General features: G+C 38.0%; 3 protein-coding genes across 5 annotated transcripts in view; 1 reads left to right on the top strand and 2 right to left on the bottom strand.

Annotated features, from left to right (window-relative positions):
- The first annotated feature begins 37,895 nt into the window (after positions 1-37,895).
- Positions 37,896-42,395, top strand: LOC145150069 (putative glycosyltransferase At5g03795). 3 transcript variants are annotated; one of them, XM_079075256.1, is made up of 5 exons: positions 37,896-38,029; positions 38,979-39,670; positions 39,765-39,895; positions 40,429-40,783; positions 41,663-42,395. In XM_079075256.1, exons 2-5 carry the CDS (start codon positions 38,981-38,983, stop codon positions 42,332-42,334), a joined length of 1,848 nt encoding a protein of 615 aa, XP_078931382.1. In that variant the 5' UTR covers positions 37,896-38,029; positions 38,979-38,980; the 3' UTR covers positions 42,335-42,395. The 3 variants fall into 3 exon arrangements, with proteins under 3 accessions (XP_078931382.1, XP_078931380.1, XP_078931381.1); XM_079075254.1 differs by having other exon boundaries at positions 38,946-39,670; XM_079075255.1 differs by lacking the exon at positions 37,896-38,029 and adding an exon at positions 38,209-38,437 and having other exon boundaries at positions 38,946-39,670.
- Positions 42,396-71,358: 28,963 nt separating this feature from the next.
- Positions 71,359-71,775, bottom strand: LOC145116640 (uncharacterized). The gene has a single exon (XM_079052964.1). The coding sequence runs from the start codon at positions 71,773-71,775 to the stop codon at positions 71,359-71,361; it is 417 nt and encodes a 138-aa protein (XP_078909090.1).
- A 26-nt stretch (positions 71,776-71,801) lies between these two features.
- Positions 71,802-72,089, bottom strand: part of LOC145116631 (uncharacterized) — a 691-nt gene continuing 403 nt past the window's right edge. Inside the window, exons 1-2 of the mRNA XM_079052953.1 lie at positions 71,892-72,089; positions 71,802-71,839 (exon numbers count right to left, since the gene is read on the bottom strand). The exon at positions 71,892-72,089 is cut by the window's right edge and continues 403 nt beyond it. Of these exons, the coding sequence (XP_078909079.1) occupies positions 71,802-71,839; positions 71,892-72,089 (236 nt within the window). The remainder of the gene's footprint in view (positions 71,840-71,891) is intronic.

Below are 72,089 nucleotides of genomic sequence, written 5' to 3'. Positions count from 1 at the left end.
ATATCCTTCACGTCCCTGATATAAAACAAAATCTTATCTCTGTTCAAAAATTTTGCACTGACAGTCATGTTTACTTTGAATTTCACTCTTCTTTTTTTTATATAAAGGACACGGAAACTCACACTACCCTCCTCACGGGTCCAAGTAATGGAGGGCTCTACTCAATCAAGCTACCCCAAATTCAACCACTTCGAAAACTTGTTTTTTTTTCTGATGTTTGTGCTTCTTCCCAGACTTGGCATCAATGACTTGGGCATCCTCATCCTCAACTTTTACAGTGTATGATATCTACATACAATTTACCTTTATTAAATAAATATTCTAGTTCTATTTGTGACTCATGTTTTGTTGAAAAATCATCTAAATTACATTTGTTATCTACTACCTCTTATAAGAGTTCACATATTTTGGATCTTGTTTTTTGTGATGTTTGGGGTCCTCCCCTGTTACCTCTATTGATGATCATCTTTATTTTCTTCTATGTGTTGATCACTATTCTAGTTTTATGTGGTTATTTACTTTAAAATTGAAATCTAATGTCTTTCCCACTTTTAAGTGTTTCTTTTCCATGAAAAAACGACAATTTCAAACAAAACTCAAAACTATTCAAATCGATTGGGGCGGGGAGTTTTGAAATCTCTACCCATTTTTCTCCTCTCTTGGTATCATTCATAGACTTTCATATCCATATACAAGTGAACAAAATGTATTTGTTAAACGACGCCATTGCCATGTGATGGAAACCGCTCTAACCCTTCTTATCCAATCTCATGTTTCCCAAAGATTTTGGCACTTTGCATTTGAAACTGTAGTATATCTCATTAATCGGATGCCCTCTCGTAATACTCATAACACCTCTCGGTTTGAACATATCTTCCGACACAAACCTGATTTTTCTTTCCTTCGTGTTTTTGGCTATCGGTGTTACCCCCATCTCCGTCCTTACAACAAAAACAAAATGGATTCTCTCTCTACTCCATGTGTCTTTTTAAGGTACAACACTTCCCATCATGGATATCGATGCTTTGAACCCCAGACTGAATGTATCTATATCGTTCGTCATGTGCGTTTTTATGAAACCACTTTTCCCTTCTATACATAACCAAACGCTCAATCCCAACCTATTCCCGAACCCTATATTTCCTCATATCCCAATCCTGTCCCACTACCTGGCCCTCCTGTTACTCCTACTCTACAACCAAAATCTCCCCACAACCGCAACTTTCTACACAATCTCCACCACCTGTCCAGCCACAGACACTTCCAAAACCTCCCCTCATCCATACATACCAACACCGAAACAAAACAACCTCTGTTTCTGAAGCCGAGCCACCACCTCCACCGGTCTCAACCAGACTACCCAACTTACGACCTCATCCAAAAAAAACCAAACCGTTCGAATCTTTTCATACAACTACCAACTATCATGATACTGAACCTCCAAAATTTACCATTGCTAATTCTCATCCCCATTGGAGGTCAACCATGTGTGAGGAATATTTCGCCTTGAAGAAAAATGGAACCTGGTCACTTGTGCCATGAACCATGCATATGAATGTTGTGGACTGCAAATGGGTGTACAAACTAAAAACAGATCAGACTGACACAGTAAAATGATACAAGGCGCGTCTCATTACCAAGGGATTTAGACAACAATCGAGTATTGATTATCGAGAAACTTTTAGCCCGGTTGTTAAAGCAACGACAATTCGTGTTGTTCTTTCCTTAGCTGTTGCACAAAAATGGCCGTTACGATAGCTTGATATTCAAAACACATTTTTACATGGGGATCTAAAAGAAACTGTATACCTGCAGCAACTACAAGGCTTTGTTGATCCAACCAAACCGGATCATGTTTGTCTTTTATAGAAGTCTCTATACGGCCTCAAACAGGCCTCCAGGGTCTGATTTAATCGTCTCTCCACCGTTCTCTTGATACTTGGTTTTCGAGGATCCCAAACTGACCCATCACTTTTCATTTATTCATCAAGGTCTAATATATTGTACATGCTTGTCTATGTTGATGACATTGTTTTGATAGGTAATATTTCTCAGGCAATTAATCAGGTGGTACACAACCTTAGTAAATCTTTTGCAGTTCAATACTTGGGTGCTTTATCGTATTTCTTGGGTATCGAAATTCACCATCGACCTGATTCCATAATCCTGTCTAAACGGAAGTATATTCTCGAGTTACTTCAATGTGCGATTCTCTCTGAGTCCAAACTAGTCCCATCTCCAATGAAAACAAAGGATAATCTTGCTATTGGTGACAACAAGGCTTTTGAAAAACTTGTTCAATATAGACAAATTGTTGGTGCACTTCCGTATGTTACACTTTCAAGACCCAACATCACTTTCGCAGTAAACAAGGTCTGCCAGTTTCTGCACTCACCAACCAAGAACCAGTAGTTAGCAGTCAAGCGTACATTACACTACCTTCAGGGTACATACTCTTATGGCTTGCGGTTACAACGTAATATTGATCTCAAGTTGCATGCTTATACAGACACTGCTGCTCCTTCCATTACAGCTTACTTTGATGCGAATTAGGTTAGTTGTCCTGATGTAAGCAATTGCAACTGTGACAACTGTAAATTTTGAGTCAACAAAAGTCAAATAGTTAAAACAAAACACTTTACACTTTGCTTTTAGGGTTCTTGGTTTTAGGACCGAAAACCTTGAGTCTTAAATCATGCCAAGAACTGAAATCACCCTTTAGTGGGTGGCACAAAACCGAAATCATGATATAACTGAAATCATTTAGGACCAAGATCACACCTAGACCGAAATCTCTTTGGACCTAAGACACACTAGACCGAAGACTTGGAGTTCTCGGTTTCACTTGGACTGAAATCACATGTGATTTTGGTGGTGTTAGGCCGAAATCTTTGGTTTTAAACGATGGTGCTTTTCCCAATGTGATATAATCCACATACCAATGCAAACATCACATCACTCTTACACCTTATCTATTTATATTGCCGAAAACACCATCACATTTCTCATTTACACTTCAAAATTTCCTTCAATTTGCTCTCAAGAACATCTTCAAATCTTCATATATTTGCCCATAAACACTTTCAAATATCCCCAGAAAACAAATTTTTCAATTGATTTTTAGGAATCTTTGTAAGTAGTCCTTACATAATCTAGTGTTATACAACACTTTCATTGTTAGTTCATCTAATTTACACATATTATTATGTGTTTAAGACTATCAGGATACGTACACCTTCAAGTGTTCTAACTTGAAGATCATCACCATCACTTCGTTATTTAGCCAAGAACACACTCGAGGTGAGTTCATACCCCTATAGTTTTCAAGATTTTTCTATGTTTTAGGGGGGGGGGGAGGGGAATACAAGTAAAACACAAGAAAACTTGTGTTAATATACAACCCATTACATATGTTATTCTTATATATATATATATATATATATATATATATATATATATATATATATATATATTAAGAATAACATATGTAATGGTTTGTATATTAACACAATATATATATATATATATATATATATATATATATATATATATATATATATATATATATATATATATATATATATATATATATATGTAGCATCCGGGATTTTCCAGGTATTATTGCGATTCATTATAATTGAGGTGTGTTGTGGTGTGGGTTGGACTTGATTTTTGGGCCGTGCTTGTGGGCTGAGGGAGTTACGTACGCGGGGCGTACAATGCCGAGTACGCCCAGCGTACTCGTGGAAAGGAAGCGCGGAGGTCAAGCACGTACGCCCAGCGTACCAAGAGTACGCCCAACGTACGTGTGCATATCCTTAAACCCTAAAAATCATAGTTGCTCCCTATATAATGAACATAACTCCTGTTGGTTCATCCTCCCTTCACTCTTACCCAGCCACCACGAAAACCCTAGCTCCCTTTGTGTGACTTTGTGTTCTAAAAGCCTTTTGAGAGTGTTTGTGTGTTACTCTAGTGAGAAAAGAAGAAAGGAGCTTGAAGAAGGAGCAAGGATCCACCAAGAGCTTGTAGATCCAGGGGATTGACACCATTCCAGACTCTTTTGAGGTATCAAGTTCCATACTTGACCATTGTATGCTTAGATTTGTTTATTTGGGGTTTTTATGCCTTTTTGGGCCCCATAGTTGGGAGTGTTTGAGTATTGTTGGTTCCAGAGCTTAAGAGCTGTCCTTTTGGACTCTTGGAAGCACCTAGAGTCATAAAAATCGGATCTTGGTGGTTAAGCCAAAACCATGCAAGGGCTAGATGGTCATAAAGTTGGATTAATGGATCAAAATCATGTTTTTACCCCAACCTTGCATGCAATCACATAATGTTCGTGACTTTATGGTCTAGGAGGTCTAAAAGGACCTGGATCTAAATTTTGGACGTAAAAGCTTAATGGGTTAAGTCAAGGATGAAGTCTAAAGGACGTTGGCCAGTACGCTAGGCGTACTCCCTGGTACGCCGCGCGTACTGGGTCAACTTCCCGTATGTGGTCAAGACCAGCGTATGCTGGGCGTACGTGCCAGGTACGCCGCACGTACGCATGCAGAGTGGATTTCTTGGGTTTTTGGGACATAGAAGGTTGGGCCTGGACTTTTGGGCCTCATAGCCCACTGTAAAGCATAATTTTGGACCTGGGAATCTGGAGTTAGGAGTGTTGGGCCCTTGGGCCATGTTGGGCCATTTGGGATTATTTTTGTTTTGGGCTAAAGTCTTAGTAGAAATTACAAAAAGGCCCATTTGGAGGGTTCGGACCAATTTGGATAATTGTGCCATTTATGGACCTATAGGGAGTCTTGATGGGCCATGGGTGCGTTGGATTAAATGCACTAGAGTGGGGTCTTTTGAATGTTCTCAAATTGGACCAAGGGGTAAAATGTTCATTTTACCCCAAGTAATGTTATAGACTCTGATTGAGTGTTATGTGTCTCTGATAGCCGGGAGCCATCGGAGCAGCTGTTAGAGATTTCCTCTGTGAGATTTGACACACAGTTTACGAGGTGAGTTACCTTCCAGTAGCGTTGGGTCTACGGCCACAATGCCGGCCCACTAGTAGAAATTGTATGCTAGATGATTGTCTTTGTGATATTCATCTAGGTTTGCTGCTACCTGTTATGTTCTATGTGCTATGATGTTATGTGATAGTGGTAGTGGTAGGGGTGAAATAGTCCCCAGTTACTGGTCGAGAGGACCGAAGGGGTAGGCCAGCACCCAGATATGCTAGGCAAGGTCACCGGTCGAGAGGACCGAAGGGGTAGGTCGGGCACTCAGATATGCCTGGCAGTATGTATGTCTTATGATTGTATGGTATGTGGTATGATGGGGGAACTCACTAAGCTTCGTGCTTACAGTTTTCAGTTTGTTTCAGGTACCTCTTCAGCGAAGGGGAAAGAGTTGGCGCGGTAGCTGCACATCACACTTACACAGGATTCCGCATTTTTAGATCTATGGGATTGTACTCTGATGTCATTACTACTTTATGATATGAGACATGTTATGATGGTTTATGTATTTATGTTGATATCGACAATGTTTTCAGTAAACGATTTTATAATTTACTTAATTAAAAACGAAATTTTTAGTCTTGAAAATCGGGGTGTTACAATTTGGTATCAGAGCCTTATTTTGAGGGATTCAGATACACTCACGGGTGTGTCTGAACTCAAACTGAGGACTTGGTATGAATTTTTTTTAAGGAAAAACATTTTATGAAAAGAAGTTGAAAAGAGGAAAGAACTTTGAAAAAGAACAAGATGTGTGATGTGCGCGACCGGCCGAGCTCAAGTAAGTTTTCCCCAAGATACCCATGCATGTTAGGTTATGATATGATATGATTATGAAAACTGCATGCTAGATTAGGGCTAAGGGTCTAGGAAGGATGCCTTATATGCCTGCTGTATATGTATGAGGATTGCATGCTAGAATAGGGCTAGAGGATCTAGGAAGATGCCTGATATGCCTGCTATATGTGTTTATTGAGCTTCAAGATAATACTTGATTAGCCAGTTATATGATAGCTTGGATAGAGTATGTCGGATTGTGTTACTCAATGCCCGAATGCTGTTGCTTTGTGCTTCGGGAGTTCTAGTTATCTTTAACTAACCAGTAAACGAATATGTTAAGTTACATATTGCGAGGATGAAGTAATTTCGAAGGATTAGGTCTGGCCCTACTGCGTAGATCTTGTTTGAGTCCAACCGTAGTGGGTTAGGACCTTTCATTCAAGGAATTATTTGGTCTTAGTAATATGTAATGGTATTCGCCAACTAGTTAGGTAAAGGTAGCAGGGGTTCCTTATGCAGCTGATGGCGGAGAGTAGGTCGGAGAGCTACCCTAGGGTGAACCTAGAATGAGTCTAGCAAAGAGTGCAGCAGTAGTCGAAGGGACTTGGTGAAGTCGAAGCAATCCTTGAGGAAAGTACGGATAGATGTGGAAGGTAGTATGGGCCCGTACTACTGAAAGCAGAGGATCCGTACTCGAGTCAAGGAGGGCTAAGATGGAATCAGGGAACTGTAGGGTGTATGAGTCTTCCCTAGGGTTATGTATGATTCTGACGATATGTTGTTATGTTTCAGAATGGTGATGATCACACGTCATGGAGGAGGAGGTTCAGGGTCAGGATCAGATTCGGGATCAGGTGCCGAGCTAGTTGATGAGGGACTAAGTGAGTTCATTGCTTCTGAGATCACTAGAGGCATCCTTGAGTCGACCCCGATAATTTTCGGGTCGATCAAGGAGGGGATCATAGAGCTAATGGAGGATCGCCTCAGGGCGTTCAGGAGCGACATGGTACTCAGCAAGACATGATCACGCACACCGTCCTTCAAGGACTTCAGGGGTAGTGGCGCGCCAGATTTCCATGGGGTGAAGGACCCCATTGCTGCTAGACGATGGATTGTAGACATGGAGTCTGCACAGCTGACGAGCTTCTACCCTGAGGGGTCGAAGGTTCCTTATTTCGCGGGATGCTTGAGGGACCGAGCTAGAGACTGGTGGGAGTCTATTGGTGATTCCTTGGAAGCCTCAGCCATTAAGGCTATGACTTGGTCTGACTTTGTGACCAGGTTTAGGGCGGAGTTTGCACCGGTTGTGGAGCTTCAGCAGCTGGCCAGGGAGTTCGGAGTTCCTTGACATGAGGCAGATGACTGAGTCAGTGGTGGAGATCACCGCCAAATTCCGGGAGAGGGCATTGCTGGTGCCCCAGTATGCGGAGGACGAGGAGATGCGGAGGAACCGCTACCATGACATGTTGAGAGACGACATCCGAGAGCATATCAGCTTCTCGGCATGCCCGACCCTGGATTCCATGATTGCCAGGGCAAGGGAGAGGGAAATTGACTTAGAGCACATTAGGAAGAGGAAGGCGGAGGAGGGGCATGTGACTGGGGCTTCGGGGAAGAAGCCCAAGGGATCCGACTCAAGGTCGAAGGGTCAGCAGGACCGGGGTCGTTGCGGAAAGTGCGGCAAGACTCATGAGGGGGTTTGTAGGATGGGATCATCGGGCTGATACAAGTACGGAAAGTTAGGGCACTTCAGTAGGGATTGTACCGCCCCTGCGCCCACTTTCCAGACATCAGAGTTGCTGTGTTTCCACTGCAACCAGCGAGGCCATAAAAAGGCCAATTGTCCTCAGTTGACGGCAGCAGCAGCGCCAGTGAAGGCGCCAGCTCCAGCGACCCTGCAGATCACTGATGGTCGGAAGGGCAAGTCCGAGGCTCCAGTGGTGAGGAGCCGAGCCTTCCATCTGACTACTGAGGAGGCACGTGCCACACCCGATGTGGTGACGGGTATGATTTCTTCTCCCTAGCTCTTATTTTGTGTTGCTATGATATTTATGTATGTGTTTTATGTTTGGTCTAGGATCGTTTCATGTGAACGGTATCCCAGTTCAGGTGTTGTTCGATTCAAGTGCTACTCGATCATTTGTCTCCCTTGCACTTTGCAAGAGGTTCCCTGAGTCTTCGGGCATGTTGGATTGCCCTCTAGAGGTCGAGATTGCCGATGACCGATCAGTGCGAGCGACGGCGGTTTTCAGAGATTGTGTTCTGAGACTATTCGAGGAGCGCTACCTGGTAGAATTGGTTTCCATTCCGTTGCGTGGGAACAAGGTGATTATAGGCATGGATTGGTTGAACCCCAACGGGGCAGTGATCGACTGCGCGCAGTAGTTGGTTCGGATTAGGACCTCGAGTGGAGGAGAGCTGGTGATCCAGGGCGAGAGACCACAGCACATACCAACTTTATGTTCAGCAGCAAGGGCTAGGCGCTATCTACAGCAGGGTTGCACTGGGTATGTCGCCTATGTCATGGATGCCCGGGAGGTGGGTAAGGCAATGGCGAGCGATGTTCCGGTGGTGCGAGATTATGCGGATGTATTCCTAGAGGAGCTGCCTGGGATACCTCCTTAGCGACAGGTGAGGTTCAAGATCGACCTACTCCCTGGTGCGGCTCCGATAGCCAAGGCACCATATCGATTGGCTCCTCCCGAGATGCAGGAATTGTCTACGCAGCTGCAAGAGCTGTTAGACAAGGGATTTGTCAGGCCAAGTAGTTCTCCTTGGGGAGCCCCGATCCTGTTTTTCAAGAAGAAGGACGGGTCACATCGCATTGCATAGACTACTGGGAGCTGAACAAGGTAACAGTGAAGAACCGTTACCCACTCCTGAGGATAGATGACTTGTTCGACAAGCTTCAGGGAGCATCTTGGTTTTCCAAGATAGACTTGCGGTCAGGTTACCATCAGATGAGGGTTAGGGATGAGGATATACAGAAGACTGCTTTCAGGACTCGCTATGGCCACTACGAGTTCGTGGTGATGCCCTTCGGGCTCACCAACGCCCCTGCCGTGTTCATGGACCTCATGAACCGCGTGTGGATCGGTCTGTGATAGTTTTCATTGACGACATCTTGGTTTACTCCAAGACGCAGGAGCAGCATGAGGAGCATCTGCAAGAGGTTTTGGATACCTTGAGGAGGGAGAGCTTGTATGCCAAGTTCTCCAAGTGTGAGTTCTGGCTGCGCGAGGTGCAGTTTCTTGGGCACCTTGTCAACTAGAACAGGATATTGGTTGACCCGGCCAAAGTGGAGGCCGTGATGAGATGGGAGGTTCCGAAGTCTCCATCTGAGATTCGGAGTTTTCTCAGATTGGCAGGCTATTATCGGAGATTCATTCAGGACTTCTCCAAGATAGCCGTACCTCTGACCCGGCTGACGAATAAAGTCGTTGTTTTTTGTTGGGGGCCTGAGCAACAGGCAGCGTTTGAGACGTTGAGACAGAGACTATGCGAGGCGCCGATCCTCGCCCTGCCCGAGGGCGTGGAGGATTTCGTGGTGTATTGTGATGCATCCATTTCGGGTTTGGGCGCAGTGTTGATGCAGAGAGGGCATGTCATCGCCTACGCCTCGAGCCAGCTGAAGCCTCACGAGGCGAACTACCCGACGCATGATTTAGAGTTGGGGGCAGTCGTCTTCGCCCTCGAGATTTGGCAACACTACCTTTATGGGGTCCGTTGTACCATCTACACGGATCACAAGAGTTTGAGGTACCTCATGGACCAGCCGAATCTGAACATGAGGCAGCGTCGGTGGTTAGATGTGGTGAAGGATTACGATTGTGAGATCCTTTACCACCCAGGAAAAGCCAATGTCGTGGCCGATGCGCTTATCCGCAAGGCAACGCCGATCAGAGACATCTGCATGAGGATGACAGTGGTGACTCCGCTGTTGGAGCGGATTCGAAAGGCCCAACAGGAGGCTATGAAGGAGTAACATCGGAAGAGCGAGCGCATTGTGGGACAAGTTCCCTCCTTCGATTACGACAGCAGAGGGTTATTGAAACTTCATCGTAGGGTATGGGTCCCCTATCATGGGGGTGTGCGCCAGGTTCTGATGGAGGAGGCGCACAAATCCCAAATCTCAATTCATCCCTGGGCGACGAAGATGTATAGAGATCTTCGACCCGATTACTGGTGGCCCTGCATGAAGCGGGACGTTGCCTGGTACGTAGAGCGGTGCTTGACCTGTAGGAAGGTCAAGGCCGAGCACCAGAGACCACACGGCAAGATGCAGCCGTTAGACATTCCCATGTGGAAATGGGAAGATATTACTATGGATTTCATCACCAAGCTTCCCAGGACTGCTCAGGGAGTGGATTCGATTTGGGTCATCGTGGATCGGTTGACCAAGAGTGCCCACTTCATACCGATCCAGGAGAGCATATCGGCCGAGAAGTTGGCCGATATCTACGTCCGAGAGGTAGTAGCTCGGCACGGAGTGCCAGTTTCAGTGATTTCGCACCGAGACGTACGGTTTACTTCCAGGTTCTGGAAGAATTTTCACGACGAATTGGGTACCCGCCTGCACTTCAGCACGGCGTTCCACCCGCAGACATATGGTCAGAGTGAGCGGACCATCCAGACTCTGGAGGATATGCTGCGGGCATGCGTTCTAGACTTTGGTGGTAGCTGGGATACTTACCTTCCATTAGCTGAGTTCTCCTACAACAACAGCTATCACGCGAGTATCGATCGCCCTCCTTTCGAGATGTTGTATGGGAGGAAGTGCAGGACCCCAATATGCTGGGGTGAGGTTGGTCAGAGGGTCATAGGGAGTACCGAAGTGGTACTCAAGACTATAGAGAGGATTCAGCAGGTTCGGAGCAGGCTTGAGACTGCTCAGAGTCGGCAGAAAAGTTATGCCGACAAGCGTCGATCGGACCTGGAGTTCCAGGTCGGGGATATGGTACTCCTGAAGGTGTCGCCTTGGAAAGGCGTCATTCGATTCATGAAGCGGGGCAAGTTGGGCCCCAGGTACATCGGTCCTTTAAGGGTTGCGGCCCGGGTGGGCAAGGTGGCATATAGGCTGGATCTGCCAGCCGAGCGTAGCCAGATTCATAGCACCTTTCACATCTCCCAGCTGCGGAAATGCTTGTTAGATGACTCCGCAGTAGTACCTCTCGAGGATATTCAGGTGGATGATAGCCTGAACTACATCGAGCGACCGATAGCCATTCTAGATAGGAAGACGAAGACGCTGAGGAACAAGGAAGTAGAGCTAGTGAAGGTGCAGTGGCAGCACCGCAAGGGCTCGGAATGGACTTGGGAACTGGAGGATGAAATGAGAGAGCACTATCCCGAGTTGTTTGCAGTAGCAGCAACAGACTTCGAGGACGAAGTCTAATTAAAGTGGGGTAGATTTGTAGCATCCGGGATTTTCCAGGTATTATTGCGATTCATTATAATTGAGGTGTGTTGTGGTGTGGGTTGGACTTGATTTTTGGGCCTTGCTTGTGGGCTGAGGGAGTTGCGTACGCGGGGCGTACAATGCCGAGTACGCCCAGCGTACTCGTGGAAAGGAAGCGCGGAGGTCAAGCATGTACGCCCAGCGTACGTGTGCAGATCCTTAAACCCTAAAAATCGTAGTTGCTCCCTATATAATGAACATAACTCCTGTTGGTTCAACCTCCCTTCACTCTTACCCAGCCACCACGAAAACCCTAGCTCCCTTTGTGTGCCTTTGTGTTCTAAAAGCCTTTTGAGAGTGTTTGTATGTTATTCTATTGAGAAAAGAAGAAAGGAGCTTGAAGAAGGAGCAAGGATCCACCAAGAGCTTGTAGATCCAGAGGATTGACACCATTCCAGACTCTTTTGAGGTATCAAGTTCCATACTTGACCATTGTATGCTTAGATTTGTTTATTTGGGGTTTTTATGCCTTTTGGGCCCCATAGTTGGGAGTGTTTGAGTATTGTTGGTTCCAGAGCTTAAGAGCTGTCCTTTTGGACTCCTGGAAGTACCTAGAGTCATAAAAATCGGATATTGGTGGTTAAGCCAAAACCATGCAAGGGCTAGATGGTCATAAAGTTGGATTAATGGATCAAAATCATGTTTTTACCCCAACCTTGCATGCAATCACATAAAGTTCGTGACTTTATGGTCTAGGAGGTCTAAAAGGACCTGGATCTACATTTTGGACGTAAAAGCTTAATGGGTTAAGTCAAGGATGAAGTCCCAAGGAAGCTGGCCAGTACGCTGGGCGTACTCCCTGGTACGCCGCGCGTACTGGGTCAACTTCCCGTATGTGGTCAAGACCAACGTACGTTGGGCATATGTGCCAGGTACGATGCGTGTACGCATGCAGAGTGGTTTTCTTGGATTTTTGGGACATAGAAGGTTGGGCCTGGACTTTTGGGCCTCATAGCCTACTGTAAAGCATAATTTTGGACCTGGGAATCTGGAGTTAGGAGTGTTGGGCCCTTGGGCCATGTTGGGCCATTTGGGATTATTTTTGTTTTGGGCTAAAGTCTTAGTAGAAATTACCAAAAGGCCCATTTGAAGGGTTGGGCCCAATTTGGATAATTGGGCCTTTGTGGACCTATAGGGAGTCTTGATGGGCCATAGGTGCGTTGGATTAAATGCACTAGAGTGGGGTCTTTTGAATGTTCTCAAATTGGACCAAGGGGTAAAATGGTCATTTTACCCCAAGTAATGTTATAGACTCTGATTGAGTGTTATGTGTCTCTGATAGCCGGGAGCCATCGAAGCAGCTGTTAGAGATTTCCTTTGCGATATTCGACACACAGTTTACGAGGTGAGTTACTTTCCAGTAGCGGTGGGTCTATGGCCATAATGCCGGCCCACTAGTAGGAATTGTATGCTAGATGATTGTCTTTGTGATATTCATCTAGGTTTGTTGCTACATGTTATGTTCTATGTGCTATGATGTTATGTGATAGTGGTAGTGGTAGGGGGTGAAATAGTCCCCAGTTACCGGTCGAGAGGACCGAAGGGGTAGGCCAGCACCCATATATGCTAGGCAAGGTCACCGGTCGAGAGGACCGAAGGGGTAGGTCGGGCACCCAGATATGCCTGGCAGTATGTATGTCTTATGATTGTATGGTATGTGGTATGATGGGGGAACTCACTAAGCTTCGTGCTTACAGTTTTCAGTTTGTTTCAGGTACCTCTTCAGCGAAGGGGAAGGAGCTGGCGCGGTAGCTGCACATCACACTTACACAGGATTCCGCATTTTTAGATCTATGAGATTGTACTCTGATGTCATTACTACTTTATGATATGAGACATGTTATGATGGTTTATGGATTTATTTTGATATCAACAATGTTTTCAGTAAATGATTTTATAATTTACTTAATTAAAAACGAAATTTTTGGTCTTGAAAATCGGGGTGTTACAACACACACACACACACACACACACACACACACATATATATATATATATATATATATATATATATATATATATATATTGGGTACAAATTTGATTACAATAATAAACTTTATAAATATAGTTTATAAGACTTTAACCCTTTTGTAATATGTTGAGCAAAAATGTATAATTATATAAAAATACATATATAATTATTTCATTCCATTTTATTATCATAGTAAAAATGATAATGTACATACAAAGGATTCTTCAATATAACGAAACATTTTTCTAAACTATAATAGGTATAGTTTATGGGACATACACTCTATTTTACCATTTCGGGATACAATACAAAAATAATTATTTAAAGGCATAATTATTTTACACCACGTAACTACTATGGAAGGATAATACTTCCATATTACAAAATAGCTTTTCATTATACTACACGTAAACCATCAATATGGCTTTGTGAGACATACCTTCACTGTACTTACCAAAGTACATACTAAAGTTCTTGTATTATAACCAGAATCTCCCGTAAGAGAGTGTGACACTTGTGTATAGATCTATACGGGACTGACAATCCCGTACCTAAACTGTTAGCTATAGTTGGGCCGACAGGTCTGGGGTGAAAAATGTCGTACCATTCCGACGTCTGAAGAACGTCGTAACTAGGTCATTAGCATTGTTATAATAACTCACAAGGGGAATTAACAATATATTTGGTTTACGAATACATACATACCTTCAAATGGTTTTATTTAAATAATAAAACTACATTACACTATTTTACAATACAGATGGTAGTTCCAGATACAGACATTCAAAGGGTTTTATACCGATACAACTACCTTACTCTATTTTCCAGTACAGTACAATTAACATTTATGGAAAATATGCATTCAAATGGTTTTATAAAGTCTAAAACTACATTATATTGATTCAGAGTACAACAACACTTATACAATTTTGGTCTTAGGGTTTCTAAGACTACAATTCATTTAAAAGAAAATATTGGATTTTTTGGAAGAACACTCTATCATTTTCAAGGAACAATGGCATGTCTTCTCATACAAAATGCTTATGAACTCACCAACTTAATTGTTGACACTTTTTCAAACCACTTGTATTCTCGGGAAACCACTAAGACAGGTAACAACAAGCTTTTGAAGATGAGACGCTAAGACGTCAGTCAAATCTTATATCACCATATTGTAATTGTTTTTGAATCATGTAACTCGTACAACAATGTAACTATTTTCAAATTATAATTATGATGGTTTTGTTTGCTTTGATCACTCTTATTCAATTGTTATGATACTGTACATAAAAGTCATCCACCCCCAGACGTTTCCGCCGTGTCCTCGGTTTGGGGGTGTAACAACAACCCTTTATGAAGTGGTTCGTAATTAACCGAACAAACTGAAACTTGTTTTTTCCTTAAAAATTACTAAAAACTGTCAACCAAATTTTAATGGAAAAGTTAGCTGGTTGTTAAATTTGAAGACTGTAATTATAAGGAATTTTATCTGAATGTGCCAAATTTTAAGTGCTAGTCTAATAATTATATATAGTCCCTCAACTATATATATAATTTTCCCAAAACACTAGGCCTATCCATCTTTTAGAGTTCTTTTCAAAACTCATTTCATTTGAATGTTACTTCAATTAATAAATCGATTAAAAAAAAATTTACTTACCTATATAGGGCTAGTTTCAAAGCAAAATAACAATACTTTCCAACTAAAGTGATAGATACCATACTTGTTCCACCAATCTCCCAATTAGGATTTATCATTATCATCAAACTAAGCATATGCATAGATCAATGTAGCTTTTTCCTTGAATCTTAACTTAAGGTATACTTTTCTAGAAATTTAACATATCCAATGGAGATCTAAAACTTTTGAGCCATGATTTTAGAAGTTAGTGTAACGTCCCAAATTTCAAACCAAAATTTTTATTAGAAAAACAGGTTAAACATTAGAAAATCATTTCTAAAAACGTATATGATATCCATTGTTTCAAAAGCATAAGGTTAAACATAATCTAAGTACAAGAACCAACAGAAGTCGAATAACAATAAAAATTAGATGCGAATGTATAGTCACGTAGTGCCCTTCCCTCAAACAATCTAAAAACATTAAACTTAATAATGTAAACATAAAGCTTAGTGAGTTCCCTAAAATACCATATATCATATCATATAAAATGCATACAAACAAGGCTCATACAAGCTTACAATCCCAAATACATGTAGAACTTCCAACCATAATCAGTTCTTAGTCAATACCTCATAGGGCCTATAGGCACGAGGCCATCATCCCAAAGACATGTTGAATTTCCAACCATTATTAGCTCATAGTCAATACCTCAGAGGGCCTATAGGCATGAGACCATCATCCCAAAGACCTATTGAACTTCTATATACCATTATAGTAAGAATGCATGCACATGTCCATCATCCACTAGAATACACACATACCGGGAACATAGACTAACCAACCTAAACACAAGGTTGTACCCTAACAACACGCATGCAACCTATCACACTGGACATACTGTTGGATTAATGTGTCTAAGTCAGTAACTAAATTGGTATATTCTTGAATTAGAAGCAAAGTCCTTTTTCGGTTACCCTCATGACCAAAAATAGCTAGAAATGATATTATGAGAGAGAAGTATAATTTATTAAATTATTATATGATTAATAAACTAATTTAAAATATGGGAAAATGATTTATTAATATATTATGTGATTAATAAATTGATTGAAAATAAACAGTTGATTTGTTCATTTATTATGTGATTAATAAATTAATATGAGATCAATTGTTAAATAAATGATTTGTTAATTTATATGGTTAATAAATTAATAATAAATCAATTAGAATTGATTAATTATTAATCAGAATTAATCTGTAATTAATTCGGGATTAATTGGAATTAATTAAAGGTGCAAGAGGTGAATTGTAATTATTCAATAGTTGAACAAAAGAAGCAATTCTAGAATCCTCCATGGTATGGATAGTTTTTAGAGTGTTTCCTAGGGTTTCTGGAAGCCTCGTGGTTGCATAAAAAGAAATGATTTGAATTAGGATTAAATCTATTATTTAATCAATTCAAATCTTGTTTTGCCTGCAAGTTACCTAAACTATAAATAGGACCCATTGGCTTACAATTTTTGTCCACCACATTACCTAAAGGCATAAGAACGAAATTCCCATCATATCTCCTCTCCCTTCCTCATTATAGGGTTTTTGGTTTTAGGTGTGAGCCATTAGACATATCATCCTTTTGGTGCTTGCTTTCGAAGGAACTTCAAGAGGAATTGATTTGATTATTTACTATAATAAACTGAAACGTCTCAAAAATATGATTCAAAATTTTCATTTTTAATTTAAGTAAAAACAATATTCCAACAATATTCATACATCCAGAATAAAAATAAGTGTATCAAATATCATAAAAATCAGAGTGAAATCTCAATGCGGAATCCATATGGTGTGTGCGATGCAGTCAATCCGAGCTCTTCCTTTTGGAACCGAAAGTACCTGAAACATAAACTAAAAACCGTAAGCGTAAAGCTTAGTGATTTCCCCAAGATACCGCATACCATACATACATAGCATATAACGGGCCCCGCCCAAAGAGTATAAAGGGGCCTGCCCTAACTCGCATAACGGGCCCCACCCAATGAGTATAACGGGCCCCGCCCTAACTCGGATAACGGGCCCCGCCCAATGAGTATAACGGACCCCACCCTAACTCGGATAACGGGCCCCGTCCACATACCAAATCATAACACATAGCAACTATTAACATACAAAATAATCATCTGTCCCCACCCAGTAAGCATACAAACACATGCACATACTAGTGTCACACAAACAATGAGTATACTACATATCAAATCCTGGGTCGGCATTGGTGCCTTTGACCCGCTATACATGGTGAGGAGACTCACCTCAAATGTTGAATCTCACAGAAGATCTCTAGCTGTTGTCCTGACGACTTTACAGGCTATCATTACAAAATAACACCCAATTAACACTTGGGTTCGAAACTATATCCAATAATCTATACTTGGGGTAAAATGACCATTTTACCCCTGATCTAGTTTAAACCAAAACTAATGCCCAAATCCACAATCTAAAAGGCCAAAAATCAAATAATCCTTCATGACCCCTTTATGTCCTAATTTTCCGAATTGGGCCCAATCCCTTCATGGGCCTTACCCTGAGACCAATAACTTTTTCCAAGACCAAGATACTTGTTCCCAGAAGGCCCAACAAGAGCTCATAAGCCCAAGCCCACCAGGAGGCCCAAACCCTTGGCCAAACTCGCAAAATCCCCCTGACTGAGTATGTGGGGCGTACTCAGCTATACGCTAAGCGTACTCGCTGCTTTGCTTGTACGTTGCGCGTACGGGCTTGTACGCCCAACGTACTTACCCATTACGTCAACTTGTCTATTAAGCCCTTATTGATTAAGTCCATGAGTCCACACCATAGATTTGAGCCGTAATCAACGTCTAAAACCATAAAGTCGCTGACTTGGTGACTTTGCATGCCCTAAATGAACCCAAACTTGAAATATAACATTCTACTTCCATGAAATGGACTCAAAATCATGCATGGGTGAGTTCTAACCCAAAACATGCTAACTTTAAGGCTTAGAAACCTCAAAAACGTCAATAGGGGCAACTCATAACTTCTGGTATTGCATCAAGCCACCAAACTCACGCATGGGACCACAAGTTAACCAAAATCAAACTAAAACTAGATCTAAGCTATAACACATCAAGTTCAGAACTTTATACCTCCAAGAAGTGCCAAATGATGATGATGTTCTCGGTCCACAAGCTCACACTCTTCCAATGAAGCTTCAAGATGATCTTCTTCCCTCAAAAGTACCAAAATACATCCAAAATGACCTTCTAAGCTCAAAAACACTCAACAATGGAGTTAGGATTTCGTGGAGGCTGATTAGGGACAAAAGGGAGGCTAATAGAAAGGATCTTTGGGACATAATGTTCTTTAAATATTGCTTCAACCCTAAATATTAGGGTTTTGGGTCTAGACACATACGATGCACGTACCCTCTTGTACGCTGCGCGTACACGCATTGCACCCGCAACCCACTTACTCGTGTACGCCCCACGTACATGGGTGGTACGCCCTGCCTACGGTACCCCCCAAGCCCAAAGATCAAGTACAAGGTTTTTAAGCCCAAAATCATAATTAAAAGAATAACCAAATTAAATAAATAAATATCTTAAAATTACCAAGTGTTATATAAACAAAAGGAATGTAACCCTAGTATTTATGTGAATTTCTATTTTCATAGTCTCTTTCTAAGGCTTCTATATGTTCATAGGTTATTGCTATCAATAAAGAAAACATAGATCCTTTCTAGGTTGCATGTGAACTTAAGGGTTTAAGTGTTTTCCACCACATGAATTTTTTTTATAATCTAGAAAACCAATCAGTAGTATCAGAACCTTAGTTTTCTAAATGATTGTGCATAATAGTGAATTGATCAAAATTAAGGTTTTTTGAAATTAAACCCTAATGGCCTTAAATTTTCACAAAAGTCTAGGGTTCTTGAAACCCTAGCCTCCACCCTTATTTTCGAAAAATTGGAAGGGTCCCCTAGGGTTTCTAGTTTCCTTATTATAATTTTAAATGCCTTAAAATTTGGATAATTAAAACTTGGTAACCCTTAACCTTTTTCGAAAATTAGAATGGTTGTTTCATTCAAATTTGAACTATTTTATAAATTGTTTAATTGAAAATAATTATTTAAACCCCTAATGATTTCAATTAAAGTATAATTGGTAAATTATTAATTGTTTAAAATCAATTAATTATTAAAAGTTTAATTCGAAAATTAATTTTAAAACCTAGTATTTTGAAAAGTTTTCAAGTACACCTTATACTATATATGAATAAAAGTTTAATATATTATATGTACTAGAAAAGTCACTCAAATCGCTAGTACGCCTCATTCACGAAACTATACTATAAGGGGGGTATAAGAAAACGGTATATAAAATGACCGTTGAATGGTGTCCACTCTCACCCACCGCTCCCTTGTTTGGTGGAGGGTCGTTAGCCGAAAGGATTTTATAGGACATAACCTCTTAAAAGTATAATGCTATTAAAGTATTACAACCTTTTTATACAAATCCCAACTCTAGTTACTTTAGGAAAAATATGAAGTGTATGCTTATCTATGAAAACACACATTTTTTCTTTATGAGTCGTTAATGGAGCGTGTGTGGTTAACCGGCACACTAATTTGCGACTATAATGATGAAATGATGAAATAAATCGTGCTTATAATTGTTGATGGAGAGTGTGTGGTTAATCGACACATCAATGGGAGATTATAAATCGATCGAGGGTGTTTGAGAGGGTTTGCATGGTTATTCACATCTTAATTGTGATCCTCGGCATCCCAGTCACAATTGGTAAAAGCATAATCAAGATTAAACATGTCATTGATAAGGTTCAATGAATCCCAAAAGATCTAGGAGTTTCATGTGATTGAAATTGGTGAAATGTTTTACCTACCTAAAATAGATTCAAATTTGATTACGACATCCCTCTTCAAAGTTCAAATCAAAAAATATGGATCCTAGCCTTAATTTAAATTTGGGTTAATAATTAAGGATTAAAATCAACTAACTTGAATTCTCTTTTCTCCCAATATTAGATGTCAAATCAAGACAATGATGGTTTTCCTCATTCTTTGGGAAATGTTTTTCCTCAATCATCCGGAGTTGGTCTTCCACATTCTGATAAAGGTGAAAATGTCTCCCCTTCTTTGGCTAATGGTGGAAGTGGACATCTTCCTCCTTCATCTCTTCCACCTCCTCCTCCTGTCACTTTCCCAATGTCACGAGTTGAAAGATATGAAATAACTCAAGCCCTTTTGGCATATAAACATGAAGATGGAAATTTTCTGTGTGAGCACGTTCTGAAAATGAAGTCGTACATTGACAAAGTGGAAAGGATGGGTATCGTATTTACAAAGGAGCAAGCCAATGATTTGGTTCTTCTTTCTCTTCCTGAGTTATATGAGGAATCTTGATGTGACCCAAATTGATCTGACTTATATGTTGATGGTTGTTGAAGCAGAAATGCTTAAGAACATAAATAAAACATAAATGCTTATAGGGTCTAATTCCAAGGTTACCATGGACATTGGTAATGGTAACATTGGTGGTCCAAAAAAGATTTCTCTTCCCAATGGAAAGGGGTCGTCCAAGATCAAACCGTTTGATCGTATGGTAAAGAGAAAGGCTTGTTCTGGGATCATTCCCATTGTTGACCCCAATGAGTCCATTTGTTTTTATTGCCAATTTAAAGGAAATTAGAAGAAAAGTTGCCCACATTACCTGAAAGGTCTTAGAAATGGTAAAGTCAAGTCGTGTGAATTTACTTCAGGTACATCCATTATCTAACTCTAGAAGTTCCTATTATATTTTTAATACATAATGTGATGGTCACATTTTGATGGTATCGTAAAATCTAAAAGAAAGAAGGAAGCTTGAGAGTAGTGAGCTAAATATGATCGTGGGAAATGGACTTTGGTCACATGGTTCGATGGTCAGAATTTGGAGCTACTACTAGGAAGTTAGGATAATTTAATAGATTGCTATTACTCTTTGGAAATTTCTAGAAATAAGTTTTTCATTTTATGCATTGTAAGGACAAGTTCTAATTTTCTTTTTAGAAATAAAATGAAGTTTTGGTTTACTTAATTTCCTTATCTTATTTCCTTGCAACGACATTAATAAAAGTGTTGGTTATGTTTCTAATAATAGAAATATTAACTGTGTAGTTGATTCTTATGATATCACTTGTGGTATTGTGATAATTGACAAAGTGAAAATAAATATCATCACCAACTGGACAGATATTTGGTGTCATACAAATCGAATTGTATAATATATGAGAATCTTACTGATTGGAAAATTATGACTTAAATCACTGTTCACATGTTTATGTGAGGCAAGTGAAAGACTAATGGATCTAGTACATATTGATATGGACTCTTCAGATCCACCACAAGGGACGATAACTATATTCGTCATGATTTATTAATGTTTCAGTAAATATGATTGTGTTTATAATATTAAACATAATATACTTTGAAAAGATACAATGAGTAGTAGAACAAATAGAAGAATCTATTATGCATAAAGATAAAAGATTCTCCAATCTGAAAAGAAAGGAGAGTGCTTTAGTATCATGTTTTATGATCATCTTAGTAATTGTGGAATTGTATCCATATTAATCATCAAATAACATCTTAGTGCAATTGTATGACTAAGAAGATGAATCAAACATTATTGGAAATGGTTCGATCATAGATGAATCATACTTTGTTCCAATCAAAGTTTTAGACCCATGCTCTACTGACTGTAAATAGTATCATGAAACTCATTTCAAAACTAATAAGGATAACAACACCTCATAATATGTTGAGTAATAATGTTTTCTTACTCAAGCACATTTAGAATTGGAATTGTGATGTTTTTGTTGATCGAGAAACAAATGATAAACGGAGACCTATTCTATGAAGTGTTTTATTGTCAGAAATCCGCACAAACTTTTGAATATTGGTTTTAGCTCGTCAAGGAATGTTTCTTGAGAGAAAACTTATATGTCAAGAAGTTAATGGGAGTCGTACTGATCTTGAGAGTTTCAAGAGTCAACTGACAAAGAACTGTTTAGTTATCACTAGAACACGACCTGAGGTTGATAACCTGTTGTGGTTATTGGCACATTCTAATTTCTATGCACTTCTAGTTGAGTAGGCAACACCTATGAGTTCTATGCTCTTCATTTAACTACAAAAGTCTTAGCATGTTGGTCAGTGAAAGTACACTGATCAATATGGGTGAGCTGCTAACAACATGGAAGCACTGTGGGCCTTTTGAGTCGCCATAAGGCAAGAAATTTTGATTAAGTGAAGTTCAGTCCATGAAGGAGAACTAAATGTGATTTGGTTGTCCTAAACCTTGTCTTATGACTGTAGGTTGAAAATAAAAGTTCTACATGGATGGGAACGTATGCACCTTCGAATCTAGGTGGCAAGAGGTTTCGTTCTAATTCATAAAAATAGTTATGAGGAAACACTTTCGTTGATAGATTTTAAGGATCTATTAAAGATCATCAATATGTATATTGTTTGTATTAATTGCATTTTCAAATTCAAAATATGATTACGAAATCCCTCTTCATATTTTGAATTGTGAGGAATGGAAAGGAATTGTTTAAACGTTCAGGAGATATGTTTATCACATCTTGAAAGAGTTTGAACATATACAATATCCAGATAAAGTACATAAGCTTAAGAAGTCTAATTAGAGGCTTGACAAAGCATCGCGAAATAGGAATCCGCACTTCCATGAGAAAATCAAAAGGTATTGATTTCTAGAAGTCCAGTTGATTTCCGAGTATGTGTCAAAGCTAGTAGGACATTAAATGTTATGTTGGTATTGCATTTTGACAATACTATTCATAAGGAACAATGTTCTAGTTTGCAAGTTACAAAAGTTAGGAACTATTTCACTATAGTGGACTTGAAGGAGAGGGAACTCATACTTTGTTTCAAATCTAAAGGTTTAAATTGTTAAGTTTAATAAAACTTAGTCAAAGGCATATATGAATAACATGTTGAAATGTTTTGACATTGGATATTCTATATATGAAAATATTATAACAAGGCATTGAACAGATATTGGACCCTTGTAATATTGAGTCAAGTCTCATATGCTTCAAATATAGGATCGATACATATGCTATAATATTCGATTATTCTATTTTCAAATTCTTTTAGCATTATGTGAAAATGATTAGAATCTCATGTGACTATAGTTATTAAACAAACTGTCAAGAACATTCTAAAGTTTACCGAAGATTGGTTGCTTGTAGATAGTTGGAAGCATGATATTGTTTAGAAAGGACCATAGTGACACGTTTTGGATTGAGATGATTCTTGGTCAGAATTGATGGTCATATGGTAATATGGAAATGTTTCCATAATGGGAGATGTTTGCAAAATCCACATGTGAGTTGGAAACATTAATGCAAGAGAAGTGTTCAACGAGTGTACCTTGAATTTGAGCATGGATTGTTTCTAGTAACAAGTTTCAGTGAAATATTTTGTAATACCAAAGACTCAGTATCTACAACTTTGGAACCTCGACATCACAGAAAGACAATGCATGTAAATATGAAATTCCACTACATCTTAAATAACGATAAGAATTTGGAATTGTAAAATGAGCATCGTTGGAGTAATGTCCAGTCGATTTGTTCATAAAGGAAGGACCATCGAGAGGGATAATATGCATGTTCACAACATGGCATGACTGATTTATTTAATTCAACTGGTTAGTTGATTATTCGTAATTTTTATGGTGATTAAATAATAATGATTTATTTATAATCAACAGGTATGATGCCATAGTTAATTAATTTATTATTGTGTTTCACTTTGCATGTTTTAATTCCCCGAGTAATTTAAATATTATTCAAAATTCCATAGTCGTTTATACTTTTGGAAGTAAGTAGTGAATTAAGATTGTCATGAATTGAGTGTAGATAGTCGATTGAGGTTGAGACACTGCAATTAGAATTGCTACAATATTCATGGTTACTTTGAAAATAGAGATTTGAAGTATTGGCAAAACCCACGCTTAGAGATTGCTTCAATGATTTTAATCACAAGTAATTCTAAAACGATAATATCATCTATTCTTAAAGCATAGATGTATAGCTCATAGTTTACAGATCAGTTGTGAATTCGTTTGCTCAAACGCGTCTCATAACTGGATGTTATAAAGGGTTATTCCATGTGTGATTTGATATGTAAAATATATGACTATATAGTCAATGTAATTCGTTCCTTTTGCCTAAATAAGGAAAAACGATATTTGTGTGCCCCTCGATGATTTGAGTTGATCTATGAAAACCAGGCGCCTGGTCCGGACTAAATTGAAGCCTTTGATTTTGTAGTCTGAAATTTGATCGGAAATTGGGAAATCGGGAAACGTAACAAATTAACATCAGGTTGATCATTTAATCCATGACTCAGTTCATACAATATCTTATAGAACAAAGGAATAGTTGACCACTTATATTAGGACCAATAGCTGATTTGAATCAGAGTTTGGTAGTGGCTTTGGAAATCACTCTTTGTTGTTTAATTCAAGGTCTATACTTGTAATTGTAGTTACAGACTTATCCAGGTGGGAGACTGTTGGATTAAGGTGTCTAAGTCAGTAACTAAATTGGTATATTCTCGAATTAGAAGCAAATTCCTTTTTGGGTTGCCCTCATGACCAAAAATAGTTAGAAATGATATTATGAGAGAGAAGTATAATTTATTAGATTATTATATGATTAATAAACTAACCGGAAATTATGGGAAAATGATTTGTTAATATATTATGTGATTATATTAATTGGAAATAGATAGTTGATTTGTTAATTTATTATGTGATTAATAAATTAATATGAGATCAATTGGTAAATAATTGATTTGTTAATTTATATGGTTAATAAATTAATAAGATATCAATTAGAATTGATTAATTATTAATCAGAATTAACCTGGAATTAATTCGGGATTAATTGGAATTAATTAAAGGTGCAAGGGGTGAATTGTAATTGTTCAATAGTTGAACAAAAGAATCAATTCTAGAACCCTCCATGGTATGGACCGTTTTTAGAGTGTTTCTTATGGTTTTTGGAAGCCTCGTGGTTGCATAAAAGGAAATGATTTGAATTAGGATTAAATATATTATTTAATCAATTCAAATCTTGATTTGTCTGCAAGTTACCTAAACTATAAATGGGACCCATTGGCTTGCAATTTTCGTTCACCGCATTACCTAAGGGCACAGGAACGAAATTCCCTTCATATCTCCTCTCTCTTCCTCATTCTAGGGTTTTTGGTTTTGGGTGTGAGCCATTAGAGGCATTATCCTTTTGGTGATTGTTTTCCAAGGAACTTCAAGAGGATTTGATTTGATTATTTGCTATAATAATCAAAAGGTATGTAACTCTAATCTTTATGTGAATTTCGATTTTAATAGCCTCTCTGTAGGGCTTCTTGATGTTCATAGGTTATTGCTATCAATGGAGGAAACATAGATCCTTTCTAGGTTGCATGTGAACTTAAGGGTTTAAGTGTTTTTCCACCACATGAATTTTTTTTATGACCTAGAAAACCCATTACATACAACGCCACATACAATATAATAAGAAAAATCATCTGATGTCAACAAGTGTAGTTGCACCATCTTAGAAGAATAACAACAACCGCAAACAACCTAGAAACCAATTAATAGCTCAACCCCAACAAGTTTGACCAAAAGTAAAACTTGGTCAAAAAGTCAACATTCCAAGGTAAGGGGACCCATCTTAGGCGTCTAGCGCGCCCCCTACAAGACAAAATAATCGAAAATCAGGAAAATCGAAGGCGTCTCGCGTCTATGCCCAAAATGTCTTAATACATTAATTTAGAAGCCCCAATTCTTAGACCTTAAACTCCTTAGTATTTTAATGGATAAAATTTCCAACTTTATCCATTTGAATAGCCCAAAGAACCAAGATCTAAAACCCTAATTCATAATAGTGGCCAAAATGCACTTATCTTCATATATGGAGCAAATAAAGCTCTTGCATGCTCTCTTTTACTCAATCTAATGATCATATATAGACCTAAAAATCAACCACAAGCTTTAGAGTTCTTCAAACTCCATGATTGAAATCTCAAACTCCCCAAAACTTGCTAAAATGGATCAAACCTCAACAAAACCCTAGGTCTATGTATGAAATAAAATAATGCTTGGATGTTTTGAACTTACAAAGGTCTATAAGAGAAGAGAAGGTTGATTACTTCAAGTATCGTACTTCATTGCCCAAACTTTCATGCTTTCTTCACTCAAGAACACCAAAAGGGACACTAAAAGAGCATCAAAATGGATTTAGGGGAAGGAATAAGCTCAAAACACTTAAAGAGAAGCTATGGTTTCACTTGGGACATTCTACGGGTGATGGAGGTTAGGAATGATGAAACCTTAGGAGTTAATGCCTTTAAACAGGTCCAAATCCCGATACCTTAGGCCTAAGCCCGATTATAGGGATGTCTTGTGCATGCACCCAAAGGAATTTCTTAAAAATAATTCTTTCATGGTTCTTACTTCCCTCCTCACCTTTCTCCTTCCTTAGACTTTAAAACCACCAATCATAGAGTAAAAACACAATAAATTGGGTGTTATAGTTAGACTTGGAGAAATAGCACACATGTTATTTCTAGTTTCATACTTAATTACAAAAGCAAAACAGGTGCCTATCTATTTACATTGAAGGTGGGTCCTAGGACCCACCTATTTTCTAAAAATATAGTTTAAGTTATTCTTGAAAAAAAAAATAGGAACTACCTTATAATTTTTTAAAGGCCTACCTTATAAACTTTGTCAAAAGGAAAATGGATCAAAATATACGCAGCTTTTAGTTGATATTTCAATCCATTTAAAATAACTCAATGACTCAATCGTCCAATCCATTTAAAACTAAACAAAAATATGAAACAATAAAAAAGGCTTGAAATGTGAAACGTCGCTTGAGCTGAATTAACATATCTGAAGCATCATACAATGTTGCCATGATAATCGCTCCCACCCCGCCACCAGTTTCGCCCTATGTTGTTTGCCGTCCGAACATCGCCACCGGCCCACCGCTGCCTCTCTGCTAGGCGCCAGCCCGTCACTAGTATTATTTACTCCCTCATTTTTTTGGTTTCACTTACATAAGGAACCACGTGGTTTTTGGTTCTAGATTCGCCACTAAAATAAATATTTACGTATGCTAGAGGGGCATCACTCCTTATGTCTATATAGGTAAGCCCCCCATAATTATAGAGGAAGTACTTCATCAAGAGTATATAACTAATAAATACTCGTTAGTTTACAACCTAATGTCCAAGTTGGTGACTAATAACTTGTTTTTACGACAATGAACCTTAATTATATTTAAGTCTATTAAAGGTTGGGTTTGTCATTGCCAATGGATCTACACTCAAGACCCTCTCTTTGGTTATTAAATGTCTAATAATCAAACTAGGGATAATCAAAAGCCATTTTAGCTAACCATACACCATAATCCAATAGCTAACCATACACCACAATCCAAGCCCAACTCAATTAACCAAGCTTTGTCCATTTTAGTAAGCGACTAGAGGAGAGGCTTAAATCCAATAGCTAACCATACACCACAATCCAAGCCCAGCTCAATTAACCAAGCTTTGTCCATTTCAGTAAGCGACTAGAGGAAAGGCTTAGTGAGGAAGGAGTCGTTATCTCCTCTCGCCAGAACCACCAAAACCGCAGTGGACGAAGTCGAACCCGCCCATCCTAGATGTTGCCCAACCCATCTTCCCCAAAATCCTTCTTTGATTTCAACCTCTAGCGGGTTCCTCAAACCGCAAGACCCCTCTCTTTCTCTCATCCCGCTCATTCCTCTCCTCCTCCAACCCGCTATGACTCATTCCTCCCTTATGAGATTATTTCTTTTCTTCTTGATTCCTACATGGGACAAATCTCACACAATAGAGTTTGATCCATAATTTTTGTTAATTCCTATCATGAAATATCTTAACGGGATATATCTGATCCCACGGATATAAACTGTCTATGCAATTTGGCCATCAAATATTTACCTATATTTTTATCTGGTTATGAAAAATCTAGGTATTTATATGAGAAAAAAATCCAATCATTGCTATATAAAATCCTGAAATATATTCCAAGATCGGGTATAGATATATCCGAAATTCGATATTAGAAAATCTGATCCGAATCAGATTTGAAAAATATGGTTTCGGATAATCGACTCTTCTACACCTTTACCACACACTAAATTTCAAAATATCAACATTCCAACAAATATTGCAAATTCAGTAGCCACGATGTCGGTAGACCAAATCAGTTAAATTTTCAGTAGAAAGAGTTCCATTTTTGTAGAAATTTGCATGTGTTTTGTGACTGAATCAGTTAAATTTTTTGTAGATAAAACTTCCATTTTTGTAGAAATTTGCATGTGTTTTGTGACACAAGATTCGTTCATTGAATATATCATCTGCATGGGATCGATGCTTCACTGTGATCACAAATATTTTCAAAATGACATGACTCTTCGAGGGTGGAATTATTTGGCTTGGTTTGTTATATATGGATATTTATTAGACAAAATTACAAAAATGGTCCCTATGGTTGACAAAATTTTGTAGTTTTTGTCCAAAACGAAATGTTGGTGCACCACTGGTTCAAAATTGGATATTTCTATTGTTTTTGGTCCCTATCTACTTAAAAAGACCATTATGCCCTTATAATTTGTTTTTCCATTTTTTTATTATCTATTTTTATTCAAAATAAAAAAACCCACCACCATCCCGTTCACTCTCTCTTACACACAGACACACACATCTCTCTCTCTAAATAAATCTTCATCTGGGTTCTTTAACTTCATCTTCTTAAACACACACACACAAATGAACGAGTCCCACCACTGTTCGCCATCACCACCTGCAAGCACCTCCGTCTCTACCAAGAAATCACCGGACGCAAATGAACGAGTGCAGATGAAGGGAACACGAAGAGAAGAACGGAGGCATAATCGATTGGGAGGAAGAGGAGTTCGATCCTCGTCCGATGGAGAAAAAGAAATACGAATGGGAACAGCCCCAAGGTCGATCGATGGTCCAGTGGCCGAATTCGCAAGTAGGGGCGAGCAACACAAGAGGCTGTCGCCTCTTATCGTTCATCGGGAAGAGAAATCGCCGCCTCTCGGTGTGGCTAGGGGTTTCGAAGGGAAGGAGGCCAGAAAAGAGTTCAGACGAGAAGCACGACGTCGCAGGTGGTTCGGTGACGTTTGCTTTGACGGGAGAAGAAGAGATGTGCGAGAGGTGAGGCTGCTGTCTCGATGGCTCACCGAAGCACCACTACGGCCGGTGGTTCATGACAAAGGACGAAGAAACATACCGAAAATCAAGGAAAAAATGTAAGAAATTTTTTTCCAGCTTTGTTTTAATTAACAACAATGGAAATGGGGAAAAGGGTGCCATTTTCTTGATTTCACAGGTAATCAGCCACTCTAATGGTGTGTGTTCTTTACAGGTGATCAAAGATGAATGAAGAACAGCCTCAAAAATTTTAGGGTGTTTGGGTGTTGACAAAATTGCAAAAATGGTCCCTGTGGTTGTCAAAATTCTGCAGTTTTGGTCCAAAAAAGTTTGGTGGTGCACCAGTGGTCCAATTTTGGATCTTTTTAGTGATTTTGGTCCCTGTACACTTGAAATTACTTTTATACCCTTATAATTTATTTTTTCTATTTTTTCAATTGTTGTAATACTTTAATTAGTTTAATTTATATATATTTTTTCATCTTAAAAGAAAATAAATAAATAAATAAATATATAACCCACTGCTCTACCATCTTTATCATAAAACCCATTCATCACCAACTCCACCTCCATAACCGGTGCAACCCTCTTTTGTCCAGAACCACCATCGGCGGCTGCCATTTCGCCTGAAACCACCTCCGACGCCCACCATTTTCGCCAGAAAAACGTAGGAGACTTCTTTACGGGGGAATGTTATTTTTTCACCGGAAATCATAACAGGAAGCGTGAGTTTCATCCAAAACCAAGACATCCGACGAACACCAAAACTCCGGCGAGCACCTGAACTCCAACACAACCCCTATAAGCGTTCTCTTCCTTTTCTTCTTCTTCTTCTTTCTGTTCCCCTTTTCCATTTTCTGAAGACGAACACCAAAACTCCTTCGTCATTGTCAACTACCAACATCTTCGTCACTTCTCCCTCATCCACTGTTCTCCTCTGGTTCTCATTCTCCTATATCTTATGACCACTCATCGAAACATGGCTTCTAATGGACGAAAATGGTGGAGCTTCTCTAAAATCACGCTCTTTAAAGCCACCGTCAACATCATCCGCCATTGGAGCTTCTTCTAAGTCCTCCTGAACTTGTTTTTGAAAATTAGGGTTTGTGTATGACCGTTCTTCTCTTCTTCTATAGGGGGCTCCGTCTCGTTCACCTTCTCAAGTTAATTTCCGGTGCTCTACTGTGTTTGATTGAACTTCTGCACAATGGATCTGACCACCACCATTGTTGTCGCATACCATCACCATTTGTCACCACAAGGAAACCCTAGCCCTAAAAAATATAGATCGGGACCACCGACGAATGAAGAAGGTTTCCGTTGGTGGTGTTTTCTGGAGATGAAGAAAGAAGGATGGTCCCAGTTGTGGTGTTTTCTGGTTACCGTGATGAGAATAGTGGTGTTCAAGGAGGAAATCGGGTGGTCCATCGGTGGTTCTTTGTTAAATTTTTGGAAGCAATCTTCAAAATCCCTAAATCAAAACTAAGTGGTGGTGTTTGGAGAATGGCTACAGAGAGAGAGAGAGAGAGAGAGAGAGAGAGAGAGAGAGAGAGAGTGGTGTTATTTTATTTTTATTTTTTAATTTATTTTTTAATTAAAATAGTAATAAAAAATTAAAAATAAATAAAAAAGAATTATCAAAGGACATATTCGTCATTTCATGTTGGGTCTGGACCAAAAACACATAACAATTCCAACTATAGGGACCAAAACCGCATAAGGTATTCGAAATTGGACCACTGATGCACCACCAAACTTTTTTGGACCAAAACTGCAGAATTTTGACAACCACAGGGACCATTTTTGCAATTTTGTCTTGGGTGTTTCATTTGACAACTTTATTTGAGGAAGAAGAACACGTTTCCTTTTGTTTAGAGAGAGAGAGAGAGAGAGAGAGAGAGAGAGAGAGAGAGAGAGAGAGAGAGAGAGAGAGAGAGAGAGAGAGAGAGAGAGTGTGTGTGTGTGTGTGTGGTGGGTTTATTTTGTTTTTGTTTTCATTTTATTATAAGAATAAGAAAATAAATAAAAGAAATTAAAATATAATTATTTAAGGGGCATATTAGTCATTTTAGGTGGGATGTGGACCAAAAACACAAGAATATACAACCATAGGGACCAAAAACACACAAGATATCTAAAATTGAACCAGTGGTGCACCAACATTTCGTTTTGGACCAAAACTATAGAATTTTGCCAACCACATGGACCATTTTTGCAATTTTGTCTATTTATTAAGTATCTTATAGTGTTCAATATGTGGATATCTAGTTAACTCTAATCGACCGTTAAACCGGTTGAACCGAAATCTGGTTACCTGTTATAACACCCGGTAAATTAAAAACCAAATTTTAAAATATTGATATTTTGTTCTTTCTTAAAAGATAATATTTTTTTAAAAAGATAATAAAAGAAGAAAGCTCTTTACTTACTGTTTGCATCAATCAAATAAATATATATTTTATTTAATTATAAAATACAAAAAGATTCAATATGAGACTTAATTTTCTATAATATATATTATAAATAAAGATACTCGTAATCATTGTCAATGTTCTAGGCCAAAAACATGGAAAAACTATTATCTCTATACCATTTATCTCGAACGAAACACGTTAAATTTTAATATTCTTTACTTTTTACATCTTTAATTGCCGTGTGATTGTGTTTTGTATGTTTATGGAAGTCTTTAATCCTAACAAAAAAATACGCCACTTCTAACAATTTTAACATGAAGCCATTGGCATGGATGTAGTGGCGGGTTCAAAGGCTTCCCCGAGGTCACAAACCACTACTCGATTTCAATTTATAAATAATTTTTTTTTCTATTAAAATACAACCACTACTAATTTATAGGTTCGTAAGGAAAGGAATACCGTACAACAAATATTAGCTCAAAACTTAAAATTATAGCCCAAACTTTTATTATTTTATGTAAACAAATAGTAGTCCAAAGTCCAAACCTTACAAAGCCCATAAACAATTCTTATGTTTGTGTGAGCTATGCCTAGGGGTGAACAAACCGGTTTTTTTTTTCAAACCGAACCGGTTCAGTAAACCGGTTCGTTCAGATTCATGAATAGTAAAACCGGTTCAACCATAAACCGGTTCGGTTCAAACCGGTTCCGTCATAGAAAAACTCGAACCTATCTAAACCGGTCACACCGGTTCTAAACCGGTTCAATCGGTTCTAAACCGGTTCGATCGGTTTGACTACCGGTTCCAAATCGGTTCACGGTTATTAAACTGGTTCTAAACCAGTTTCAATATCTAAAATCTCGAACGGATGCGAACCGGCGGTTCGGTTCTTGAATCGGTTTGGTTCCTAGTGGACCGGTTCGTAGTGAACCGGTTTACCGGTTCAGTAACCGGTTCGGATCCTGAACCGGTTTTTTTGTGCAAGCCTAGCTATGCCCATAGGGAAAAATAAATGACAAAATTGCAAAAATGATCCTTGTGGTTGATAAAGTTATGTGGTTTTGATCCAAAAAGTTTTGATGATGCACTAATGGCTAATTTCGGATACCTTGTGTGGTTTTGGTCCTAATGATTGTCATTTTTGTGTGGTTTTGGTCAATACCTAACCTGGAATGAGAAATATACCCCTTAAGTAGTTATTTTTTAATTTCTTTTATTATTCTTTTACTTAAAAAAAACAAAAAGAAAATCCATAAATCTTTCTCTCTCTCTCTCTCTCTCTCTATATATATATATATATATATATATATATATATATATATATATATATATATATCTTAAACTAAATCTTCATCCGGGTTCTCTAACTTCATCTTCTTAAACACACACATACATACAAAATTAAGAAAATAGATGTATCAAAAATCAAGATCCCAGAAACCTCCCTTATGATTGTTATCGTCTCTCTTTCTTCGTCTTCTTTCTCTTCCCCCTTTCCCTTTGTCTTTTTTTTTATTAATAAAAACCCATATCATGGGGATGAACACAAAACCTTCATCCCCTTCACATGTCTACTCCGATTTATTGTGTCACCTGACGAACCAACCGCACCACTCGCGATCGTTGTCCTCTGTCATCGTCGTCATTGCCGTCTGTAGAAGCCTCCCTCGAAACTAGGGTTTGCAGAACATAGATTAGCGTTTAGAAACGACGGATCCATGTTCATATTGCTGGAGAAATGTAAGAACATTGGATACATCTTTAATTTTTGGTTTTTAATATATGGATAAGTTTTGTGTTTTTTAGATAGGTCATCAATTGAAGTTAAGAGGCTGATTGAACATGGTTTCTTGATGATGCTTCTTCATCTTCGTCTTCTTCCACAAGAGAATCATTTCACGCCTTGCTTGTAAGAGCTAGACATCAAAACCATTCCTAGCAACCATTGCTTTCGAAAGAGCAACCACTTCAGGGAACATCTACTTGAGAATTCTCTATAGTGAAAGCCTTTTTTCTAGGAAAAGATCCCACTCATACGGTGAAGGCAGCCATCACTGGAGAATAGCTCCTAGCCTTATTCTAAGAAGGCGCATGTCATCAAACAAAATGAAGGGCCCAAACCCTTCTTGTATAGTGGAGTTAGAATAGATTCTATAATAGTCGAATTAATGGTCAGTCTCGCTCTCCACCCTGCTGCTAGATAGGATATGGCTTTTCACATGCTTAAGATAAGACAAATCTTTTTTAGGCATTAAAGAGGCTGAGAGAAAAGTCCCCCCGATATTACCCATCCACCAGGAGAGTTTATAAACAAATACAAATCTTTGGTATCATCCTCGATACTTAGATATATCATAAGACCAATAAGTTGATTCGAGATCACGCTATCAACCTCTTGACCTAAAAAAAGTAATCTTTCTCGATAAAGTCGGTTATGATTATGTTGATTGTAGACATAGATGCAAAAAAGAAAAAAAAAGAGATATGGTCGAGATTATTGATATGGAAAGTGGGTTTGATAGAAATTCCATTGAAATTGCTACCCTAGAGGTTGGATTACTGGTATGAAATATGAATGTGTTCTTTGATAGTATGAAGTAAAACTAAGCTCTGAAATTGAAGAGATCTAGGCTTTCAGATATGAGAAAGAGACCTTGTCGACTTCTCCACTCCACCATTGTCCCTTCTTTTCCACCGAAGCTATGGTGCAAAACAAAGTCGTCGCCACTCCTTCTCTAATGTACGAATAGATGGGTGGCGTATGCTGGTGTTGGCGGAAGGTGGTGCAGTGAAGGTGTTCTTGAGTGTGTGTTTTCTTGAGAGAGAGATAGAGAGAGAAAGAGAGAGAAAGAGGGATGAAAGGGGTGAAGGAGATGAGAGGTACCTGATAATATATATATATATATATATATATATATATATATATATATATATATATATATATATATATATATATATATATATATAGGTTTAGGTTCTATGGAAAACAAAAAACCCTAAAAAACCCTAAAAATCATAAAAATGCATAAAAAAATACTTAGAGATCACAAAACTTTTTTTTGAATTTTTTTTTATCAAAAAATCGCAGCTTTTAACATAAAATCGCTGAAAAAAATTTTGAAAAAAAAAATTATTTACAAAAAAATAAATAAATAAAAATTGATTTTTTATATTTTTTTCAGCGAAATTGTCAAAAAGGCTGCGATTTTTTGATAAAAAATTCAAAAAAAAGTTTTGTAATGTCTAGGTATTTTTTTTATGCATTTTTATGATTTTTAGGGTTTTTTTTTCCAAATAACCCTTCCCTATATATATATATATATATATATATATATATATATATATATATATATATATATATATATATATATATATATATATATATATATATATATAGACACACACACATAGAGGAGTAGGCCATTCTTTAATTTTTTATTACTTAAAATTATTAAAATTAATATAAAAAAATAAAAAAACAAATATGAGGGGTATAATCGTCTTTTTAAGTGGATAGGGATAAAAAACAATAGAAATATCTAATTTTAAACCATTGAGCAATTGATCTACAAAGAAAATATGTTCTTCTCCAAACCCTACAATGAAACAAGTAAGTATAAAGTATTGATCTTAGGTTTATGAAATTACTTAGTTTTTTTTAGTTTTTTTTTTTTAAATTACTAATTTTTTTGGTGAAATTAGTAGTTGTTTTTCTTGAATTACTTCTTTACTTATTATTAGACTCGTTTCCATGGATTTTTTACTAAGTTGTTGAACTATTGGCTTGTTGTAATACTTGATATATTCAATTGTTAGGGTAAAATTTGTTTTTTAAGAGACGCAACTCCAATAAATCAAGTATTGAAGGATCCTCCAAAAGACCATGCTCCAATCAATCATTCCTTTCGGCTTTTAATCTAAATCCACAAAGACCACAAAGTCCATGACCCACAACTACTCTAATTACAAGCGTTGATTTGAATGATCTTCCAAAAAAAACCCGTGAGATAGAGCAATGATTACAACTTATAATCCAAATCAAAGAGATGAAGTAAAAAGAACAAATTTGCTTCAAAGACCCTGCAACCAAGGGGTCATACATTTCGATCAAAGAAAATCGGTAAAAAAAAGACGTTATGTTGTTTTGTTATTGATTGGTTTGATGAGTTTGATTGGTTAGAGTATAGCATAAAAGAGAATAATATATTGTTTATTTTGCTTGCTATGTGTGTAATAACATAACTTTAAATTTGTTACTTTAATACACTCGTATTTTTTATTATTTATTTTATGTTAGTATATTTTATAGGTAAAAATATTGATACCACTATTGATACAAATTATGCGTCCACCCTCCATGATGTCAAATATTTTACTGGCGAGACAATTGGTTTTATTTTCTGGAAGGAGTTATATAAGTTTAAACTAGGTGTAATACCCATATATTACATGAGTTCATTTAAAAAAAATTATATATAAAATTATAAAACATTTGAGAAGTTGAATTTATAAGAAAAAGAGAATAATATTGAATTATTAAAATTAAAATGTTTTTTCTCTTTTAAATTTAAACAAATAATTTAGATAAATAAACAAAGAAAACTAATGGACTTTAATTTAGAAAATTTGAAATTAGAAGGAAAGTCAATTAATGAAATTGAAATGTCTTTATTATTATATTTATTGCAATTAATACATTTAATAAAAATGAAACAACCACAAAATGTCATATGGAAAAAAATTAATTGAAAATAACCACAAAATTATATATGACAAAATCAATTAGAATATGACAAGTGACAAAAAGTTCTTTATTTATTATGGAGGATGTAATAAATATGGCATAATTTAAAAGAACTGTAATCTATGTTAAATGTTATTTTATTTATTTATTTATTTATTTATGTCATGTATATAAAACTAATTTCTTTATTGCGAAATTTCAGATCAATATTTAGGGTCAGTTTACGGTTTAATCGTAACATTTATCTTTTGAATAGAAAAGTTCAAATTATCTAACTTTATACGATAATCTGTTATTTTCTGTTGAAAAAAATAAAGAATATTTCGTTACTTTGGGCAAAATATAAAATATTTAGAATTTTTCTGTTTAAAAAATAAAAATTGAAATTAAATCATAAATGGACTCAAAATAATAAAACTTTATTGAAGATTTCCTTCTTTATTCGTACGCATTTCAATATATATAAATAATTAAATCCTCTATAATAAATGAAGATTTTTTTGCCACTTATCACACTCTCATTTAATTTGCCAAATGTCATTTTGTGGTTATTTTGAATTTTTTTCACATGTCATTTTATAAGTTTTTCTATTTTATATAATATTTTAATGTAATAATTACAATAAATCTACTATAATAAATGGAAATTTTTTTTGCCACTTGTCACATTCTCATTTAATTTGTCAAATGTCATTTTGTGGTTATTTTGATTTAATTTTTATTCCACATGTCATTTTATGGTTTTTCTATTTTATTAATTCCACATAGTATTTAAATACAATAATAAATGCATCTTAATTTCCTTAACGAATTTTCCTTTTAATTTTAATATTACGAAATTAAAGCTTCATTAATTTCATTTATTTATTTTTCTAAATTATTTGTTTAAATTTAGAGAAAAAATACTTTAATTTTTATAATTCAATATTTTTTTTTTATTTTTCTTATAAATTCAAACTTCTCAAATGTTTAAAATTTTATATTTAGTTTTTTTTCTTTTAAATAAACTCATATAATACATGAGTCTCATATATAGTATAGTAATAAATTAATATCAATGTCATTAATGAACTTACATTTTAAATTAAAAATTCTCAAAATAAAAACTAATTAGTTTTTTTGTTTATTTATTTAAATTATTTGTTTAAATTTAAAATATTAAAAACATTTTTATTATAATAATTTATTATTTTTCTTATTTTCTTATAAATTCAAAATTATCAAATATTTAAATTTTTATATTTATTTTTTTAAATTAACCCATATAATATATGAATCTTACAACTAATAATGAGAATATTTTGGGTTTTTAATAAAAAGATGATGTTGAATTGAATTACTTAGATCCTTCATGAAAACGGTGATATTTTGAAAATAGAATTTAAAGATGTAAAATGAAATCTTCAAATTCAAAATTGTGGTCAAAATTTACGTGCTACAAATTTCCTAAATGGAATTTTCAAGTAGACAAAGGAATTGTTTTTTTTTTTTTTTTTTAATGCAGAATTAGGAGTTTGTGGTACGTCGACCAAGACAAAAAACTTCAAGGACCAAATTGTAATTTCATCGATCAGTCGAGTTTATGTAAGGAATCATGCATCAATATCAATATCCTAAAATATTTCTTCCTCCAGCCGTCATTGCAACATCTGTCATAAAACCTCGAGCAACCTCCCAAAAATCTCAACCACGTTTCTCTCCCAGGTAATTAATTCTCAATTCTCAATCGTTGATCTTCATGCAAATTCATTTAATATTGTTATCAATTTCTATGCTTCAATTGTTTCGAAGCACTTTGAATCTTTGATCAAGGAATAGCACGTGTACTTCGAATATTTTGCAATTGATTATTTGGACTGTATAACGTAATCAGTTTAACGTTTCCTTCACGTATCTACTCAATCTTTTGATTTGGCGATTGAAAAAACTTCATCGTTTGCATATGGTAACTTATATTCTTCGGTTGATCTACTGCAATTATATCGATTCTATGTTTTTAAGCTCTGCTTTAGTATTTTCGATTTTTTTAATGGAATTGCGTATGCATGTTGCTTTGCTTTGTTGGAGTTTGGTCACCTAATGAGCAGAAAATTGTTGATTTCTAACAATCGAGTAAGTTTTTCATGTTCATTCTCTGTTCTGATTGAATGATTTTGTTCGCTTGACACAATTAAGCACAAATAGTCCCATAAAACACCCACGATTTAGGTCTCTGCTCATACCCACTACTTTCTAATGGCAGATTAAGTTTCCTGATGAAATACTAATCAGAATCGGGAATCTAACTAATCTGTAATACGTTTTTACACATCCCTATAGCAAAATTTGATGTTGATGTGTTTTGTTTTTATACGAAGGGAATAATTTTAATTTACTGTTGATCAGATGTCTTCATCTTCATGAGAATGACATTTTCTTTTAGGCTTTTGTGGAAACATTACTCATTGGGGTTTCAAGACGTTTGGTTTAACTTAAGGTTTATATGGTTCTATTTATACATATGAATAAATCATCAAGTAGTCTTCTTTATTGGCTTATTATTATGTTTTTGTATTTCATGTTTACAATATTGCTTATGAGATTTAAATACGTCTGATAAAATTGTATGACAATTTTTCAGTGTTCCAATTCCAATAAGTTTTATGCTTTACAGCAATGGGTAATGAAGTTCAGTATATACTGGAAAGCAAGAGATTAGTATGGCTTGTTGCAGTAGTATTTGCCATGGTTATAATGTTCCAGTACTTTGAATTCCCATATGGTGATTATGTTTCATCATCCTTATTTTCTGCTAAAAAAGCTCAACCACCTGTAAGTGGAAGCCTCCAATATGAAGCTTCACCACAAAATCCCAAATCATTAGACAACATCACCCTTTTTGATGGCTCTAATCATACAAACCCTTTGGATATACTTGAGAAGGGTAATAAGATTATAGACAATGGAGACAAAAATGATGTTGAAGTGAAGCACAATTCAACAGTGGACAAGGTTCAAGAAAATGGAGGTTTGGTTAATGATAATGCAACAAAATCTGTTGGAAATTTAACTATCAATAATGTTAGTTATTCAACCTCACAAGAAAAAAATCCAGATGCTGCAAGTTCACCAACTCCTATAACACCCTCAACATCAATAGTTTCTATTTCTCCTTCAACGGCAATATTGGATAATAACACATACACATCTAAAGCAGATATGGGTGCACCGAATTCAGACCACAAGAACAAATTGGCTAAATCACATAAAAAGCAAGTGAAGAAAGCTCCATCAATGGGGGATGTAGTGACAATTTCCAACATGTATGACATTTTACTTTATAATCGTGCTAATGTTCGATCAATGGTATGCAAGTTCCACAATTGTTATTGTGATTAAAAGTTTCTTTGTAGGTATGCTTGATTTGTTGCTTATATATCTTACAAATTTTGTAATGTAGAAACCATTGTGGTCTTTAAAAGTTGATCAAGAATTACTCGATGCAAAATATCAAATTGAGAATGCTCCAATCAATGGCAATGATCGTGCACTTTATCCTCCTCTATATCGTAATGTATCGATGTTTAAAAGGTAATCTTTTGGATCTAATTTTTATCTTGTTTATAGTGTGGTGACTCTTGGGTGAATACTTGTAGGGAAAACCTAAAAAAACCCAATATATTTTCATCAGATTCTTAAAAAAACCGCTATATTATTTTTTTTAGTTTGTAAAAACCCTTATGTTAATGAAATTGTCTAATTTAAGGCTTTGAGATTGGTAAACCGTAGATAGCCATAAATGCTAGGTAATTGGCTCTCAAGGGTTTGCTGGTTACAATCTACGAGATAATAAAATTTCAAAAAATATAAGGGTTTTAAGACACTTAAAAATAATATAATGTTTATTAATGCTTAAGATGAAAATATGTTGGGTTGTTTCGAGGTCAAAAAGCCTTAAATAAGGTTTTTAGAAAATATTGGGGTTTTAATGCGCTGAAAAAATAATATAGTAGCTTTTTTCAAAATTAAATAAAAATATGTTGGGTTTTTCTATGGGCCCTAAGGAACATAGTCTTTCTTTTTTACAGTAATAGTTTATGTTACCATTTGCATATGCAATGTAGGAGCTATGAATTAATGGAAAAGACTCTCAAGGTTTACGTTTACAAGGAGGGAGAAAGACCAATATTCCACCACCCACAATCAGTTCTTAGTGGAATTTATGCCTCTGAGGGATGGTTCATGAAGCATATGGAAGAAAGCAAACATTTTGTCACTAATGACCCCAAAGATGCCCATCTATTTTACCTTCCTTTTAGTTCTCGAATATTAGAAGAGAAATTATACGTGACTGGATCTGGAAGTCGCGACAACTTGGTACAACACTTGAAGAACTACCTTAACCTGATCGCTACGAAATATGATTCATGGAATAGGACTGGTGGGTCCGATCATTTCCTCGTTGCTTGTCATGATTGGGTAAGTCATACGATCCTTACCGTAACCCAAGTTTGACTAGGCCGCGTTTTTATACAGGTCAGGACAAACAAACTGTATTGTGTTTGACATGTGTTGAATTGGGATTAAGACTAATGTTAATGGGACAATAACTTTAAAAAAGGTGAAAAATATTGTGGGACAAAAATAGTTTTTTATTTATTTATTTGTCCCACCCAAAAAGGTGAAATAAGATGGGACAAAATTACATTTATATGTTCCAAACATAAAAATGTGAAATGGGGATTACAACTTATGTTAAGTGGAGAAAAATTACATTTTATTGTTCTATATCCAAAAGGTTGAAACTGGGATTACAACCAATGTTGATTGGACAAAAAAAATAACTCAGTCGTAGAATGTGAAATGGAACAAAAATTACATATCTTGTCCCACCCTAAGGTCGATTTGAGGATTAAAATTGATATTAACATGACAAAAATTGTATTTTTTTGGTTACAACCAAAAATGTTACATTGGTATGGGACAAATTATATTTTTTTGGCCTCACTAGAAATGTGAAATTAGAATTAAAACTTTAGTCAATAGAACAAAAATTGTATTTTGTGACTCATCCAAAAAGATGAAATAAATAAAACGCCACATATTTCCACCTTTTGTTCCATCCAAAAATATGAAATAAGGTGAGACAAAAAGTGCATCTTTTGTAATTCAAAAATTGCATATTGGTGTTAATAAACATTTTTTTTTGAAACGGCAAATCTTATCTTCTAAACTACTCCTTAAAATCTACATATATCCACGATTAGACTTGAACCCTGAACCACTAGCTTTAGTTATTTATGAACAATTTTCCTTTTGGTGATTTGGAACTTACCAAAATCAAACTTATAATTTCAGGCAACAGACGAGACAAGAAAAGCCATGGATACTTGCATAAGAGCTCTATGCAATTCAGATGTCAAAAGAGAAGGTTTCCAATTAGGAAAAGACGTTTCTCTCCCTGAAACATACATCCGCTCACCCCAAAACCCATTACGTGAACTTGGAGGCAAACCCCCTTCCCAACGCCCAATCCTCGCCTTTTTTGCAGGCCAAATGCACGGTTATGTCCGCCCCATTCTCCTAAAACATTGGGAAAACAAAGACCCCGACATGAAAATCTTCCAGAAGCTTCCAAAATCTAAAGGAAACAAAAACTATATTCAATACATGAAGAGTAGCAAGTATTGTATTTGTGCTAAAGGTTATGAGGTGAATAGTCCTAGAGTGGTGGAGGCTATTTTTCATGAATGTGTTCCCGTAATTATATCGGATAATTTTGTCCCACCTTTTTTTGAGATCTTGAATTGGGAATTGTTTGCGGTTTTTGTTCAAGAAAAAGATATTCCAAATTTGAAGAATATTCTTGCTTCTATATCGAAGAGGAGGTATCTGGTGATGCAACAGAGAGTTAAGAAGGTACAACAACATTTTCTATGGCATGTTAAGCCTGTGAAATATGATATATTTCATATGATTTTGCATTCGATATGGTATAATAGAGTTTTTAGAGTAGATTCGGGTAGTTAGTTAGTTATTGTGAATATATTTTTTCAAAATGCGATTTTTAAATAAGATGTGTCATTGTTTATTGACTTGTCAGTTTTGAGTCGACAGATTTACAATGCATTTTATCGTCTTAAAGAGTTATATATTTAATGTTTATCATCAAATGTTTTTTTAGAACGACGGAAAAATATATAAAAATTGACCAATTACAAAGTGTATAAGATACAGAGAAGAAAAGTATGAAGTGCAACTAGAACCAAGCAAAAACTTCAAGATTAGGGGTCACAACACACTAGGGTCAGAAAAGCAACACCAGGGGTAAAAAAGTCCATTCTAGGACCAAGGCTTGAGAAAGACCCCATTTAATTTCCAATACTTATGGCAATATCTATTTACTGAAATCCAACAGCAGCTTCAGTGAACGGGGGCAACCTCCTCTAGTGTAAATAAATCAAAATCAAAATTTCTTACACCTAGTGGGTAATTTGTAGTTATAACCAAAAGCCACACTTTACCTTGAGGCTACTATCATTAAATGTTTGCTGTTAATTTTCATCCACAAAATTTTGAGTTTTTGACCAAGTAATTGTAGTTGTAAAAAATAATAACTTCTTGTAGTTTGTAATTTATTTACCTAATAATTGTATCTTTTTACAAATGAAAACTTACTACAAAAAAAAACACTCTCACTCACTACAAATAACCTCACTACAACTCTCATCCTATTCTACACTCAAGCCTAACTACAAGAAAATAAGAAACCTAAAAAATATGAAGAAAACGATCTATCAGAACTAATTAAAGAGAAAAATATGTTAGGGACCTTAGCGTACGATCTGGTCTGTTTCCCTCTCGACTTTGGATCTTAGCACCCAAAAAGTCTGTCTGTACAAACGATCTAGGCCTGTATTCGGGGAGCGTCGGCCAGAAGATAAGGGGAAAAATCGCACAGACTTCTATACAGGGGAAGGACCTTATAATTATAAGAAAAGAGAGAACAGCTAGTCAAATTACAGCCTTCTTCAACTGCTGAGTCAACCCTAAAAGTGGATCTGGCATCAAGCCTATCCCTTTAACCTTTTTCCGGGTGGAAAAGAACCATAGTGTCAAGCAGCCACTTCAAAATTAGCTGTCTCGTTTTCACTATATTGAGCTTTACATTGTCATGAATAATGGAATTGCGGTCTTTCCAAACTTCCCGTAGGATAAAGAGAAAAAACCCTAATAATTGTGTGTCTCAAATGATGCGCCACACAACATTCTATATCCCCACTATTCAAGCCGGATACGTATGGATAGACTCATAGACCCGTGAGAACATATAGAAGTTTAACCAGCTTTACAATTTTTATCCACCTGCAACAAAAATGTGGATAGTGGAGTAAAAGTGTCTAGAAACGTGTTATGGGAAGGAAAAATAGACTATATTTATTTGTAAAGGAAAAAATAAATGAAAGTGGAGTAGCCCAAGTGTCTAGAAACGTGTTATGGGAAGTGGAATACCCGAGTTCTATCCTCTCTATCGCTATTTCTTAACCTTTTTAAGGTGAGAATGTATGTTTATAGGTTAGAAATTGGGTAGGGTTTACCCCTTGGATCGTGTAAACACTATTTATTAACCTTTTTAAGGTGAGAATGTATGTTTATATGTTAGAAATTGGGTAGGGTTTACCCCACCTTTTTAAGGTGAGAATGTATGTTTATATGTTAGAAATTGGGTAGGGTTTACCCCTTGGATCGTGTAAACACTATTTCTTAACCTTTTTAAGGTGAGAATGTATGTTTATATTTTAGAAATTGGGTAGGGTTTATGTAACACCGTAATTTTTCAAACAATTTTTCACATTTTTAAAAGCACACTTTCATTCATAGATGTTATAAAAATCTCATTGTATCACATATCAATCCATAGAAACACATCCCAAGATCATAATGTATAAAAACTCCTCATGTGTGTATTGATCATGCCGGCGCCTTCCCGCGATCCTCACTGGTACCTGAAACACATAACACAATACTGTAAGCATAAATGCTTAGTGAGTTCCCCAAAATACCACATATAACACATATTAGCCACTCGAGGCTGTAACTCTGTGGACCCTCCGGTCCTAACTCTGTGGACCCTCCGGTCCTAACTCTGTGGACCCTCTAGTCCCAACTCTGTGAACCTTCCGGTTCTAACTCTGTAACTCTGGAACATACACGACATAAATCACATAGAAATAATGCAGTGTATCACAATCACATAAATAGCATACAAGATACTCTATCACATAACTCTAATTACCACTCTAGGTAAAGTATAGTGAGAAGACTCACCTCGGGTAACTCGGTAAACCTCGAACTCTGAAATATTGCACTAGCCTCCGCCTAATCACATAAATTTTTACTCTAATTAATACAACTTCTAAAGGCTAGGTTTAACTTCTAAAGGCTAGGCTAACCCCTCTCTATAAGTTCTCTATGAAGGGTAAAAGACCATTCTACCCCTCTAATGGCTCATAAGTCCAAACACTGACTAAACCTTAAAAGTCAACAAAAGTCAACGGTCAACATTGACCGGACTCGTCGAGTGCACTCGTGTGACTCGACGAGTACATGCGTGTCCTCTTCGCCCCTGGTCCTCACTCGACTCGCTAAGTCAACCCTACACTCAACGGGTTATCACAAGTCGCGAATCGCGGGGCAACCCGACTCGACTCGTCGAGTCCCTTATGGGCTCGGCGAGTTCCTCCCATGAAAACACTCAAACGATCTTTTGAGGTCAGATCTGCTTCACTAACCAGTAGATCCAACCTTCTAACATTCGAAAGTCACGTAAAGGTTCAAACTTTACGTTCATGCAATGCTTATAAGACCAAAAATGGAGAAATAACCATTAAAATGGGGTTTTACTCTCAAGGCTCACATGAAAGCTCATAAAGCTGGAAGCTTGGGACCTTTTGGACCTCTCAAGGTCCAGATCTATCATCTATACCCAAAGGGACCTCATATGCTTCACAATCTAACTCAAAATTGTACAAAGGAAACCCTAGATTCAAGGAATCTATCAAATACACGAAATGGGAAGGAACTTGTACCTCAAAACGTGAATCTCAGTGTAAACAACACATATCCAAGCTCCACAATCAGCCTAGCTTGTTCTACCTCCTTCCTTCTTGCTAAAACACACAAGAAATAGTGAGTTAGCCTTCCTCTTGCACCATAAACGATCTTTCTGCTCTCTAGGGTTTCTCAGGGGTGAAGTGGCCGCAAATGGAGGCCATAAAGGCCTTTAAGTAGGGCTCAGGCCCTGAGATTTAGGGTTTCACTTTACAGCGCGGACTCGCCGAGTCCACGCATCGACTCGTCGAGTCCCTCATTAATCCAACAAGAATTCGCGATCCTACTCGGCGAGTCTGAGCGCCTACTCGCCGAGTCCCTCCCTAAAACTCAAGGTAAATACTTAAAATAAGATACCTGGGAATCCGGGTGTTACAGTTTACCCCTTGGATCGTGTAAACACTTTCCGAACTGATATTTCTATCTGATGCCCGAGTTACAAGAAATTTAGCCTACGATAATCCCAAAGGGACACTTACGAATCTAGTCATAGAAAACGTAAGCCAAATCGCTAGAGAATTCTGAGTTCATATGAAGAAAAACGAGAGCTAAAGGTTATTCTTCTCCTCAAAAGGAGACCTGTTTATATAGAAAATGATATGTAGGGTTTCATTTTAGGGTTGGTCGTCATGGGTTCCTTTTGAAACAAGTCAAGAGAATCCAGAATGAATGAGGAAATCAATGGTTTCCAAAACTGACGATCTCTGCCCCTAGACTCCACCAAAGGGGCGCTACCCCTTTGGAAACCCCAAACCTGGGGGCGCTGCCCCCGACCCCCGACTTGTCGTCTAACCGACTTCTAATTCGATCTTATACATGCGTGCACTCCGCACATACCCAAACATACATTAGAGTACAAATTACGAAGCTCTTTAGCTCACATGTAAGTTCCAATTATATAAAATGTCCTGGTGACACTAAAATCACCAACATTATATACATCGGTTCAGAAACAAAAGCAACAAAATTGTAACATCCTGGTTATTAAATAAATAAATAGATAAGAATTTGATGAACGAATAGTCGCAATAAATTCATATTATTTAGAGGATCATCGGTTTTGGGCAGCCGAACGTTATAAATTGGATTACTCGGGGGTTAAAGTGTAATTCGAGACTTATTTCGTAAAGGATTTTAGTAGTCAGGGGGCATTTGGTATTTTTGGGATGAATTTTGAAAAGATTATGGAGGCTAAGGGGATATTTGGTAAGTATTAGACTTAATTTGTAAATGATTTCAGGAGGATGGGTTAAAAAGGAAAATATCGGACTTAAATGAAAAGAGTTGGGGGAACAGGGGTATAAAGAGTAAATTTTGGGCCTTGGTTGCAAAAGTGTTTATGGGGAGGGACCGGACCTGCCATTACAGCAAGATGTTTCATAGTGTGCTGGGTTTATAAGCTCTAAGAAACCCTAAACCCTAAGGATGTAATCAGCCGCCAACCCCTCCCACCTTGTCTCTCCCGTTTGCGGCCGCAAATCTCATGACACCCCCCATCGCCGGTCATTGCTTCCTCACCCGCTGAAGCTGGAGAATCACCACGATGCCATGCCGTCGCCCGTCGCCGTCCGATTGGTGATGAAGACGAGAACCTCGAAGACCGTTGTCATGGTCGTGTACCGCCATGACCGGACGCGCCTCCCTCCCTCCTTCTGTTCGTTGAGTTCGTCGCCACTCTCGTCGCCGATGTCAAGCAAAAACCAGATGTGCCCTCCTCCTCTTCTGGTGCTGTTGTGATTGTGGTTTTTGGTGGTGGACTGCCACCATTTCTCCCCACCGTAAACGCCCCTCCGATTCCGTTCACGGCTGGACCTGGCGTGTGTCGCCGCTGTCGCCGTCATTTTACACCCTTGTCGTTGTTTAGCGCCACCACAAGGGGTGGCTGGACTCGTTCTCGGCCAGAAGTGATTGTGGTGTTTATGTTCGATTGTGGTGTTGGTATGAGGCTGCTGGAATGTTTGTTTGGCAGGAGATCCGAAGGAAGACCCCACTGCCACCAATCGCCACCGCCGACCACCACAAGGTGGTTATGTGTGTGTGTGTGTATATATTTAGCTTAGTTGGTATGTGTGTTACTTTTCGGTATTTTTCATTGTAAATTGTAACGAAAATGGAATAATGGAAAGAAACCCTAACCACCACCGTGAGGTGGTGGCTGCCGCCATCGGCCGCCGTGTCGGGTGACGGTGTGCTTTGCCTTGTCGTGTTTGACTCGGTTGGGATGCTTGAAACCCTAATGGACCTAGTGAAATCATAATGGGCCTAATGAACCCTAATTGGTCAAAGGACCTAGCTATTGGGCTAAGATGGGTTGGAAACCCTAATTAGGGTTTGGAAAACCCTAATGCCATGAAACCCTAATTTGGGATTTATCGGGACCGCATCGGGATTATTTAATGAACTTAAAATGTTAATAAATAATCATTGCAAATTAACCTAAGACCATGTGGGACTTAATGGATTAAGTCCTTGAGGGGTTAAGTAGGGACACTTAACCCTAATCGTTATTTTATGTGAAAAACTCTAATTGGGTTTGGATGCTTGTTGGGCCACTTATTAGATTAAGCTGCTGTGGGCCTTAATGGGCCAATTGGGAACATGTTATGGACTAAGGAAATCATTGGGCCTTAGGATAGGACCTATTAAAGAGGCTTGGGCCCAATTTGGAAAATCGGGCCATAATTGGGCCTTGAGGACTATTAGCCATTGGACCATCAAAATGCCAATCATTTGGACTGGAATAAGTGGTTGGGCCTTAAGATAAGCCTATATAGAGGTTTGGGTCCAATTTGGAAAATTGGGCCATGTGTTGGGCTTTGGTCCATGGTTTGGCTTTTGGGCCTTGAATTGGGCCTTGAATTGAATAAAGCTAAGTTAGGGTAAAGTAGTCTTTTACCCCAAGTATAGAGTTGTGGTTATGTGTTGGAACCCAACTATTAATTAGGTATTGTTTGATGTTGACAGTTCGGGAATCTATCAACCAGCAAGGGGAGTTTTATCTGCGGGGCTTCAGCAGTGCCAGGTGAGTCTTCTCACCATACCAATGGGTCTAAGGCACCAAGGCCGGCCCATTTTATGATAGTTGGTATACTTGCTATGTAGAGGTGTGTGATATGTATGTATGCATGATATGCGGTAGAGATAGCCTTTGTGGCTAATGATAGAGACAACCTTTATGGCTGATGGTAGAGATAGCCTTGTGGCTAATGGTAGAGACAGCCTTTATGGCTGATGGTAGAGATAGCCGTGTGGCTAATTGTAGAGATAGCCTTTGTGGCTAACGGTAGAGATAGCTTGTATAGCGAATTGATATGTACCAATGGTAGAGATAGCTTTTATAGTTATTTGATATGCGATATGTGGCAGAAGTAGCTTATATAGCTAATTGATATGTGCTAATGGTAGAGAGAGCTTTTATAGCCATTTGATATGTGATACGTGGTAGAGTAGCTTTTATAGCTGATTGATATGTGATAACGGTAGAGATAGCTTTTACAGCTAATACGATATGTGTTATGTGGATTGTGTGTGGGGTATGCTCTGGGGGGCTCAATAAGCTTTATGCTTACGATTTATGATTTTGGTTTCAGGTTTCATCGATTTGGAAATGAAGGGCTCGGATTGATCGCAGTGCACACACCTATGATTTCCGCAATGAATGATTTTGGGACGAACTCTGATAAATGTTTTTGATTAACACTGTTTTGGAATGTTTGGAATAAATGGTATCTATGTTTAGGTTGGATTAAAAATGAAATTTTTACCCCTGATTTTTGGGTCATTACAAGTTGGTATCAGAGCCTTGGTTTGAGGGATTCGGACATACTTTCGGGTGAGTCTGAACTCAAACTGAGGATCTGTAAAGTTTTCAAAAGAAAAATGTTTTTAAGTAAAGAATTTCTAAAACAAGAAAAGGTGTGGTGCATGCAATCAGCCGAGCTCAAGTAAGTTTCCCCATAATACCCATATATGATATCTGTATGACTCGGTTTTATGAATCCGTGAATCGCATGCTAGCTAGGGCTAGGGGAGATGCCTGTATATGTTGTATGAGCTGGTAGACTTGCATGCTGGTGATGAGTAGTCAGCAATAGGTTGGTCTGATATGTGGTGCTTGTAGCCTTGGGAATATTTGATGCCATGCTGGAATGAGAATGATTATTGGTATTAGTAACTGCTATGTGTATGCTTTTAAAATTATATACGGTTAGGATCTTATAGCCTTAGAATAATTGATTTGGCCTTATTTCTTGTTCCTTGTCTGGATTTGGACCTAGGGTAGAGTCAATTATTCGACAGTCTATTAGATCTTGTTTTGTGTATAATTTGCATGCATAAGGCAGCCGACAGTGAGGATGGATGGATGTGGATAGCGTGAGTTGCGATATGTGGGTGGAATGTTCTATGGCAGTTCTTTGAATCGGAGTGCTACTGCACGAATGCTGCTTGCTTTGTGCTTTGTTGAACTCTTGAGTGATGGGAGTCAGCTACTAAGTGGATATGACGATATCCAGGAGGTGGATGGCTGGCATCACGGGGAGTTTCTCAGCAGCTGAGGGCAGGGTGAGGTTGGGAACCTAGGAAAGCCTAGGTTATGCTCCAGTGAGATAATGGGGAGGTTCAGTGAGGTTGGAAGCCTAGTAGGTGCTTCGGTGGATATTGTGTCGCTGTTTGGCGGACATTTAGTACATCATGGGAGTAGGTGACTTAGAGGATCCGGGATGATTCCGGAGGAAAGTATGGATAGGTGTGGAAGGTAGTATTGGGCCCGTACTACTGAAAGCACAGGATCCATACTCGAATCGGGGAAAGTCTTGGAGAATCTAAGAAGCCTGGGAAAGAGAATTTTTTATTATGATTGAACTGTGGGGATAGCTGCTGTGCAGAATGTGGATGAGCACGCAAGGAGAAGAACCATGGTTTGGTCCCGGCTCCGGTGGTGAGCCAGATAACGGAAGGACTGTCGGGATTTTGAGTTCGCCTTGGATCTCTGGTATCAGGCGGCAAGGATTGATTATGCGATCTATCGCACTTTCGGGATTGGAGACTATGTCTTGGGGATAGTTAGTAGCCCTGTGTAGAGCAGAGGTTGCTCCAACTATTACAGTTCAGCCGTTGAAGATTGAGTTGGTGAGTGGGTCAGGGTGCGGGACCCTGAATGATATGAATTCTAGAGCTCGAGAGCAGGGATTGGTTTGGAGCATGTTGGGAAGAGGGGAACAGATCGGGTGCCTATATTGGAGGGTCTCGGGAAGAGACCCAAGAGTTCGGGTCAGCTTTTGAGAGGCCAACAGGGTTGGATTCAGTGCAGTTTTGGTGGGAAACCGCACGAGGGTTTACGTTTCAAGGGTTTTAGTAAGTGTATATCGGGGTTTGTTTCCCTGCTTGTGTTTGGGGTTATACCTTCAAACATTGTCTTATGCTGTTTGTATACCGTAAGTTACAGGGTGGTTAGTGAGCAGTCGTTTCTCTTTCTGATGGTTTGGAGCGTCCAACGTTATTTGGGTCGGTAGTCGAGATCGGTTCAGAGACGTGATGCGGAAGGTCTGCGGTCAGGATTGGTAACTCAGACATTGTGCTCAAGTCAGCTTTTGGATGCACTAGGGGAAGTGGTTTGCTGTTAAGGCTTTGCCTGGACATCGGTTATTTGGACTTTAAGATATAGGTAGGGCATCATTTCAAGGCGTCTGAGATTATTAGTCTCGTTGGGAGTCGGGAAGTGTTTGTCTGATCTTTAGGATTTGCGTGGTCCTTGGAGGTTTGGGCCGTAATAGAACACTCGCACGGACAAGAAGCAGGTTGTCAGCAGTTGGTTATTAACGAGTAAGAAGGATCGAGAATGCTTCAAATCTCATGTATTGTGAAGACTTAGTCGAATCTAAATGGGGGAGAATCATGCAGATATTCAGGACAGGGACAGGTACGAGACCGAGATGGACTTCTCGAGGAAAAAGGCGGCCCAAGTGGCTATTTGGTTTGAGGGTTGTGCGAGTTTGGAGTTCGGTAGAACTCCCTAACGTGTGAACCGCGTCTTCTTGGGGGCTTGATAGCAGAATTTGGGGAAGCAGGTTGGGGCTCCAGTCATGAATGGAGTTCAGTTCAGGTGTTCAGTGGAGTGCATGCTCGAATCTGTATGCGTTTGAATCGATAAATTAGGAGTAAGGGATTGGGCTACGGTTGTGTTAGGATGAAGTGTTGGATAAGGTGTCTAAGTCCATAACTATTTCTGGTATGTACTTGACCCGACCCGTCATGGTCCATTTGGGTTGCATGGCACCATGCAATTGGATAAACTAAAATGAGAGAAATAACACTTATGGTTTATTAATATATTATAAGTTCTAATATATTAATAATATTATTTAATTAGTTTGATCAAGAATTAATTTAGAATTAATTAAGTGATCAAAAGATAACTAATTAAATATATGGGTAGATTATGTAAATCTTCCATATCTTATATAGTGGGCTAAGAGGCTCCATGGATTATCAAGTTGGGTTCCACCCATAGGATGCTCCATGGATGCTCCATGGGAGTTACAAACCCATGGGTCATGGAAATGAAGAGTCATGACACATTAGGGTTTACATGGTGTAACCCTAGATGTGTCAACACTATATAAGAAACCCATTCTCCACCAAAATTGGCTACACATAAGAAACAAGAGGGCTAGGCCGATTTTAGAAGTGTGTATTCTCTCTAAAGTCATTCCAAAAGCATTTGGTTTTGTGTGAAGCATTTGAGGTATCACACTTGGGGTGCTAGGCTCACAAGGTTTCAAGGATCATAAGCAACAACAAGGTAAGTTATTCTATCTTTCATGCAAGTTAAAATTTGTTTCCCATGTATGCTAGATAGGAATATAACCTTGGAATTCAACTTTGCATGATAATTAGACAAACATAGATCCAAGGTTATTAGGGTTGCATGTACACTTAGGAAGTGTTAGAATGCTCAAAACCCATCAGTGGTATCAGAGCCAGGTTCGTTTGTTGTTTTTTTTTTGTGTGCAAACAGCTTGAAAAAAAAATCGTTTTTCTGCTCGTATGAAAGTTTTCACATTTGTTGCTGGAAATGGACTAGAAACATTACCCTAAACTGTTTTGATGTTTTAAAGCTTGTTTTAGATGGTGTAATGTTTATGCTAATCCATTTACAATGGCAATTATTAAACTTACAAGTTTTTTTTAAGTGTAATTTTTGATTCTTGAAAGTGTTCATATTCATGTTCTTGAACTTATGAAGATTAGATGATCATAGGAATTGTTTGTAACCTTCATGGTAGTTTAATTCATGATCATAATATGTTTTAATGGAGTCCATAACTTGTCCTCAAGTTATGGAAAACCAAAAGTCTCACTTTTATTAAAGCCATTAAAAGAACACAAGAGTTATAAAAATGAAGAGTCTTCATTTTTATTACTCAATTAATTCATAAGTTATAAGAAATGAAAAGTTTTGGAAGTTTACAAAACTTGCCCTCAAGTTTTGGAACATGTAAAGTCTTGATTAAAACTTTAGTTCCAACCCTTAGAATTTTAAAGTTAAAATTCAACCCTTATACTTTATAATATTATAAGTTACTAATATATATATGTATAACGACAAGTCGTCTTACCGCTAGTACGCCTCATTCACGAAGCCGGTCTATAAGGGGGTATAAGGTTGTTGCCTATAAAATGGCAACTTAATGGGTGTCCACTCTCACCCACCGCTTCCTTGATCGGTGGAGGGTCGTTAACCGAACGGGTAAGACAAGGACTTATAAATTCTCATTAAAAGTATGATGAATATTATAAAGTAACTAAATGCTTTTATTAAATTCCCAATCTTAGTTACTTTAGGAAAATGTGAATAAGGTGCTAATCCATGAAATTACACTTTACACTTTGTTTAAGTCGTTGGTGGAGCGTGTGTGGTTAACCGACACACTAACTTGGACTTAACAAGGTAGGTAAAGGGTGACTTAAGGTTTACCATAGCATCGGTGGAGCGTGTGTGGTTTACCGGCACATCGATTGAGTGATAAACCTTGAGGGTACCAAGTGATTTGCATGGTTACTTCACACCTCGTTTTGTGATCCTCGGTATCCCAGTCACAAAACTTGGAGGGCACACTCGAGATTGAAACATGCCTTTGAAAAGTTCATTGAATCTCAAAAGAATCTAGGAATTTCTAAGAACCAATTAAAAACCTAATATTTATATTTCGTTTTTCATGGTGGAAATTGGTGAATCGTCATTCACCTACCTTTCAAATATGTTATAGCTTGGATTACGGCATACCTCTTCTAAGTTATAATATATTGTGATTGGATCCTAGCCTTAATATTACATTTGGGTGTTTTATTAAGGACTCTCTTAATATCTAAACTAATCTTGTTCTCTTCTTTCAGATGTCTTCAAACAATGTTGCTTCTGACTCTAATCCTAATGGCTCCTTTACCCTTATGAACTTGTGTGGGAAAGTCACTTTTGATGGATCCAACTTCAATGAATGGATCAGAAACATCAGGATGATTACCCGCTACGAGGACAAAGAATATGTCCTTGACAAGGAGCTTAAGGAGATTGATGAGACCACTGCAACTCCCCAGGAGATCGCTGACTTCCGGGCACATGAAAGGGATGCTACAAAAGTGGCATGCATCATGTTGGCCACCATGACAGCGAAACTCCAAAAGTCATATGAGGACTTCTACCCTTTTGAAATGCACCAAGATCTGATGGAAAGATACCATCAAAGTGCACGACAAGAGAGGTATGAAATCATATGCTCTATCATAACAACCATGATGAAGGACGGGGAATCCGTCACGAGCCACATGCAGAAAATGCAAAGGTATGTGGATCGGTTGCTGAAGCTTAATGTGAACTTCCCTGAGGAGATTGCAATAGATATCATTTTGCACTCCTTACCATCGTGCTATGATCAATTCCGCATGACATATCACATGAATAAGGAAGATGTCACACTCAGCAAACTTCAGGGACTCCTCAAGACCGCAGAAACAGGTCTTAAGGGTAAGTCGGTTGTTAACACTCCTACTCCAAACTCCGCCCCGGTTTTGGCAATCGGGAAAGGTAGAGGGAAGAAGAGGAAGAGCTCTTCGAAAGGTACCAAGGCTACGACCCTTGATGGCTCTTCTTCAAGTGGAACCAAGAAAGGTTTTGTCACTCCTTCTTCTGACCCTAAAGAGGTTGAATGCTTCTATTGCCATGAAAAGTCACATTGGAAGCGGAACTGCCCAAAGTACCAGCAAGATGTGAAGGATGGGAAAGTTAAACCCAACCATGCAGGTATTTACACTATCTTATCTAATAACTCACCCCATTCTAACTCTTGGGTCCTTGATACCGGTTGTGGTATTCATATCTGTTCTGATTTGCAGGGACTAAGAAGAAGTGAGAATGTGGAGCATGGAAGAATAAACTTAATCATTGGGGAATAGGAAAGCTTTACCTGTCACCAAGATTGGAGTTTATACTTTATCGCTAAGTAGTGGGTTTAGTTTAGATTTGAATAAATGTTGTTATTCGCCAGAAATGGCAAGAAATATTATTTCCTTTCATGCATTGTATAAACAAGGTTTCACCTTTTCATTTGATAATGAAGTTGGTTCGATTAATGCTTTCTTTAATAATGTTCTTTATTTTAAAGCATTACCTTGTGATGGTGTGTATGACACTGTATCTGTGGTTGATAACTTAGGAAATAATGTATTGTGTATTGATTCTGTTAATGATAATAACTTGGATAAAGCATCATTATGGCATTGTCGTCTTGGACATATAAGCAAGAAACGCATAGGCCAACTCCAAAAGGATGGAGTATTGGAGTCATTTGACCTAAAGTCAGATGATAGTTGCGAATCATGCTTACTTGGAAAAATGACAAAGTCACCCTTCACAGGTTCTTGTGAGAGGGGTGAAGGTTTGTTGGATCTTATACACACGGATGTGTGTGGGCCCTTCAAACATGCCACAAGGGATGCTAATCGTTATTATTTGACTTTTACTGATGATTACAGTAGATATGGATATGTCTACTTAATCAAGCATAAGTCAGAGACTTTTGAGAGGTTTAAAGAGTTTAAACAGGAAGTCGAGAATCAATTGGGCAGGAACATTAAGATGCTTCGATCCGATCGAGGTGGTGAGTATCTTAGTTCAGAGTTCCTCGACTATCTTAGGGAATGTGGGATTGTCTCACAATTGACACCTCCCAGGACACCGCAGTTGAATGGTGTAGCTGAGAGGCGTAATCGAACCTTGTTGGATATGGTTCGTTCCATGATGAGTCGAGCTTCGCTACCAATCTCATTTTGGGGGTATGCCTTAGAGACTGCCACCCATATCCTTAATCCAGTTCCCACAAAGAAAGTTGCCAAAACTCCTCATGAGATGTGGACTGGTAAAGTACCCAAACTAGACCACATTAAGATTTGGGGTTGCGAGGCTTTCGTGAGACGCGAGACTATGATAAGCTCGAACCTCGAAGTGAGAGGTGTATTTTCATCGACTACCCACAGAAATCCTTTGGTTACCTCTTCTACAGACCTAGTGAGAATGTGGTCTTTGTAGCTAGGAGGGCTTTCTTTCGAGAGAGAGAGAGTTCATAAGCCAATGAGACAGTGGGAGGCAAGTTGACCTTGAAGAAATTCAAGAGTCAAGTGGTGAAGGAACTTCAAACCCTAGCACTCAACTTGAGGAGGAAACTTCTGTTGAGCCAATTGACAAGTCTGTACCTCTGAGGCATTCCACAAGGGTTAGGAATGCACCTGAGCATTACTATGGATTCCATATTACTACGGAAGGTGATACACTTATTAGTGATGAGACGCTGATAGGTCTAGATGAACCTAACAGTTACGCGGAAGCCATGGCAGGCCCTGAGTCAGCCAAGTGGAAAGAGGCAATGGACAGCGAGATACAGTCCATGTATGACAATCAAGTTTGGAACTTGGTTGAGAATGTACCAGGTCGTAAGACTGTAGGGTGCAAATGGATCTTCAAGAAGAAGACCGACATGGATGGTAATGTACACACTTATAAGGCACGACTGGTTGCAAAGGGTTTCTCACAAACTCCGGGAGTTGATTATGATGAGACCTTTTCTCCAGTGGCCAAGATTAAGTCTATTAGGGTTCTGTTAGCCATAGCCGCATTTCATGACTATGAAATATGGCAAATGGATGTCAAAACCGCTTTCCTTAATGGAAAGTTGGCTGAGGATGTTTACATGAGTCAGCCAGAGGGTTTTGTCAACACAGAGTACCCTAATAGAGTTTGTAAGCTTGAGAAATCCATTTATGGGTTAAAGCAAGCACCTCGCAGATGGAATCTTTGCTTTGATGAGAAAGTCAAGGAATTTGGCTTTTCTAGGAGTGAAGATGAATCTTGTGTATATGTCAAGGCTAGTGGGAGTATAGTTAGCTTTTTGGTATTGTATGTGGATGACATACTACTCATAGGAAATGACATCCCAACTCTGCAGGAAGTTAAGTCCTGGCTTGGGAAGTGTTTCTCTATGAAGGACCTAGGAGAAGCTGCCTATATTCTAGGGATAAGGATCTTGAGAGACCGGAGTAAAAGACTAATTGGACTTAGTTAGAGTACTTACTTGGATAAGGTGTTGAAGAGATTCGGCATGCAGGACTCCAAGAAAGGAGAGTTACCCATCCAGAGTAATGCCAGATTGAGTAAGACACAAAGCCCTAGTACTGAGGTTGAGATAGCAGAAATGAGTCGAATACCTTATGCTTCGGCTGTAGGATCGATCATGTATGCTATGACGTGTACTCGACCTGATGTAGCCTTTGCTTTGAGCATGGTTAGCAGGTATCAGGGGAACCCTGGCAAGGCACACTGGACTGCGGTAAAGAATATCCTCAAGTACCTACGGAGGACTAAGGACTGGGTCCTTACCCTCGGTGGGAGTGAAGACTTGAGAGTTGTAGGGTATAGTGATGCTAGCTTTCAGACTGATAGGGATAATTTCCGCTCTCAGTCAGGCTGGGTCTTTATCTTAAATGGAGGAGCAATTTCTTGGAAGAGTTCCAAGAAAGAGACAGTGGCTGATTCAACTTGCGAATCAGAGTATATAGCAGCTAGCGAGGCAGCAAAGGAGGCGATATGGCTGAAGAACTTCATTGGAGACCTTGGAGGTGTACCAGCTATTAAAGAGCCAATGGAAATTTTCTGTGATAGTGAAAGTGCAGTTGCCTTAGCCAAGGAACCAAGGGATCATGGGAGATCCAGACACATCGACAGAAAATACCATTTCATCAGACATCGAATAGAAGAAGGACTCCTCGTGGCAAAGAGGGTATCATCGGATGAGAATCCAGCAGATCCCCTCACGAAGGGACTGACTCGGGTTAAGCATCTCCAGCATGCTCGGAGCATAGGGCTGAAGGATGATATTAGATTTAGTAGTTAGATAACCTTGAAATTTGTAAAGTGTAATTGACATTAGATGATGAATAAAAGGTGTTTTATTTATGAGTAAAGTGTTGCTATCTCTTGTCGATCGTTTACTATATTTCTTTTGCATGTTTTGACTTCCAGAATAATTATGTTTGGTATATCATATTATTCGAACCTCCACAGTCGGTCATATGTCGGAAGTAGGTATGAATCAAGACTGTCATGATTGGTTGCAGAGGTCTAAGTTGTTGGACATGGCTACAACACTCATGAGTGCTCATAAGTTCTGAGCATTGGACTCAACCCACGCTCACGGGAATCACTTCATGGAATTTATCTCGAGTGATCGTGAGACGGTAATATCATATAAGTCTTCAAACATAGAGATATGATTTGTTACTTATGAGTTGGTTATGCATTGATTGTACGTTAACGCATTGGTAACTCGATGTTATAAAACGTGCTTTTGTATATAATTCAATGAGTGGTAGAACAAACATATGAGTCAAAGTTTATCTGTTCCTTCTTGGATTAGAAGCTGATATCTGGGCCCCTCGATGATTTTGTTTTGACCTATGTACCGGGCCCGATCAGAACTAAGTTGATGTGTTCAATTAAGTTCTTTGTCAAACAAATCGGAAATCGGGAAACAAACTGCTGGACAATAAGTAAGACATTGTTCCATGTATTTGTCCGGCTGATATCTAGAACAGAGGATTATATGATCACTTATCTTAAATGGCGTATCATCATCTTCTCAGTTTCGAGAGACCTTGAAAGAGCTACGATTGCCGATTGGTTCCTGAAGTATTGCAGTTATAGTTATTAGACTTATCCAAGTGGGAGACTGTTGGATAAGGTGTCTAAGTCCATAACTATTTCTGGTATGTACTTGACCCGACCCGGCATGGTCCATTTGGGTTGCATGGCACCATGCAATTGGATAAACTAAAATGAGAGAAATAACACTTATGGTTTATTAATATATTATAAGTTCTAATATATTAATAATATTATTTAATTAGTTTGATCAAGAATTAATTTAGAATTAATTAAGTGATCAAAAGATAACTAATTAAATATATGGGTAGATTATGTAAATCTTCCATATCTTATATAGTGGGCTAAGAGGCTCCATGGATTATCAAGTTGGGTTCCACCCATAGGATGCTCCATGGGAGTTACAAACCCATGGGTCATGGAAATGAAGAGTCATGACACATTATGGTTTACATGGTGTAACCCTAGATGTGTCAACACTATATAAGAAACCCATTCTCCACCAAAATTGGATACACATAAGAAACAAGAGGGCTAGGCCGATTTTAGAAGTGTGTATTCTCTCTAAAGTCATTCCAAAAGCATTTTGTGTTGTGTGAAGCATTTGAGGCATCACACTTGGGGTGCTAGACTCACAAGGTTTCAAGGATCATAAGCAACAACAAGGTAAGTTATTCTATCTTTCATGCAAGTTAAAATTTGTTCCCCATGTATGCTAGATAGGAATATAACCTTGGAATTCAACTTTGCATGATAATTAGACAAACATAGATCCAAGGTTATTAGGGTTGCATGTACACTTAGGAAGTGTTAGAATGCTCAAAACCCATCATGAAGGTGTTGTAAGATTACGGGGGAGCCGTAGCATTCACTAATGATCAATTGGTATGGAAGTGTTGTAAGACTATGGGGGAGCCGTAGCATTCACTCATGGTCAGCAGGGTGAAAGTGTTGTAAGACTGCGGGGGTAGCTGTAGCATTCACTAGCAGTCAGATAGTGATAGAGTGTCGTGAGCTACGGGTGTAGCCGTAGTATTCACTAGGTTGGTAGAGAGCATGGGAGTGTTATTAGAACGTGGATGGAACAGTAGTACCCACCAGTTCGGGTGCAGCAGTGAGGATATGGAAATCCACGGATTGGATTTCGAAATTACCTGGATGGATTAGATCTGGTTGAGCCAGTGATAAGATTGTAAGGAACGCCACTACAGTTATGAGATCGAGGAAGCAATGGATTGCTTAAGGTTTCTTATTAAATTAGCCTACAATTGGTTGGGTAGCAATCACTTTTAGCCTTGGATTTGACGACGTCAGGACTCGACACACGGACCCGATCGGTTGGATCGGGAGGTAGTTAGAGCCACAGTGGCATGATAACTAGTGGCAACTAGTTCCAAGGAAGGATTTCGTTCAGAATTCGTGTGAGGTGACTAAGTGGGGAATCCTTTGGCCCTGCAGCCGGGCCAGAATATGGTATTTCAGATGATTGGCGAACGAGATGAGACCAGGCAGGTCTCGGTAGATTATGGAAAGCAGTCATGTGGCAGCATACTGCTTCAGGCAGATCAGTGTTCGGGAAATTTCAACATTTGGGCAACATTAGTATTTATGTTTTTGAGCTATGAAATAAACGGACTGGATTCAATGATAATGATTCGGTATGAGTGGTCTGTCAGGGAATCAGACTATCTCAAGACAGCAAATGTTAGACGGAGTAGATGTGATCTTGTTGTAGGGAATTCGTTCATCTTCAGGTTTTAGAACCCTGCTAGAGTGGGTTATGGTTGCCTTGGAAAGGCTGGTCACGGTTACCCTGGGATGGCTAGGGTGTGCCCAGGATTGTAACCATGTCGCCCAAGTTGCCGGGTGTGAAAGGGATAGTAAGGAATGATTTCGAGGACGAAATCTAATTTAAGTGGGGGAGAGTTGTAACATCCTGGTTATTAAATAAATAAATAGATAAGAATTTGATGAACGAATAGTCGCAATAAATTCATATTATTTAGAGGATCATCGGTTTTGGGCAGCCGAAGTTATAAATTGGATTACTCGAGGGTTAAAGTGTAATTCGAGACTGATTTCGTAAAGGATTTTAGTAGTCAGGGGGCGTTTGGTATTTTTGGGATGAATTTTGAAAAGATTATGGAGGCTAAGGGGATATTTGGTAAGTATTAGACTTAATTTGTAAATGATTTCAGGAGGATGGGTTAAAAAGGAAAATATCGGACTTAAATGAAAAGAGTTTGGGGAACGGGGGTATAAAGAGTAAATTTTGGGCCTTGGTTGCAAAAGTGTTTATGGGTAGGGACCGGACCTGCCAATATGGCAAGATGTTTCATAGTGTGCCGGGTTTATAAGCTCTAAGAAACCCTAAACCCTAAGGATGTAATCAGCCGCCAACCCCTCCCACCTTGTCTCTCCCGTTTGTGGCCGCAAATTTCATGACACCCCCCATCGCTGGTCGTTGCTTCCTCACCCGCTGAAGCCAGAGAATCACCACGATGTCACGCCAGCAAGGGGAGTTTTATCTGCGGGGCTTCAGCAGTGCCATGTGAGTCTTCTCACTATACCAATAGGTCTAACGCACCAAGGTCGGCCCATTTTATGATAGTTGGTATACTTGCTATGTAGAGGTGTGTGATATGTATGTATGCATGATATGCGGTAGAGATAGCCTTTGTGGCTAATGGTAGAGACAACCTTTATGGCTGATGGTAGAGATAGCCTTGTGGCTAATGGTAGAGACAGCCTTTATGGCTAATGGTAGAGATAGACTTGTGCCTAATGGTAGAGATAACCTTTGTGGCTAACGGTAGAGATAGCTTGTATAGCTAATTGATATGTGCCAATGGTAGAGATAGCTTTTATAGTTATTTGATATGTGATATGTGGCAGGAGTAGCTTATATAGCTAATTGATATGTGCTAATGGTAGAGAGAGCTTGTATAGCCATTTGATATGTGATACGTGGTAGAGTAGCTTTTATAGCTGATTGATATGTGATAACGGTAGAGATAGCTTTTACAGCTAATACGATATGTGTTATGTGGATTGTGTGTGGGGTATGCTTGGGGACTCAATAAGCTTTGTGCTTACGGTTTACAGTTTTGGTTTCAGGTTTCATCGATTTGGAAATGAAGGGCTCAGATTGATCACAGTGCACACACATATGATTTCCGCAATGAATGATTTTGGGACGAACTCTGATAAATGTTTCTGATTAACATTGTTTTGGAATGTTTGGAATAAATGGTATCTATGTTTGGTTTGGATTAAAAATGAAATTTTTACCCCTGATTTTTGGGTCGTTACAAAAAGCATTGTAGCTTAGTGGTTAATGGCGTTACATTTCAAATTTGAGGTACCGAGTTCGATTCTCACTTCCCCCATTTATATATCGGCCTTTACTTTTTAAATAGAACAAAAGAAGCTGACGTGGCTTGCATTGTCAGCTGCCACGTCATCACATATAGCCAATTCAGATGTGCCACATCAGCAATTACATGTTCAATAAGTTTAAAATGGTCAAAGTGATTACATTAGCCGATATTCTGTCCTTTTTCGTTTAAAAAAAATAATTTGGGACTAAACCACAAACTGAACCAAAACTTTGAGACTTTTTCGGAGATTTCCTGAAACTTTATCTCTAATAATATGTACATTTATTTTCATATGTTTGATTTTTTCGTGTAAAACTGGATTTTCTGATATTAGAATAGCTCAAGAATTGTCACAAAATAAATTAACAGGAAGTTTATATATTAAGTCCAAGTCTTTTAAAATTTTTTAAAAACCACAAAATTTCACAACTAGTGGTTGCAAGAGCACGGAAAATCGGACCGGAACCGGAATATCCAAATATGTAGAACTAGTCTGGGTTCCAGGTTTAAAGAGTGGTTTTAACTGGTTCCAGGTAATCCGGGTTTCGGGTCTGGGTAAACCGAGTTTAACAATCAGAACCGATGTTAGGTGTAACATTCCGTATAAAATAAAATAAAATAAAATAAGTAAATAAGTAGAAAATAAATAAATAAATTAATAATAAACCTTAAAAACTTCGAGATATATTGTTATATTTTATTTTTAGCCCTAAAGTCGTATTAAATTAGTGGGGTGTACATCTTGGGTGTTAAAAGCTATATTTTCTGGTACTGAAGGTCAAATTGTAACATATGGTCTTGTATTGAATAGATTTTTGGAAGCAGGGGCTAAAGAGTAAAATTTGGACTTGGATTGAAAAAAATAGAGGGGGGAGGGATCGGAAGTGTCATAATTGGTATGAAGTTTGAATTGGAGACGGGTTAAAACCCATCACCCTCCTATTGGCCTCATGTTAACACCTTCTCAAAACCCTAACCCTAACATCACCAACCGCCACCCTTATACCCCTTCACCTCCAACCGCCGCCACCTTCGCTGTCGAAGCCAAGAACCACCAAGTCGAGCGTCGTCGTTGTTGTTTCCATTGTTGTTGAGGATGAAGCCCGAAGTCGGACGTCGTGGTCGCTATTGTGATTGGTGACGGACGCAAACACCGCCTCTCCTCCGCATACGCCGTCCTTATCCCTCCGTTTTCGTTTAGGCCCGCTGCTAGTCGTCGCCGCCACCACTCAAACAATCCATTCTACTGCTTCGGTCGTCATCCATAGCCGCCTGCCGCCATGAGGGAAGTTGAGTTGCGTACGTGTTTCAGTGGGTGCTCGTGCTTCATGTACGTGCGTGTGTATCACTACTGCAAATCGTGGCTTGTGTGTGCGTCTTGGCTAGCCGGAAGTTGAAGAGAACCACCACGGCAACCAACCATCGTGGCTGCCTCCCTTTCTGCTTTTTCTGCCACCACCAGCCACCGTGTGTGGGTGGCTGTGTGTGTAATATGGTGTGTGTGTGTGTGTGTGTGTGTGTGTGTGGTTTAGGAGGACATGTTGTATGGACGTTTCTTGGCCAGAAAATCAAAGAAAACCCACCACCCCCACCATGAGGTGGTGGCTGCCACCCTCTGCTGCTGTCTGCCACCATCTTGGTGGCTGTATTGGGCATTTTTACTTGTTCTTTGGTGCTAGTGTGTGTGTGTGTGATGTAGGAATTCTTTATGTGTGCTTGGTTGTTGGAATTAGCACTCAAAACCGCCGTTGTATGCGGGTGGCTGCCGCCATGGACCGCCGCCGACGACCACTACTCGAGGTGGAAGTGGGTGGTGCCTGATTTATTAGATATTTAATTACCTAAACATCTAAATTTAGTCCGAGTGGCATGGGTTCGGGGAGCTCTATTTTGGACAATGATCGGGCGCGTATTTGGGCTATTGATTGGATTATTATTACACCCAAGAATGACTAAGTCAAACCTTAATCAATCCTACCCTTAGGTGGTTAAGTCCTTAATGGGTTAAGTGTTCTTACTTAACCCCAATCATCATTTTATGTGACACCCTAATCGTCATTTCATGTGAGGTGGTCACTGTTGCAAGTAACTATGACCTGTGATCGGGTATTGACTCAAGTATCTTCCTGTAGGTGATTGGAAGTGAGTTGAAACTGGTAGATTTCTTCATTGCTATAGTAGTTACCTATGCGTATATCGAGGTGAGTTTCGCCTCGCTATACCCGTAGGTCGAAGGCACCAATGCCGACCCAGTAGTTTTGGTTATCTGTTAGTAGAGGGATACCTTAGGGACTGTATGTAGTCATGTAGGATAGACTGAGGACTCTTGATCCAAGCTCTCTTACCTGTTCCTCGTTTGGTTGTGGTTCTAGAGTGGGAACATCTGTCCGGGTGACTATCTCACCTCTGAGTATATAAGACCATGCATTCCTTGGATTGTTGATATTGAGTATGTTGTTGTGCTTTAGTGATCTGTTAGATCTGTGTTCTGGTATTGAGTATGCTACTATGCTGTAGTGATCTGTTATATCTATGTTCTGGTATCGAGTATGTTGTTATGCTGTAGTGATCTGCTAGATTTGTCTCCTAGTATTGAGTATGTTGCTTTGTGATAATAATCTGTGGAACTGTATGTTATCTGTGCTTACTGGTTATCATTTATGGAGTGCCCTTAGGGACTGTCTGTGGTCATGTAGGATAGCCTGAGAACTCTTGGTCTAGGCTCTCTTGCATGTTCCTTGTTTGGTTGTGGCTCTAGATTAGGACCATCTGTTCAGGTGGCTATCTCACCTCTGGTTACTTATGGTTACGCGTTCTATGGGGGTTACCTGGTAGCGGGACTGTATGTTGTGAGAGGATTAGTAGGCAGTAGTGAGCTGTATGATTGTTGTTTGCATGTATTGTGTGCCTACTTGATCCTGATTGTTTATATGTCGACATATTGTGTTTGGTTTGGGTTGAGGCGGTCCTGCTTTGTGTAGTAGGCCAAGATACCCAGTGCGGGTCAGTTATAAGTCGTAGGCACAGAGGCTCGGGAAGAGCGGTAGGGTTGAGGCAGTAGGCCAACAAACCCTGGGTATTCCAGCCCGATGGCTGATTGGACCTGTTGTATATTGTCATTTCAACCTGGGGTATCCGGAGGTTGACTGGGCTTCGGGTATTCCAACCCTATGGTTGACTGGACCCAACATGTTTAATTGTAGATGTGATCTTTTTATATGGTGTTATTTTGGGGGAAACTCACTAAGCTTTATGCTTATCCAGTTGTTTATTGTTTCAGGTATCATTGGTGTTTATGGGAAGGTGAAGGCGAGACTGTACACACGCATCAGAAGCATTGAGGATTTCGCGTTTTCTATAAAACTCTGATTTTGAACAAATGTAATTTGGAATAAACGGTTTTTCTTAATAATGGATTTATAAATTGGAAAGTTTTCACCTTAATAAAAATGAAAAATTTTGTTTGTGAAAATGGGATGTTACAAGTTTGTATCACAGCCCTGGGTTTAGTGAATTGGATGAACACTTGTGTGAATCCAGTCTCAAACTAGGATCCGAGAGCTTTTGAAAAATGTTTTTGAAAAAGAAATTATAATAAAAAGAGTTGGGTTAAGGACATGGGCTCGGTCCCTTGTAATGTTCTTGTATGATTGTTGGATTAGGATCGCGAATATGGACCTTGACTTAACTTTGACTTGCAGGAGGATGTGGTGTATACAGTCAGCCAGAGCCCGAACATGAGAGTGGTTCCCAAAACACCCATACTTGTTATGTTTGCTGAGTTTTGATTTTTCTGATATATGAATTGTTAGAAAAGCATGCTGGTGGATAAGGTTCTTTTAGAAGATGTTGGATAGTGATGTCTGATTTCTATGATACCTCCTGATTTTGGGAGATGCTTATCTGATATATATGCCTTTAATTGTGTATTTGCTACGTGTATGTTGATTAGTTGTATATGGTCGGGATTGAATAGCCCTAGAATGATCGACTTGGCCTTACTTCCTGTTCCTCGTTTGGTTGTGGATTCAGGGTAGAGTCGATTATTCGACAGTCTATTTGATCTTCTATTGTGTACAAAAAGCATGCACAAAAGCAATCATAGGTTGCTGATTAGCATTAGAATTTCCATTAGCGTTTCCGAATCCGCTTTGGGTTCTCGCCATGTCGATCTATACACCAAAGCAGATGAATTTATATATTTGTTTACGATAGACGTTTAAATCCTCCTTGTTTCTCCGAATAGTTACATGCCAGTTCTAATATCGTATTCAAACGTTTAGAAATATGTACACATAAAGTTTCCAGATCCGGTCGGCAACAGACCATAGATCTGATCAAGTAATAACATATAAATCTTTTAGCACATAAAAGCAATTTAGGCATTGTTCCTAAAATAAGCTAATGCTTGTGTCTATATATTTTCTGAATATAGCAGACACTCATCTCACAATCATCGCTTATCATTCTAAGTTTAAGTCTAGAAATCCTACAAATTCCTAGTTCGATTAAAATAATACTCTGATATCAACTGTGAGATCCCCAATTTCACGACCAGAAAAGACCGATTTGTTTATGCTTTATTTTAAAATCGGAGTATTCTTTTGAAGAATATTATTGCGGAATTTGTTCCAAAAAATATGATAAAGGTATTATCGAAGCATTTACGAAGAAATGTGTTTTAATTATATTAAAAACCTTGGGATGTCATTGTCAATACAGTACAATAGCATAAATCGAAATAGTACAGGCCTTACAAATATCTATTATTCTAATGGCCTATAATCCACAGATCTCTCATCAGATCAACACTCGTGTGCTCTTTTGCCACTACCTGTAATACAAGAAGTTGAGTGGGTCATGCTTGGGAGCCTGGTGAGCACATAAGGTTTTCAACCCACAATAATTAAGTTCATTAATTTCATCAAGTCATTCAACCCGATTACCCATTCCCGTTATCCTCACTTTTTGTCCCTAAAACATCTAATTTAAGGGACCTAGCCTAAGGATTATCATCGGAATGACAACACTGCGTAGGGGATTCGTCAACAATATATGTCAAAAAGGCAACCATGAGGGGGATGGATTACACCTGGTGAACATGTAGTTCAAAAACACCTACAGGTTGCGAGCCTGCCAGCGTTCCACTGGACTGTCTAGAATAGCCCGTGGTCGTCATCTATACTCCGCGAGATGACTGAATCAAATTAAACATCGATGCCTCTCATCAATTATTTCATCATCTATATCATCTACCCATCTTTACCCATCATAATTTTAGGTGTAAAATACATATACAGTTTAAATCAAATAAAACATGTATATTTTGTTCATCCAGCATAGATATCAAGAACACAGATAATATGAACACATAGCACGTAAGTTATATTAAATACTTCATATCTATGTGTAAGATGAAAGTAACTATGCACTCACTTGTTAAAGTGATGACTCAAAAATTGGGCAGCGCTTCGCTTCTAATAATCGTCTTTTCCGTTGACGAAACCTAATATTATTATCACTAGATTTTAGTCTAATATTTATTGCGACTAATTATTAGTCTAGATTTATCATTAACTCAAGGTCTACGTCATGATCTACCAAGTAAGGAACAACCAGGTAGGATCATATCAGAGGTAGGGTCTGTTTGGTATACGAAGTATACTGTTTGGAAAGCCAACTTTAAACACCTCACTAAATCGCATCCTAGACATCATCCCCGTAAGTAGATCAATCACTATAACGACTTTAAATCACTGATAAATCTTGTTTATAGGTTCATAATAACGATAATGAACTTAAACATAAGTTATACTTAAAGTAGGGTAAGCATAACTCACTTACAAGGGGGTTTAGCGAGGAACCGGGCTCTGCTCGGGTAGAACTTTTGAGCTGAAAGCTCTTCTTCTCGGAGCCTTCTGGCGCTACGAGACTCGCCTCTAACACTTAGTAAGTGCTAGGTAAGGGAGAAGAGGGTTTGGGAGTAATTGGGAGAAAAGAATTGGAAAGGTGTGAAGAAAATGGGTGATTTGCGCCTCTATTTATAGGTTGAGGAATTAGGTTACGCGGGGCGTAGCAAAGCTGTACGTTGGGCGTACACAGTATGCAGGGCGTACCAGCCTGGTACGCTCGGCGTAATGGACACGTGTCGTGATCCGGTGCACAACCGTGGGGAGGAAGGTACGGTTGGGATTTAGCCACGTCTCACCTCCAAAGTTTATTAAGAAAATTAATTATTTTCTAAAATCTGTAACTTTCGCATACGTGCTCCGTTTTTGACATTCTTTATATCCACGCGTAGGTAGCAATGTGATCTACAACTTTTTTTTAGACTCCGTCGGCTAATTTTGACTTTATTTTTAAAGTTATATTTTAACAGACTTAGACAGTTAAAGTCCGTTAAAAATTCATAACTTTGTCATCCGACGTTCATTTTCGTCTGTCTTTATACCGTTGATTTCGTATTAACAAGATCTTCAATTCTCGTTTAGGTTGTCTGCCGGCTAAAAATCGATCGATCTAAATTCGATTTCCGGGTTGTATACTACTATGCATAATCTTAGAAAAATCATAACTTCCTCTAACGAAGTCAGATTTGGACGTTCTCTAAATGCATGCTCTCGGTTTAACGTATACTATGAATTTCGTTTAGATCGCTAAGGCTATAAAGTATTTTATCGCAAACTCACTTTTTACGATACACAACGTTGTATCGGTTTTGTTGCAAAACTTCGATGGGTCATAACTTCTTCGTTATAAGTCGGGTTTCAGCGTTCTTTATATCTCCGGAATCCTTGTCACGACCACTTCATCTTTCTTCATAGATATTGGGTCTATCTATTATTTTATTTTTGACGCATATTTTTAATATTATTTTATTACATTGTTATAAAGACATATGTACCACATAAATCACATAATACTCAAATAATTCATCTTCATTACTTCAAAATAGGTTAAGATTGTCGACCCTAACTATTACATCATAATATTAAACATGCATTAGGAACGGGAACAAGTTTTAGGGTCCGGAATCAGTTTTTGTGAAAAGTTTAAACATGCATATCTCATTTGTATAAAGTTGGATTGGCATGAGCTTTTATACAGAGTGTAGTTTATAGTGTGTACATGATTTTATACTATAATTTTGTCATTTTGGTTTAATATTCATTGACTTTCAGTCGCCTAAAGTCGGGCTATCAAAGCTAAAAAAAATTTGTTTTTCAACTTTTTTTATATTCTGTGAAAGTTTTAAAACATGCATATCTAATTCGTTTGAAGTCGGATTATCATGAGGTTTTTTTCAACACGTAATTTAGAGTTTGTGCATGATTTCAGACTATTTTGTCATTTTTGGTTTAATATTCAATGACTTAAAGTCCCCCGAAGTCGAGATATCAAAGCTGAAATATTTCGAAGTTCAACCTACTAAGTAATTACCAAAAAATTCTGGTTTTCCCGGATTTTCTAGTTTTCCGGTTCTAGACCCACTTTATCTGGTTCACCCCGACCCACTTTGATGTTTCCGTATTTTCCGGTTTTAGACCTACTTTACCTGGTTCCTTACCCGGAACCGAACCGGAATCGGTTCTTATATACTGGTCTGGTTTCCGGTTCTACAAAATCTCGTTAACAGGTTGTGGGTTTTCCGGGTCCGGATCTCTCTGGATCAGGTTTGGACCCACTTTCATCTTGTATATATAATGAGAGTCCAATAAATACACATAAGCAACTTTATCATCTAATAATTATTTAATTTTAGTTAATATCTTCCTCAATGTTGACAAAAAAAAACATAATACCAACATTAAAACTTGAGCACGACTATAATAATAATAATAAAATAATACTTGATTCTCCAGTTATATATATAATCAATATATACTTAAACAAAAATTGCCAATATGGTGGCTACAATAGTCAATATCATGAATAATATCAGCAACGCCATGAACTTATACATGATTGTTACAATCCTGTTCGCATAATCGTGAGCTGCACCGATTGCCTGGGACGTAAAAAATGTAATGACGTCTAAGACCATAAAAAATTTATATGGAATTTTCCTTCTTGGTTTAAACCCGTCGGTCGCTTCAACAAATCTTGCTAGACGCTTCGTCATCAGTATCATAAGAATAAACGTAACACATTCTATTACGAACGTCACAACCAATATGATGGATCTTTTATTTTCTCGAGCCTCATTTTGAACCTCCATTTTGTGAAAATAAACCTTCATAATAAATAATATGGTTGGTAAGTAATATAATTTGCATTTCAATATTTGTTTACATAAAAAACGAGATTGTGGAATACTGCAAAGCACATGTAAGACCAATCTCTTTTTTATTATAACAAATATGTTACGTTTCTTAGATACGATAGAGGTAACATCAACCACAAACCTAATAAAAAAATAATATATATATATATATATATATATATATATATATATATATATATATATATATATATATATATATATATATATATATGTGTGTGTGTGAAGTTGCGAACCCTTTTTCAATTGGAAGCTTTGAAGATAGAGATATAGGGAGGATGGTTTAGTATTGATATATAATATTGATGCATTTATTTAGAAAATATTTTTAGTAAATTGGATTGATGGTGTTATTATTAAGATATATGGCATAAAACACTATAAAGATGACATAGAAAGAAAATCTGAATTCCTTCTTGTTTACGAAATGTAACCTTGTTATTTTTGTTTTAGTTGTAATTATGTATTTAGTTAAGTAATAACTATTGTTTAAAATTTGAACTAGCGATTTTGATTGTGATAAATAATCTTTTTTATTGTTGCTAAATGGCATTTAGGATATATTTCATTAGTCATTACATTCTGATGAAATAATATACTATAATAATTTATATATTATATTAATTTTACCAATGTAATAATTATATTTTCATTTTAGAAAGGATGATATTATAACTAATTTTATAAAATTTTATTATAAGTGAATTTATAATTAATATTTATTTGGATGACAATTATTTTTTATTAGTGACCAGCGTTACTAAGGTGTTGTTTGTTTTTCTGAAGTCAAAATGTCTGCAGTCTGTGTACCACATCTACAAGTCTCTGCAGCAGAAGAGGTGAACCAAACGTCTGCAGTCTGCAATAAGAAGACTGTTTGTTTTTTAACGTCTGCAGTCTGCTGAAATAAACTGCATTTTAAATATAATGATTTTGCAAACTTAAAATGATTTTTCCACACCAAAATTTTAATAATAATAGTCATACAACACTGAAAATAAAATTCATGCAACTAAATTAGTCATACAATAAAAAAATTTGGTTTTACAATAACAATTTCATTTAAACCAATTCAATCTATATTGTGCATCAACTCCTCAGCAATTTCATCCCGTAACTTACTCATATATTCACGGTCTGCTGCAGTACCATATGTTGGAATCTCGTCTTCATCATCATCAACGGTCACATTGTTATTTCGAAACGAGACATTGGGTTCATCGTATCGTGCAAAATACACATCACTCGGTCCTTCTCTCCTTATAAAATTATGAAGCGCGGAACATGTCATGACAATGTTTCTTTGTATAACAAACGGGAATGGTGCCATCCTCTTCAATATAGGGAAGCGTGCTTTCAAAACACCAATAGCACGCTCAATGACATTCCGAAGTTTTGCATGTCCATGGTTAAATTTTTCTTTATTGGTCAATGCACGTTTTTGACGAAAATCTCCAAGCCAATATCTCGCATTACGATAAGGGGCCATAAATCCTCGAGTGTGCATACGCGACATCACAAAGATAATATTTGTCTGTAAAAAATGCAAAACACTAATCAATTTTCAAACTAATATAAAAAATATTAAAAAAAACAAAAACTTACCTGGTGGTGGAAACGGAAATGATGCTAGTGGATCGGCTACTGCTTTTGATAATATTCTAGAGTCATGTGCTACCCCTTCCCACCCGGCCACAACAAATGTAAAAATCATATCGAAGTCACAAATTGCAAATACGTTTTGGTAGCAATCTTCATTTCCCCTACTTCTATATAAGTCTTGTTTCTTAGCAGGGACAACAA

Source organism: Lactuca virosa, chromosome 1 (assembly GCF_052849685.1).
Source record: "Lactuca virosa cultivar CGN04683 chromosome 1, Lactuca_virosa_CGN04683_v6, whole genome shotgun sequence".
NCBI lineage: Eukaryota > Viridiplantae > Streptophyta > Magnoliopsida > Asterales > Asteraceae > Lactuca > Lactuca virosa.
The sequence above is the reverse complement of the archived record's forward strand: the minus strand, read 5'-3'. Positions and strand labels throughout refer to the sequence as shown.

What these genes read in the sequence shown, in the direction of transcription:
- LOC145150069 (XM_079075256.1), top strand. Translation starts at nt 38,981, where the DNA reads ATGGGTAATGAAGTTCAGTATATACTGGAAAGCAAGAGATTAGTATGG. An exon ending in GTGCTAATGTTCGATCAATG is followed by an intron (nt 39,671 to 39,764) that starts GTATGCAAGTTC and finishes TTTGTAATGTAG; the next exon opens with AAACCATTGTGGTCTTTAAA. An exon ending in AATGTATCGATGTTTAAAAG is followed by an intron (nt 39,896 to 40,428) that starts GTAATCTTTTGG and finishes TATGCAATGTAG; the next exon opens with GAGCTATGAATTAATGGAAA.
- LOC145116640 (XM_079052964.1), bottom strand. Translation starts at nt 71,775, where the DNA reads ATGGCCCCTTATCGTAATGCGAGATATTGGCTTGGAGATTTTCGTCAA.